Source organism: Sorex fumeus, unplaced genomic scaffold (assembly GCF_029834395.1).
Source record: "Sorex fumeus unplaced genomic scaffold, SorFum_2.1 ptg000024l, whole genome shotgun sequence".
NCBI classification, from domain to species: Eukaryota; Metazoa; Chordata; class Mammalia; order Eulipotyphla; family Soricidae; genus Sorex; species Sorex fumeus.
In genome coordinates this window covers 40,600,480-40,672,568 of record NW_026606081.1, presented here as the reverse complement: position 1 = coordinate 40,672,568, position 72,089 = coordinate 40,600,480, and the positions used below count along the sequence as shown (strand labels likewise).

Sequence of the window (72,089 nt, the reverse complement as noted above, 5' to 3'; positions counted from 1 at the left end):
CAAAACCCAACTTTGTGGTCACTCAAGCAAATGTGACAGGATCCTTAAAGAAACAAAATGATTTAAGAAACTCAAGTTCTCTGAAGAAAAACATCAAACGAAGAAAAATAGGAAGATGTTGCCAATTGAGTAAGTTTCCTAGAGAGTACATCAGAGGCTATGATGTGGGCACCTGAGACCCCCTAGTCTATTGTAGAGTCGGATGCCAGCCAAAGAAGAGCAAAGTCCAAACACGCATACTGTGGGGTCAGGACTGATCTCAGACTCATCGCAAGAACTCAAAGAGGTTTTGCTTTCTTTTGCTCTAGACTGAGTGTGTGCTTGTAGGCTGATAGGAACAACGTTTGATAATAGGCAGACATCTCTTCACTTAAATTTAGCTTTAAAGGGAAAAAATGTTGAAAATACACATCATGCTTGACTAGTTAGAATCACTTCTGATCACACAAGTGAACACTTCCCTCTTCAGGATATTGACGGAATCCTTACTCTCTCCCTCCTTCTCCCCAAGTCTCAACGGTTCGTTTTAGGTATACCATAATGGGAAATCTTGTATCCCTTTCCCTGTCTCTGGAGTATAGAGGATTTCTCTCATAGGACTGTTTGTACCACAATAAAAATGGCAGGACTGAGATGCGGTTTCTTTTTGGCGGGGGGTGGGGGGTGGGGGGAGAGTGCTCGGGGGAAGAACAGATCCCAAATTCTCCTTCACTCTTCCCTACCTCCTACATATAATTCACCTAATGTTACTGAATTCCTGAACCATCTCTTCCCCAAGGTATGAGACTCGTTTACTTCATCAGAGGAATAGAGCGTAAGATACTGTGGATTCTGCCTATTGGAAATGTTTGCTAAATGCTATTGCTCAAGTTCTATTCTTCACCCTTTTCTCCAATCTTCTACCTCTGTGTGTTTCTGGTAACTTCCTTGCTATACTACAATTTATATATGGGTTGAACCCCAAATCATCTCCTGTCAAACTCAAGGTGCTTTTGGCGAGGTGAGAGAGAGTACAGTACCTTTAGAGTAAAATCAATATCATAACTGTGAACACTATTGTAACCATATACATTAAAATATAAAAAGAATTTTGAAAGACTTATTGCATGGCACTGCCAGATCACTCAAACACTCTAGTCCAACTTGATAATATACTGTCTTCTGTAGGGGCCAAGTCTGCTCTAAGACCATCCTGACAAAAACAGGTGAGAGCATTTCTTGGTTGATTATTAAAGAGCTAGGTTCATCTTTCTCATTTTGCTACTAGAAATAAGCAGGCCAGGGAGATAACTATATAAATAACTTATAGATCTTTGAGTTCACCCTAAACACCTAGCTGGTGTTTAGCTACAACACAATAGGGTGACAAAAGTAATTGTCACAATATGGTGGCCAGTTTTGTTGGCTAATAGTCATGGCCAATAGTCACCAATATTAATTCTTAGGCAAGGAGATAACTCAGCAATTGGGGGCACATGGTTTGCATGTATTGGGACCTGACTTTACATCCAGGTGCATGGCTTCCACCACCATCGGCACTGCCAGGTGTGATTTTGAAGAGTCCTGAGTACCACTACAGTAGCCTTGGTGGTTCTGACATCAGAGGTCCAAAGTCTCGGCACCAATAAACCGTAACAATCATTAGGAATGGACTCTGAGGCCTCTGAGAAGTGGTTAGGAGATCCTCAGATAAATAAATACATAATTAAGTTGGGGGTTCTGAGAATGTGGTTCAGTGGTAGAAAATCTGCCTTGCAGGCATGAGGCCATGAATTTGATTCCCTGTTCCACCCCACATACCAAGCATGATACCAGCCTCACTTTCCTTTATTACCCCCTGTATACCAAAATGAAGTGTGGTATCTTTGGGATACCACAATCAAAGTCTGAATCCCCCAAACAGCAAAAAAGAAAAGGATGGGAGTAAAAAAATGTAATAAATCAAATAAGGATTTTTTACTGGCAACCTGACATTTGCTACACTATGGATGAAACTTGAGAGTATTATGCTAATGAAAGTAGACTATAGACCAAACATGATTGCCACTCAATGCCTCTCTTGCGAAACATAAGACCCCAAAGAAGAGAGAGAGAACAAGGGGGAATGTCTGCCACAGATTCAGGGTGGGATGAGGTGGATAGGGGGTGGGACGGATGCTGGGACCCGTGGGGGTGGAGGATGGGTGCTGGTGGAGGGATGGGTACTTGATCATTGTGTAACTGAAACCCCAAGCACAAAAATTTGTAAGTCTATAACTGTACCTCATGGTGTTTCACTAATAAAAATAAAAGAAATTTTAAAAAAGATAAATAGAATATGATTTTATTAACACATGGAAGATAAAATGAAGCAACAAACAAAACAAGCAGATTATGAGAACAAAAGGGATAAGGGTAGATAATTTGAGTAAAGGTAGTAGATGGAAACTATACTTTTGAGTGTGATCATATGTACGTATATAGATATGGAATTATAATGCTGTACACATAAAGTTTATATATTTTAAGCTAATGTTTATTCCGGGCTGGAGCGATAGCACAGCAGTAGGGCGTTTGCCTTGCATGCAGCTAATATGGCCAACCCGAGTTCTGTTCCTCCGCCCCTCTCAGAGAGCCCAGCAAGCTACTGAGAGTATCTCGCCCGCACAGCAGAGCCTGGCAAGCTACCGAGAGTATTCAATATGCCAAACACAGTAACAAGAAATCTCACGATGGAGACGTTACTGGGCCCGCTCGAGCAAATTGATGAACAACGGTAGAACCGTGACCATGAATGTTTATTCCACTAAAACATTTAAGTCATTTCAAAGATTAAAAAAATAAGACTTTCTAAACAACAATACAAGACATTCTGAAGCTTTGGACAGGAGGCAGAACATTTTTAAGAAAGAGAAAATATGATACATATATCAATGACATCAAGTAACAACCAGACTAACTCACCACAACTGTGCTCATTTATATATAAAATAAACTGCATCCAAACATGACAAAATATTTTAACCAGGATTTTTTAATTGAAAATGAAAATTTTTCAGATCATTTTGTAAATTTGGATGGAGAGACTGTAAATTTGAGACAGAACATACAATAATTTACTTGCTTTTAGGGTTTTTTATTTAATGTACAAAGGGCCTCTATATTTCTTAACTGTCATTTTCACTAACGTGTGGCAGCATTTTCATTTGATTCTGCAAATTCAGAGTGTCAGATGGGGCACAAGTGCTCCTCCCCGCCTCACACACAAGGAAACTAAGACTCAAGAAGGTGAGCTATTTACTCAAAGTCACTAATCACTAACAAAATTGGGACTTGTATCAAATTTTGCAGCTCCTTGTTTTGAGAGTGTAGATGTTATTTGGCATTCATTATAAATGCTTTGTATGTCAGGAAAATTGTCCTGATTTGGTCAAAGACAAAGCTGGAACTACTTTTTGGCCAAGCTATTTATTGTTAACTCACATGATGAAAAGATACAGGTGAAAGTTTTCTGCATCAGTGCCACTAAACTGCCGACCTTAAATCTGTATTTCCTATTATGGAAAAGACTACACTGAGCCACAGGAGTTTTTTTTTTCCCTTTTGGAGAAGCAAAGTAAATTTTTTTAAAATGCCTATAACACTCACCTTTAGCTCTATGCATTCTGTATATTGCATAAATGCATTTCAGAATAGCTTATATTAACCTCTAGGTTACATATTTTTTCAGTTACTCACTATGTTTTGTTTAACTTTTGGTTCTAATTTTATCATGAGTGTACCACATTTAGATCAGAACATTTAAGTGTTTATATTAATAGTATGTCTTTATCTTGCTGACATTTTCCTCAAATGATCCATGTGTTTTTACAGAATATATCTCATAAAAAAAAAGTTTCGTTATTGTAAGTTCCCGATCTTACTCCAAGTATGCTTTAGCTTAAATTTTTATCTACTTATGTTTTGACACTAAGTCTTTTTAAAATATAATCAAAGCAATGCAAAATTTACAAAAGTCCTAAAATTACAACACTAAGTATTTCCCTGAATAATCTTAAAGACTTCTGACAAGGCATTTCAAAAAGTTTCCAACTTTAATATTTGTTCATAGACTTAGGACCCTTAAAAATACATGAAGTTATTTGGCCTTAAAAAATATACCAAACAAATCAGAATCTAAATGAGATTTTTAAATCCAGCTCTTAATATCCTTATTTGATTAAAGTACTAACCTCATTCATAAATGTCAGTGAAAATCACTTTATACTAGTTTATATAATATTCTCATGTTGAACGCCACAGTAAAACAAGCCTTAATATAATAATAAACATTGACTCCATTAATGCAAGAGTTTCATATCTCATCTTAAGAGTGTAACTGTAAGGAAATAATAAGGCAAATGGAAATAATTTCTTACTAACTAGACACAGAGGAATAACAAAGATCAAACTAATGATTTATACTTATGCCATTACTCCTTTTGATAGTTCTAGGACTAACAATATAAGAACTCTAGAAATGGCCTCCCACATTTTTAGAGACACTTCATAAGTCAAGGCAAGGAAATTCAGGGTAAAACCAGTTAGTAAGAGACACCCGGAACCAGGAATATGACTCGGAACTAGAGCCCTGCACATGTAAGGCCTTGGGTTTGATTCTTAGCACCAAAAAACTAAGTAATTTTTTTAAAAAACTAAAATTATTGTTTCCTGGTTAAACAGAATCAGTGACTAGTACGGACACAAGTCCATTGCTACAACTCATTTACCACCACTCACTAAAGTTGAGTTTCTGTGTGCTAAAAAGTGTTATAGATGATCTTTAACCTTTCACACTCATGGACATATGGCTATCCTGCTTCTAGCTTATGGATAGGCAGTTGTAAGCAAGTTGATAGAGCAGTGGTTTTGGAACTAGTGGCCTGGAACTAGTTTCCACTGGTTTCGGATATTCAATCTCAAATTAAGTTAGAAGGTCTATGGATATCAGTACTTAAAAAACTTTGAGTAAGAAAGGAAAATCTACATACAGGCTAAGTCAGTTCTAATGATGATAAGACACTGGTGTTTCATGATGAAAAGGATTCTCAGTCAACAATTTTCTCATGGGTGGCTAAGTACTCCCCTTGAGCAAAAAGCTACTAGAATGAAACCTTAATAAAAGCTTTACTGTCTCCCAGAGCTCTTTAAATAGCTGTCTCCCTTAGAACCATCTTAATTTAATTTTAATAGAATAACCAGGGTGAATATCTAAAAAGGGTAGTAGTCAGATGACCCTTGGTGATGCCAATCCGTGTTATTGAAAATATGGAATTTCCATTCATGCCATGCATTTCACGAGGCCAATGGACCTGATAAGGAAAGAAACTGACAGTCCTCCTGCCTGCTGATAACTGAGATCCCTTTCTCAGTGGAGATACTTACACTATCCTGAGAAGCTACCCACAAAAGAAACCTTTCCCAGATTGACATTTAATAAACTTTCCAATACTCTTCCTGTATTTCTGGCCAAGCTACTATCAATTCCCCTTTAATTCCTCTAGATCAACATGCTTGAACCTGCATACACCTGTAGACTGGAATCTTATGTATACCAGTCCATGAATTGGCAGTTACAACCTAGGTGGTTTTTTTTCTTTTTTAATTTTTATCAGTGAAACACCATGAGGTACAGTTGTAGACTTACAAATTTTTGTGCTTGGGTTTCAGTTATACAATGATTGAGTACCCATCCCTCCACCAGTGCCCATTTTCCACCACCACTAATCTCAGTATCCCTCCCACCCACCCCCATCCCCCATCCCACCCTGCCTCTGTGGTCGGGCACTCCCTTTTGTTCTCTCTCTCCTTTTGGGTGCTGTGGTTTGCAAAAGAGGCATTGAGTGGCAATCATGTTCAGTCTATAGTCTACTTTCAGCATGCATCTCCCATCCTGGGCGCATCTTCGATCTTTCTATACTTGTGAGCTTACCAGTCCTTGGTTGTTGATTAAAAATCACTCCTCCAGATCCTGGTGTTCATCCAAGCAAAGCGAATCATCAGATGCACTCCTTGAAATTTTTTTCTACTAGGAGGGTTTTCCTCCCAAAAATCTTTCTGAGATATTTTGGAGTAGGAACACTAATTGCAGTTAATGCAAGTATATCACCAAAACACCTTATAAACCACACTTAGAAACTTTGAAGTCTCAGTCAACTGAGAAAGGAAATTTCTCCCTGAGACCATGTATGACTCGAAGGTAAGAGATTCTAGCAGCAAAGCTTATTGGAGGTACAGTGTATGGATTCTTGTGATTCCTTAAACCCTGTGTCTTCTGTTTATAACTTGATGTTGGAAAACTTCTGAACAAAGTCAACTTTATGATGTTTGATATCATAAGGACAAGTACTCTTGTTTGGACACTCAATGCATCTTAACCAGTTACTCAATGTCACCAGAGATTAGTAGCATGTTAGAATTAGGAGCTATTCAAGAAGAGAGTTTTGTTTGCAAAACTCCGGGGTTTTCTATTTGAGGTTGCCAAGAGTTGCACACATCACATTGAATTTACCTTGTCATAAAACTCAAGATGCAGAGTATCTTGTACTTGAAGTTAAATCAATATCAGGGACTTCTCTTGCTCTAGGCACTACACAGGATTGACAGCTTTTGGGTAAATATGTCAAACCAATTCATTCAGATGTGGTTAATGTTGCCCCAGCGTCTCCAATTTTTTTAGCAAAAATAAATGTTTCTTCTGACTTAGGAGATAATCACTCCATTGGCAAGTATATCTGTATGCATATGTAAGAATATAAATGCCCTTTCATATAAGTGTAGACCAGTTTCAAATGATATATAAGATTTCTTCTGAGTCAACAAATCATATTTTAGTCTAAAGGCAAAGTGCTACAATATGCTATGTTCTATTTTTAAAATCTTACTGCATCAGCAGCATGTTATTGAATACTTTGAGTATTTTCATTTATCATTTCCTTTGTTTCTATCATTAGACATTGTTTAAAGAATGTATCCTTTCTATGGAACTAGCAAATGATTAATAAGACTTCAGTTAGGGGAAATTAAAGAAATAAGTCAACATGCAAACTATTGTTGCCTCATCTGGTCTCAATCGTGCATGCCTAAATTATAATAATTTTATCTGGGTTTATGCTCCTTGTTAGGAAAGAACTTAAAATAAACAAACCTAAATAATTAGGAAAGAGTGCATGTTAAGAATTACAGGAAGAATTTTCTATTGATTGTTGATATCACAGATAGAAGTATCCATTATATAAAGTTGAAACCATTAGCCATTTGTTAATAAAAAGGAAATAAATAACTGATCCTGCTCAGACCTGAGATACTGGACAGTACACACAAAAACTGTGACTTTGAAGAAGGAAGAGACTTCATAGTCCTGTCACAACTAATCATCTTTCCATATTGCTTTCCTCATCTTTGCCCATTTGCATACGTATTTTCCATGTTACTTTTTTATCCAGCATTACCAAGTGTCCTCTATGTTGACATTATTGAAAATATGGCACACATATAATTTTGCATTTATTTTTAAATGGAATGACAAACATTTTATCATACTTATCATACTAGTAGAAAAGCTTTTTGAAAACAACTTACTAAAATATTAATTTAAGAGATCAGAATGTGGCTAAGTAGCAGAGATCTTGTTCTACATGAGTAAGGCCATGGGCTTGATCCCTAATAAGAAAATATAAGCAAATTTTAACTGATTAAAATTCAATTATTATGGGGTACAATTATTTTTATTTCACCTTTTCAAACATGCCTACTTTACAAGACGGTATGATATAACAACTAAGGCTTGGGTTCTGGGACTTGACAGATGGAGTCTAAATTCTGGATTTATCACTTACTATAAGATTGAGGAAATTTAAGTTTCATTATCTTTATTTAAATAATGAGTTTTTTAATATTAAATGATATATATGATCCCTAAGGAATTACCTAGAATAGATCAATATTGCTTGCTCTACATTTCTATTTTTCTATTATCTAGTCTGTGAAAGTTCTAGATGTTTTCAGGGTTCATCTCACATAGTCTGCTCTTCATGAAGCTTTTTCTGATCTTTCCAATTGTATATACTCTTCCTCTCCCAAAAATCTTTCAAAACATTGTGTCCATACTACCAATGCCACACAATACACTTTACTTTCTTATTTCAACTCAAAAAAACTACATTTTCCTGACAAAGACACTGTAGCACTGTAGCACTCTCCTCCATTCATCGATTTGCTCCAGCGGGCTCAGTAACATTTCCATTGTGAGAATAGAAATCACATCACAAATGCACTATAAGGCAGAAACTACAGGACTAATATGAGTAGAAATTGGCAGTAGTACACTAATAATAGAAGATTTTCAAGAAAGCATTATAAGACTGATAGAGAAAATAAAAATTAAGTAAAGCTATATAAAACCTAAGCAGCATGGTCAAGAAGTTACTTCAATAAGTGTTGAAGGGTGGAGCTGGTTAATTAAGCAATATGATACATATATATTTATACATATATGTATTCATATACACATATATGTGTATATATACACACATTTCCCATCAAATGTATGGACAGTGGAATTGCATGGGACATCTTAGGTCTAGTTTATCAGAGTTTAATATATGTTGAATCAGTATCTAAGAAATGAATCTTCTGTGCCTATAGTGACATTAAGGTGCAGGAAATTGTCTTTGAGACTGGTCTATGCATTGCTTTCTAAATGTGTGCACCTCTCTACCATCGCTACTACTAGATCAAAAACTCCCTGATATCTTGCTTCTCTCTACTGTGGTACCTAGAATAGTCTTGCACAATAAATATTTGTTCCATAAATGTTTACCAAGTTGGAAACAATTGGATTGTGACTACATTCTACTGATAGAAATGAATGATAGCTTTTTTAATTCTTTGTGAAATTTTCAGATACACAGTGTAGTTTTAATCTAAATGAGTGTAACTTTTGATTGATTTTAGCTTTCAATTAAAAACGATCCACTCCTGGCTGGAGAGATAATACAGGAGATAAGGTGCTTGATTGTTATGAACTGATCTGGATTTAGTTCCACAGCACCATATATGATCCGAGTACTGCCAGCAGCAATCTCTGAGCATGAAGTCAGGAGACAGCACTTAGAGTATGGCCCAAACCACCACCTCTCTCTTCTAAAAAACAAGATTTATTCCAGGGCCTGGGGAGATAGTACAGGAGGTAATGTATTTGCCTTGCATGTGGCTTCTTTGGCTAACCCTGATTTTATCCCTGCATGACATATTGTCTAGGGAGCACTGCCAGGGGTTACTCTGAACACAGAGTCAGGAATAGCCCCTGAACAGCTCAAAGTGTGCCCAATGTCTTACATTTTAAAAAAAAGAGTAATCCAGTAATCCAGGCCAGATTCTTTTTTTATATCAGCACAGTGAGTAGAGCATTTTGCTTTGCACATGGCCAAACTGGGTTTGATCCCCAGCATCCCATATGGTCGACCATACACCGCCAGGAGTAATTTCTGAGTGCAGAGCCAGAAGTAACCCCAGAGTATCACCAGGTGTGGCCCCCAAAATTAAATAAATGAAAGAAAAATTTTTAAAAAAAGAATAATACATTCTTTGGGGTAGTATTCATATCGGAATTAGAGACTGTTTTCCTATACAAGATGTACTGTGTTCTTGGATGGTTCCACTACTTTTTCCAGTTCTAGTATTATTTGCAACTTTATAAATATTTTCAGAGTAAGTTTGTGTTTCTCTTGGACACTTACGGTTTTATTTTCTGGTTCAGTTACAGCTATTTTCGTTCCCCAAAGGAATGTTTCAATGTGTTTGGGCCTCAAACAACTAAACATTTCTCAAAACATTTTCTAAGTTCTGGCTTAGCAATTGTCACTCACATGACTGCTTACTTCATTGGGCAACACCGTTTTGCACACAGCATCAGAATTATTTTCTTGTGAATGAAGCTTACACCACTTTATTTACAAGTATTTGGATCTATAGTCATGTTAATATACTCATGAAATAATTTTCATGTATTTTTAATAAGAAATGTTTTATGTTTATGAGAAATTTTAAATGTATGATGGTTCAAAGCTCCTTAGATCCTATTTAAATCAGAAAATCCTTGCTTCAGTCAACAAGTTCTCCTTAAGTAACATCATCATAAAATAATTTAGGAGCATGAAGCAATCTGATTGGCTTCCTGCCATCAGTTTATAAATTTATCAACATAATTTTATTCTTATCTCTATATTGATGACCATGAATAATGAGTTTTAAATGAAACTATGGTTGCATTAGTCATAGATGTCCTTGATGAATAAATGAATGCAAAAAATATAGCACCATAAAGAAACACATTAATATGATCAATCATATAATTATGTAGTTCAGGAATCCAGTGCTTATGTATGTAGATAACACAAAACCCATATTATTGAAATTTTAATTCAGATTATGTAAGGATCCACAAAATTATCAAAATTGTTACAGAGAACTAGTTAAAAAAATTCAAATTGTGCTCTTTTGAAAATTTCCAACTCACATAACTTACAAATTAAAGTAAAAATGTCTTCAAAAAAAGTTAACAAGTCATTATTTCTATGTTTTTAAAACTGTTGAACAGCTTTTCATGACTTATCTTGTGATTATCTTGGGCTTTATAAACTTTGTCCCATTACAGTTAAGAGTGAAATTAGCTCCTCCCCGCAAAAAAAAATTCTCATTTTGTGCAGTTTCATGGAACTTTTTAATCTTAGCATTTCATCTACATCATCTCATTTGAAATCATTTTTTCCTGATGTATCAGCCCTTATTGGTTTGCAAACAACCTCATACCACTGGTTTCATTATAAAGTCTCCTTATAAAGTCTACCAGTTACAGACAAAATCTTCTTCCAATTTTCCAAATTTTTACATAACGAAGGTATCATCCTCACCCCAAAATTCTCCCTCTGCTTTGTGATGTTGCAGTTGAACCTCTGAAAATGAAACTTCAGCTTTGTCAGGTGGCTTTCTTAAGGCTCTACCAATGGAGTGTTGGGGCAGCGGAATGAGAAGGGAGAAAAAAGCAGGAGAGCGGGGAAACACTTGTTTCTGTTTATATCTACCATCCTCATCTTGCTTCAACCAGAAATCTGATTCCACCTCCCAGACTGAATTTCTAATTTATTTTTCATATTAATGAATGTTGAATATTTGAATGTCATTTAAATATCTATGTGATCCCATAATTTTAACCTTAGTTGTAATAATATTATGAATTTTATAATGATATTGTTTTCATTGATAAGTTTTATTAATTATTAAGTAATTTCATTCATTAATAAGTTTCATTAATAAATCTACTTTCCGGGCGCTTAGGCCAAGCCTCACACATGAGTGAAGGCCCACAGAACCAGGTAAACAAAACTTTGTGAGCTTAGACTCCAGGCTCAACAGGACTCGGGACTCGAAACAGAGATCCTCTGCCTGCTCTCACCAATCTCCAGCAACCCAGGGATCACACCCAGAAGCCCCACCCTGCCCTGCCCCCACCTGCTTCCACCAATCTCCTGAGACCCAGGTATCACACCCAAAAGCCTCACCCTTCTGGTACCAGATAAATACCAGAAAATGCCTCATCAGCCAACCTCCACTACCTCCACTGCCCAGCTATCGCCATGCTCCAGGCCACTTTCCAGACCATGAGGCTGTGAAATTCATAAGACACTTAATACCCATCTTCCAAGTTTACTGCACCATATTTGATGGGGTTCAAATATAGTTTGAAACATGGGAACACCTGCAAGGGTGATTAGAGGCCACCCTAAAAGCTTCTATCCCTCTTGGAGAGCCTGGCAAGCTACTGAGAGTATCCTGCCCACACGGTGGAGCCTGGCAAGCTATCTGTGGCATATTCGAGATGCCAAAAACAGTAAATACAATGGGTCTCATTCCACTGACCCTGAAAGAGCCCCCAATATCGCAGCATTAAGAAGGATGAGGAAGGAGAGGCTGATAAAATCTCAGGGCCAAACTAGGCTGCCAAAACAAAGAAGGACTAAAATGACTGTCTGTACTCTCAATGCAGGTATACTGGCATCGGATGCATCCATGGAAGACCTGATGGTGCAAGTGCAAAAGATCAAATACGACATCATTGGTCTGAATGAGATAAGAAGGCATTGATCACATCATGCCATTTTCGACACTGGAGAAGAACTCTTCCTTGGAACATGTGACAAAAGAGGCATCGGTGGTGTCGGTGTCCTTGTCAACATGAGCTTGGCCATGAGCATTGATTCATTCGAATGCCTAACAACCCGAATCTGACAATTACACTTGAATAGATATGGCTAACTGCCAGCAGTTTCTATCTTTGTTGTCTATGCACCCACATCCAATTTTGTCACTGTCACTGACACTGTCCTCCTGTTGTTCATCTATTTGCTCAAGTGGGCTCAGTAATGTCTCCATTATGACACTCGTTACTATGTTTGGCATATTGAATATGTCAACTCCACATTGGGACCCATGGCCTAAATGGAACAAACTGGGTGAGAAACTGTCTGAATTCATCACATCAACCAAGACCAACCATGGTAACTCACAGTTCCAGAAGGTCGGATCTAAACGTTGGACATGGGAGACTTCTGATGGAGAGTTCCACAACAAAATTGACTATATCATATTCAGTCGACAGTTTTGCCTGACTGATGTCACTATTGTTCCAAAATTCCAAATGGGATTGGACCACCATCTCCTTTGTGAAAAATTCTACTTCATGGAGCAGGGAGAAAGGACTGCAAAGTTTAAGACGAGAACTCCCAGAACGATCATCAACTGGGAGCTCTTTGGCACTATTGCGGCAAGAGGGAAGATGCCATCGTTGACATCATTGATGAAGAATATGATCGACTGGTTCAGCACCTCCATGATTGTGCGAGGAACACTGAGAGAAAGTCACAAAAAGACACCTGTTTTCAAAAACTCTCGAGCTCATTCACCAACGTGGCTAGGCGCGAGCCTCGGGCAACCACAAGTGAACATCCAAGCTTGCAAAGCAGTGCAGAGAAGTGATAAAGGAAGACCTCAAAGAATGAGGAGTAGCAGTGCTGGCCTATGAGGCAGAAATTGAGAAAAGCATTTGCAATGCCTGCCTGTCCTTCGCAAACTACAAGACCAAGATGACTGCCCTCCCATGTCCTGATGGATCTATCACATCTTCCAAAAGGGCAATGGAGAAGAGTATCCATGAATTCTAATCAGATACCTCCGATAGCCACATCCACTTGCCCACATACCAAATTCTGCAGGATGGATATGTCATTCCCAATGTTCTCCCTTCCGAAATCTGACACACCATTTTGTCAGTAAAGAAGCAAACAGGACCCGGCCCAGGCAAGGTCAGACCTGAGCACTTGAAGAACCTGCCATCAGTACTCATCAATACACTGGCTCAGCTCTTCACACGCTACCTGTCTGAATACAAGGTTCCGTCCCAATGGAAAACCAGTAGGACAGTTCTACTGTAAAAAAAGGGAGACATCCATGACATTGGCAACTATCTCCCGATCTGTCTGTTGTCTGTCATCTACAAACTGTTCACTCAAGTCATCTGAATAGGATTGGCAGAACACTAGATGAAGGACAACCATGAGAGCAAGCCGGGTTCCACAAAGGATTCAGCACAATTAACCATATCTACATGGTAATCAAGCTCATTGAGATTTCTTGGGAGTTCAAGATGCCACTCTGTCTAACATTCATTGATTTAAAGAAGGCCTTTGATTCTGTTGAGACTGAAGTGGTCATTGAAGCCCTAACCAAACAGGGCATTCAAACTCAATACATCAGGATCCTCCATGAGCTGTATTACAGATTCACTACCAGTATCTTATCATTCTACAAGGAACTGATCATCGACATCAAGAGAAGGGTTTGGCAGGGTGATACCATTTCACTGAAACTCTTCAGTTCCACCCTCAAGAACTGGAATGGGAAGGAATGAGAGTGAAGACAGACAGTTGGCAACGACACCCCTCCACTTCTCTGATGACATTGTCCTAATAACACCAAACATTAGCCAAGTAGCACAAATGCTGGCCAACTTCGACCGTAAGTGTGGAAAGGTCAGACTGCAGCTGAATTTCATAAAGACAGTGTTTATGAGAAACAGTCTCATTCCTAATGTTCCATTCACTCTCAATGGAACAAACATCTCCGAATGCAATAGTTCTGTGTACCTAGGTTGAGAAGTCAACATGCCGAATGACCTAGCACCTGAGCTGCGCAGGAGGAAGAGAGCAGCTTAAAATGCCTTCAAGAGTGTTGAAGAAACAGTTAAGAGGACGAAGAACCTCTGGCTCTGGGCACATCTCTTCAACTCCACCATTCTTCCTGCATTAACATAAGCCTCAGAGACCTGGGCCCCATGAAAACAGGATGAGAACGCCATTCGGGTCTCCCATGAGAAATTGAAAGAGCTATGCTTGGAGTATCACGCTTCTCTCAGGTGAGAGAAAGAATCCAGATTTCCGAATTCCGTCAACAATCGAGAATCAGGGATGCTGTCTTGTTTCCCGACGCATCAAAAATCAGATGGGCAGGATCCATGTAATGAGATTTGGAGACGACCGCTGGACTAGAGCCACTACCCACTGGATTTCACAAGATGTCAAAAGATCGTGTGGCTGCCCACCTACGAGATGGTCAGAATTCTTTGTCTAGATCTTCAATGATCGGTTTGAGGCTCTTTGTGTTCTTGGAGCAGGCAGAAGCCATCGGTCTACACTAGCATGTGACAGGGATGAATGGAGACATTACTGGTGCCCACTCAAGCAAATTGATGAGTAACAGGATGTCAAGTGTCAATAAGTTTTATTAATGGATTTACAAAGAAAAATTACTTTTCTGGTGGGGCCATTGTGAGTACTTGTGTCTGTTGTGATAAAGACATCTGATCAAGTAATGGTGACTTTTCCGTGGCTCACATTTTTTAATGGTAGCATATTATTTGTTTCAAGAGTTCGGGTTCAGTGCTGGAATGATAACACAGCAGATAGGGCATTTGCCTTGCATGCAGCTAACCCCGGCTTCAGTTCCCAGTATCCCATATGGTCCCCTGAGCAACTCCAGGAGTAATTCCTGAGTGAAGAGCCAGGAGTAACCACTGTGCATCGCCAGGTGTGACCCAAAAAGCAAAAAAAAAAAAGTTTGGGTTCAATCAAAAGCCAATGAAAACTCAGAAAACTTGCAAGTAAGACTCACTTTGGAGTATTTTAGAATATCTTTCCAGTGCGAGAAAAAGTGAAACTAAATATGGTAGACATTGAGTCAGGTGAGAAAATGATAAGGACCTGAACAAAATAAGATAGAATTCAGAGATATTAAGGAAGAGTAATTGTCATGACTGATAGGGTGAAGGAAATGAACAAAAGGGAGGCTGAGATAACTTCCAGGTTCTGGTTTGGGCAACCAGACAGATGGTAGGACATCAACTAAGATAAGAAATACAAGATGAGATGCTTTAGTAAGAAAGATGATAAGTTAGTGTTGAGAACTTCCATGCTTGTGGAACTCCAAACATAAATATTTTTTCTAGAAGTTGGAAGCAATGCAAGAACCATAAGTTTTTAAAATGTGATTACCAGTGTACAGATGATAACTTAATCTATAAGAGTGAACTAAAATCTCAAGATTGTATACAGTGAGAAAGAAAGCCAAAGATTAGTCAACAAACACACCACACAGTTGTAAGGAAGACTAAAGATATAATTTGTATGGAAATACTCCATATGTTACTTATTATTTTCTTTTAAAAATTATTTTTATGACTTACATGGTTTAAATAAGTATGGACTACAGAAAACAGAGCTTATGATATACCTTTACGTAGATACATGTCCACATGACATAGATTGTAACAGACCAGTCCACTCTCTTCTGGGAATAATGCTGACAAATTTCTTACTGGTCCCCGTTTTGATATTTTCTGAGTTTCACTTTCTACCTTAAAATGCAAATAGTATTTTATTTCTACCAATCTGTTTTGAAAAAGCTCATTGGAAATAGAGGATGGCACATGTTTGATAAACATAGAACTACAACTCAGATCTGATTTGCCAGATATTCTTTTAATATTTATAAATATCTAATAAGCATATAGTCTCCATTCACTATCTTTACACCAGCAGTCTGTAATATTACATAAATACATTTAATTTACAGAACATATTTCTAACTTTACAAATATTACCGCCATTTTAGAGCTTTGTAGAATGTGTAGACTATCTCTCACAGAGACACCCAGAGATAGAAATGAATTTGATGTCAGTGAAGTTTAGCAGAAGAGCTGCAAGACAACAATAGGTGGTGCTGCTGGAATGGAATACTGAAAACCTACATTGGATTCCACAAATGTTTATGGAAATTTTTCCTAAACAAAATAGCTATGCCTACTGAATTGAAGACAGGCTGGAAAACAGAACTACGATCTGATCGGGATACACATTTGAGAGATAATCAAAGAAAGATTAAAACTTCTCATTCCAAAAAAATAATAGCTATTGTTAACCATGGGCACAATGAATTCTAACAAAAGAGACCACTTGAAGCTTTGACTCTTCAATTTTAAAAAGGAAAAATAAAGACACATGTCTGGGTGAAAATGTGTATAGTTGTACAAGATACTCACAAAAGCTGTGCATCAGCTTGCTCTTCAAGCCCGTGTTCCCCCTCACCATGTATAATATCTCACTGGCTAGTCTCTGTTTCTTTGCTCGCCTTTCCACTCTGGAGAAGGCTGTGTTCTTCAAACATGTACCTCTCCCTTTCTCTTTCTCTCCCCTCACTTATTTCTAAATAAGTTGCAATAAAACCTACCCTGCTTCATAAAAAAAAGTTCAGCATAACTGTATGTTATGCCGTCTTCCTTTCATATACTGAAATCCAAGTGGAAGGATATACAGATCTTGATTTCTTCCTTGCTTGATTTCTCCCTTGCCTTGACTCGAGTTCTATTACTTGATCACTCCCAGACCTTTGACGTTTGGGCTGGATGAACTGCAGTGATCTACCCACCAGCTCTTTGCTGTGACTAAATAATCTGAGACATAATTGATTGAAGTTATATAAAGCTATTTTTAAAAGAAGGGGCTGGACTGGACTTGCATACCTAACTTTCCTAAAATCATTTTCTACCTTGCAGTACAATGATTTTTTCCTCTTTTCAGATGTATTTTTAAAATATTTTTGGGTAGAAATGTGACAACTACATCTCTGTAATAGAACAGCATTTCGAGAGCAAGGTCTCTGCTGTGTAATACAGTACAATTTCTTAGTTTTCCAAAAAAAAAAGCAGACATGAATAAGTAATTGAACTTTCTAGCTTCCTAGAACTCTGGTGACCCTTGCATCTCCAGTTCTTATCACTATGTCAACCACAAATCAGATAGTCAATAAATATTTAGTGATTTAACACATGAATCTGCAATACTTATTTGTGCAATGGTGGTACATTCGCCAAAGAATCGCCACATTAACTCTTTGTTTCAATTTCTATTTATTTGAGATCTAATGTGAGGGCAAGTTTGAATTCTCAGTAGTTTATTCAAACTTGAGTCAAATTTCCTCTTTAGAGACTCTGAGAGAGAGCAAACTCTGAACCTATAACTTCTGCTTGATACTCTTCGTGGAAAAAGAAGCTGAGAAGAGGAAATCCAGAGCCTGCCAACTCTCCAGGCATGATGGGAATGATCTGTCCAGTTTACTGTGGAATTAGACCAGTCTTAATTATAGCACAGAGAGATTATAGTCTCTAACAGATGCACTCGGCAGAGTTAGTAATTAACCAATAAACTCTCTTCCATGCTTTGAAGAGTTATTTCATGCATACATAGCATCTTGTATTTGGAATAAGGTAACGGCACATCTGGTTTTCTCTAGTCACTCAATGTGTCATAATGTTTGGACATTTTTCCCTATAGATTTCATGATAATGACCTATATGGCATAGATATTTTACAGCTATATGTTATAATGCCTCTTGTAAAGATTCTCTCTTCCTCTCTTCCTCTTCTCTCCTCTCTCTTTCTCTCTCACTCTCTCTCCTCCCTCCCTCATTTTTTTAGTAAATCTGTTTATGTGAAATAATTGGGATCAATTAGTCAAAAATGCTTTCATCTTTCTTTCTTGCCAACATTGCATTTTAAAATAATTAAAACTCCAGATTGTTTCTGGTTTTCACCTAAGTTTACTGGCACCCAGCAAAGAAGCCTACACTTTGATTTTAATCATGGCCAGACAATATAAGACCCCTGTCTCAGAAGCAGCAAGAGCAGCAAGTTAGAACCCCCGCTGGGTAATTTCAAAGCAATGTACTTCCTGCTGGTAGCCCTACAGTATGATTTCTGTCCTGCCAAGGGCACCAATAGAAGGCAACTTCCAATTTGCACCTCACACATAAATTCACTTTATGCCAATTGGTTTGGAGGAAAACCACAAGCTACCCAGCTCAGCCGTCAGAGGTCTGTTAACAGACCTTTAACTATGATCTATTGTGCAGCGAGAACTGAGAGAAGTACCCGGAGTCCCACTTTATAGAGACCGCACTGGCCCTGACACCGTTTTTCTTGAGATAATTATGTGTTTATTTTGGCTTTTAACAACTTTAATCACATTATTTAGCATGTTGTTGTTTTGTCATCAAATTAAATGAATACAGAGTTCTCCCAGGATTGTCCCAGAAACTCACACATAAGGTGGTTTCATCAACAACAAGACTTAAGATATGGTTAACACATCCAAGTTAATGGAAGTAAAGATGCTACCCTCCACAAATAAGCAAGCAGAAATAAAGAATGTCTGCATGAATGAGATGTCATCTTTTAAATTAAAATGGCATGGCTTTCTCTTTGCCTTGGGGTTCTGTTTCCAGTGATTTAATGTCAGGAGGGGCTTATAACAAATTCAGCATAATGGAGGGCAGCGTCTTCAATGACAAATGTTGCTGTGATTACCCTGTGAAAGACAGAACAGCACTTCTCAGAGTTATCTTCAATTAGGTTTAAAAATAGCCTTACCTGATTACAAAGGGGTCTATAGCCACTGGTAACTTGCAGCAACTGTTGAAACATCATGCAGTGCCAAGTTGCATTTGATGGCCCTGTAATAGCAGAACTATAATATACTTAAATGAATTCTAAAAATATCTACCCCCAATAGAAGCTAGTTATACAAACCAAAAAAAATACTATTCCTATATCAACCCAATCCAGTGTATGAATGGATGGAGAATAGTCTGGAGCATTCAAGAAATTTATTCAATATATAATAAAATGTAAATGTACTTTTAATGTCTTTAACCTTGTTATCAGATGCTCTACATTCTACTATTAATTATACTTAAGTTTAAAAATCCTTTCCTCTATGTTACATTTATCTACAGTTCAGTCGCTCATATGCTGAGCTCAAAAAACTAATGAATATCTCTGTTTCACTTGGAATTGATTTTCTCCTCCATACTTTCAAGGAGACATGCAAAATAAAATTGGACATAAGAAAATTAAGATGGCAAATGAGAGATATATGAGGTTTGAACTGATCAATTTAATCAAGCCACCTTTATTTCTTTCAAAATCATATTGCTTTTTCAAGAAGACCTACAAGGTGGGACTCAAAGATCACTCAGTAAAGCATCTGCCTTACAAGCCCAAAGCCACAAGTTTAATCCCCAGGACCATTTGACATATACCCAGCAGGATCTTGGCAATACTGATGTTTGGGGTCCCTATTTTGGCCAGGACCAAGTGTGTAAGCATAGCAATCAAGTGTAAGGTTGTTCATTGCAACAACATAAAAAAGAAATGGAAGTTAGAATGAAAGTAAATAACAGAAAAAAGTTTTAAAAATTTATAGGGCAATTTATAGTATTAGATTCATTGTTTTTTTTTTCCTTTTTGGGTCACACCAGCAATGCACAGGGGTTAGTCCTGGATTTGCATTAGGAATTACTCCTGGCGGTGATCAGGGAATACCACGGCGCTCATATCCCCAATATGGGATATTGGGAATTGAACCCGGACTGGCTGTGTACAAGGCAAATGTTCTACCCACTGTGCTATCACTCCAGACCCTAAATTCATGTTTTATTTGACAAATCTAGACACAAATAAAAGAACTCTTTAGATATAATTAATTCAAAATTATACCCAAGAAACTATTCCAAATGATAGAATATGTATGAAATATGGAAAAATGAGTTTCTAATATAAATCATTTCTTTAAGTGTCCTGGAGCAGTAGCACAGCGTTAGGGTGTTTGTGTTGCCCGTAGCCAGCCCGGCCAAGCCGGGTTCGATTCCTCCGCCCCTCTCAGAGAGCCCAGCAAGCTACCGAGTGTATCTCGCCGGCGCAGCAATACCAAACACAGTAACAAGTCTCAAAATGGAGATGTTACTGGGCCCGCTCAAGCAAATCGATGAACAACAGGAGGACAGTGTTTGTTTGTGTTTGTTTTGTCCTTAACTAATAGAGATTCAAGAATTTTATATTTAGATACATATATATGCACTCATCCACTATTTAATATATATACTATTTAAATTTATGTAAATATTGATTAAAGGGGCTTAACATCTTTAGAAGTTGAAAATTTCAAGGGTAGTAGATCAACAATCAGAAGAAACAAATATTAGAATACCCAATGCTTTTCAGGTTAGTTTTGAATTTGAGATTTAACAGTTGTCAGGGACGCTATTATTTGAACAAAAGATTCAGTTTTTCCATGTTCCAGGTGAAATTCCCTTTTCAAAAAGAAAATTCAAACATCTCATAATTTAAAAAATTGGATTCTCTCCTTTCTGCATTTTGGTATGATATTTAATGTTTCCTATTCCAGTGGAAAGGATTTCATATTCTTAATTTTTAAAATTAGAGTTCTGTCATTAAATTTTACTGATGAAAAGAGAAGGTAAAACACTTATTTTGCTTCATTGTACATAGCAGAAATATATTACAGTTAGAACAATATAAAAAATAAAGTAAGGTGAAGCAAAATACTTTGTGCAAATATAAAAGCATCTACTTCAACTCATTTTTATTATGATTCATATAAAATTTTATATTTTTCTTATTGTTTCTAACCTGAAAAGCAATCTCCAATCTCACCTAAAATACGGAATAACAGAATGCAATGGAGTAATGTCTCCAAAGTTATTTTGAACTTAGACTTCTTTCTAGCTAAACTGCCATTCAAATATAAGGGGAAAATCCATCTTTAATAATACAATGATTAGAAATGATTTCACACACTTTTTGAAAATTTATGAATAATGTGTTAACTCAAACTCAGGAGCAAATTATAAGAAAAGTCCATCATAAATAAACAGGCTTATTCTAAGTCTAAAAGTGATTAAAATTTTAAAAATATCTAAGCAACTCATTCTATTAACATATAAAAAAGAAAGACCTATAGCACTATGCAGAATAGTTTCTATAATTACTTTTGCTCATAAAGAGAATTAAAACTCCTGAAAGTGTGTAATAAGTTGAAAATTATTTCAAAAAACCTATAACAACATAATTAATAATTTCCAAGTAAAGACAGAAGCCAAGCAAGTATGCTCAACACTAATATTATCATTCAAACAGATTTTTAAGCGTCCAATGCAATAAATAATAATAATAGAATGTGCATGTTGAAAATAAAAAACAGGGGCTGGAGCGATAGCACAGTGGGTAGGGCATTTGCTTTGCAAGCGGCCAACCCGGGTTCAATTCCCAGCATCCCATATGGTCCCCTGAGCACCGCCAGGAGTGGTTTCTGAGTGCATGAGCCAGGAGTACCCCTGTGCATTGCCAGGTGTGACCCCCAAAAAAAAGAAAAGAAAAGAAAAAACAAAAATTTCATTATTTTCATGATACGTTCACACAAAAAATTCCAAGACAACTAAAATTCTATTAAGACATTTGAAAATCTTATTAGGTAGCTAAATAAAATAGAAATATTAAAAATCAATGCCCAATTTTACTTAAAATCAGGAAGAATTTTTAAAAATGATCAAAAATTAACGGTGACAAATCTAAGGCATACTAAAATGATCACGGTGTGGTAATATTATATCCTTAACATGGAAACATTTACACTCATGTCAACCAATGTTAACACAATATATAAACACTTAATTATAAAAAATAAATAAATGGTACACTAATGCTTACTTAAAGAAAGCACTATGCCTGAAAACCTAAAAATGAAAAATGAAAAAGTTGCAACATTTTCCTAAGTTAGGAGACAGTAAATCATAGAAATGAGTGTACTTATTTGCTAGTATTATAAAGTACCATAGACTGGAAACTTTAATTAATAAAACATTAATTTTTTTCATAATTGTGGAGACTATGAGTCCCAAACCAAGATGTTAGCAAGTTAGTGTCTTTTTTAAAACTATAGTTTGAGACCACCAGGCCCTCGTGTCTTGGGCTTGTCTCCAAATCTCTGTCCCAATTTCCTCTTCTTGCAGCACCCATCATATGGTAGTCAGTGCACAGTGCCCCGCTAATGACCTCATTTCAACTTAACTGCCTCTTAAAAGACTCCATCTCCAAATGCAGTCTCCTCTGACGTGCTAGGGATTAGGAGTACAACACAGACTTTAGGGTTAGGGGGGAGAACAGTGTTGATTTGTTTTCTACAAATAATGTAAAATTAAAAACAATTATCATTGAAATACCAAATAACTTTTTTAACAAGCCTCAGAATATGCTATAAAATTTACTAAAGGAGTAAATACACAAGAAAGTACGTCCGAAGTAATAAAAACAGAGGACTGACTGCTTACCATGCATGCAGCTGACCTGGGTTCAATCCCTAGAACCCTTAAATTCTCTAAACACCACTGAAAACAGAGCCAGGAGTAAGCTCTGAGCACATCTGGGCACAAAAAAGTCCTGAACACACACCAAAAAAAATCAATAAAAAGAGTCAGTGAACCTTACCAAAGTTTCAAGCATTGTAGAAACTTATGCAAGGTCCTCACAGTATAGCGCTTAAAAACACTGATCTTGAATTGAGAATAATGGAGTTACACTAGCTGTCATCTATTTATGAGATGAATCATAAAACTAGCTGTTGCAAACCTTGATTTTCTGGTATGCAAAGTGATGGCAATAATGGTCATCTCTGTAGAAGGTAGTTGTGAAGATTAATGAAATCATGTCAGGCATATAGTACAGATTTAGTAAATATGAGGGATTATTGGTATTGAATTTGGCTTTTAGATCATTGAACAAAGCCCAAGTGTCCTATGATATGTAAGCGGATAAAGAAATTGTGTAATTTTAGTGTATGCATTCACAATGCAAGACTATTTTTTTAAAGATACTCTTGCTTTTTGTTCCAAAGGATAAAAATAAAGTGATTGGAGGGTTTAGTGCTAAACAAACTCAGAGAAAGATGAACTCCGGGTCATCTCACTCATGAGTAGTACGTAAAGAAACAAAATAAAGGAATAAACATATGAGAGAAAATAAAAACAAACCCTCAGACTTTTACAACAGAAATGAGATGACTTAATGTTCGAGGAAGGGGAGTGTCCTTTTTTATAGTGGTAGACAGAGGTTTGGATACTTTGGTACAGAACATGGTGTGATAACTTTGTATAATTAAAACACATTAAAAGCTACTTCATTTTAACTATACTTTTTTGCCTCTCCAGGATATATTCCCAGGAGTGGTATTACTGGGTCAAATGGAGCTCAATTTCTAATCTTTGGAGAATCGTCCATACTGTTTTCCAAAAGGGCTGAACCAGTCAACAATCCCACAAGCAGTAGAGGAGGGTCCCTTTCTTGCCACATCCACGAAACACCAGTTGCTTTTGTTCATTTGGATGTGGACCAGTCTCTATGATGTGAGATGATATCTCATTGTTGTTTTGATCTACATCTCGGTGATGATTAATGAGGTAGAGCATTTTCTCATGTGCCTTTTAGTCATAAGGATTTCTTTTTTGAGAAAGTTTTTTTTTCATTTTATAGACCCATTTTTGATGGGGTTGGATGTTTTTTTCTTGTGGAGTTCAACCAGTACTTTGTATTTCCTTGATATCAACTCCTTGTCGGATGGGTACTGGGCGAATATCCTTTCCCATTCTGTAGTGTTTTTGTATTTTGGTCACTGTTTCTCTTGAGGTGCAGAAGCTTCTTAGTTTAAAATAATCCCATTTGTCTATCTCTGTTTTCACTTGCTTGGCCAGTGGTGTGTCATCTTTGAAGATACCATTAGCTTCAATGTCATGGAGGGTTTTGCCAACGTTGTCTTCAATGTACCTTGTGGATTCCGGTCTGATGTTGAAGTCTTTAATCCACTTTGATCTTACTTTTGTACATGGTGTTAGGTAGAGATCTGAGCCCATGTTTTGCATGCAGTTATCCAGTTTTGCGAGCAAAATTTGTTAAAGAGGCTTAACTTACTCCACTTCACATTTCTTTCTCCTTTATCAAAGATGAGATGATCATATTTTTGGGGGTAGATATCAGTATATTCATCTCTGTTCCATTGGTCTACGTCTCTGCCTTTGTTCCACTACCATGCTGTTTTAATTATTACTGCTTTGTAGTAGAGTTTGAAGTTAGGGGGGTTGATTCCTCCCATTTTCTTTTTCCCGAGAATTGCTTTAGCTGTTCGTGGGGGCTTATTGTTCCATATGAATTTCAGGAGTGTTTTCTCCCTTTCTTTGAAGGGTGTCATGGGTATCCTTATAGGGATTGCCTTGAATTTGTCAATGCTTTGGGTAGTATTGCCATTTTGACAATGTTCATTCTCCCGACCCATGAGCAGGGGATATCTTTCCATTTTCTCGTGTCCTCTTTTATTTCCTGAAGTAGCATTTTGTAGTTGTTTTTTTTGTACAGGTCTTGATGGGGTTGGATGTTTTCTTCTTGTGGAGTTCAACCAGTACTTTGTATTTCCTTGATATCAACTCCTTGTCAGATGTGTACTGGGCGAATATCCTTTCCCATTCTGTAGTGTCTTTGAATTTTAACAAAATACAAAGTTAAGATGATTCCTAGGTACTTGATTTTCTGGGGCACAATAGTGAACAGGATTGTTTTTGTGTGTCACATTCCTTTCTCTCATTATTTATGTATAGGAAGGCCATGGACTTTGGGGTATTGATTTTATAGACTGAATTTGACTATACGAGTCTATTGTTTCTAGGAGTTTCTTGGTAGAGGTTAAAGGGTTTTCTAAGTAGAGTATCATATCATCTGCGAATAGTGAGAGCTTTATCTCTTTCTTTACTACTTGAATGTCCTTAATATCTTTTTGTTGCCGTTATTGCAAGTACTTCCAGTACTATATTGAACAACAATGGAGAGAGTGGGCATCCTTGTCTCATCCCTGATCTTAGAGGGAAGGCTCTCAGTTTTTCCCCATTGAGGATGATGTTTACCATAGGCTTGTGGTAGATGGCTTTAACTATATTGAGGAAAGCCCCCTTTATCCCCAATTTGGCTAGTGTTTTCATCATAAATGGGTGCTGGTTCTTGTCAAATGCTTTCTCTGCACCTATTGATATGATTATATGGTTTTTATCTTTCCTTTTGTTGATATGATTATGTTGATTGATTTCTCCTTATGTTGATATGATATGATTATGTTGATTGATTTCTGAGTGTTAACCCATCCTTGCATCCCCAGGATGGTCATGGTTATAATCTTTTTGATGAGTTGTTGAATACTATTTGCTAATATTTTGTTGAGAATCTTCGCATCCGTGTTCATCAGGGATATAGGCCTGTAGTTTTCTTTTATTTTTTTTAAAACAAAAGGGGTACTTTATTATTGCATCCATAAGGGCAGGTCTTCAGTGACAGGGGGTACTATCTACTTGCCAGTGATGAGGGAATTCTGCAGGACCACGATGACCGAGTTGCCACACAGGAACATCTTGGAGATGTAGCGGTCCTTGTTGATGGGCTTGGACTTCTTCTTCCCCTTGCTGCCCTTGGGGACCCTGGTCCACATCTCCTTTACATTCTCCAGCACCATATTGCAGTGTCAGTCGAAGGCCTTCAAGCGGTCATCTTGTTGTTGCGACATTTGATGAGCACTTGCGTGTTGTTTTTGACCGACTGCCTGAGCACGGAGAGTGGGCCCGTATTGAACTCCTCCTCCTCCTCTGGCTTCTGTATCTCTTCAGGGGTCATCTCACTCTCGGGCTTGTTGAGAAGGCTCATGGTGGTGCCGGTACCATCCTCAAAGCAACCCCGTTAACTCCGCGTTGTTGCAACCACCAAAGAGAGCGCACGTGAGATCTAGTTTTCTTTTCTCGGGGTGTCTTTGTTTCCTTTTGGTATTAGAGAGATATGGCTTTATAGAAACTGTTTGGGAGAGTTTCTGTTTCTTCAACTTCATTGAAAAGCTTGAGAAGAACTGGCAGTAGGTCCTCTTTTTTAAATTTTTATTAGTGAAACACCATGAGGTACAGTTGTAGACTTACAAATTTTTGTGCTTGGGTTTCAGTTACACAATGATTGAGTACCATCCCTCCACCAATGCCCATTCCCTACCTCCAACGCTCCGAGCATCCCTCCCACCCTACCATCCCCCCATCCCACCCCACCTCTGTGGCAGGGCATTCTCTTTTGTTCTCACTCTCATTTTGGGTGCTATGGCTTGCAAAAGTGGCATTGAGTGGCAATCATGTTCAGTCTATAGACTACTTTCAGCATGCATCTCTCATCCTGGGAAGATCCTCCAACATTTTGTACTTGGTGCTCCCTTATCTATCTGAGCTGCCTTTTCCCCTAGCAGATGTGGCTGGGCTCCAAGTCATGGAGTGAACCTCCTGGTACTTATCTCGGCTATTCTTGGGGGTTAGTTTCCTATTTTGTTACTTTATATTCCCCAGGTGAATGTAATCTTTCTATGTCTTTCCCTCTTTTTCTGAGTCATTTCACTTAGCATGATACTTTCCATGTAGTACCACTTGTATATAGATTTCATAACTTCATCTTTTCTACCAGCTGCATAGTACTCCATTGTGTAGATGTACCAAAGTTTCTTTAACAAGTCATCTGTTCTCAGGCACACGGGTTTTTTGGCTATTGTGAACAGTGCAGCAATGAACATAGAACTGCAGATGTCAATTCGACTGTACTTTTTTGCTTCTCCGGGATATATTCGCAGGAGTGGTATTGCTGATCAAATGGGAGCTCAATTTCTAAATTTTTGAGAATTGTTCATACTGTTTACAAAAAGGGCTGAGTCAGCCAGCATTTTCGCCAGTAGTGAAGGAGAGTCCCTTTCCTTGATATTAATGGGTTTATTCAGGTATTCCAAGTCTTCTTGGTTCAATCTTGGGAGATTATAGGAATCCAGGAACTTATCTATTTCCTTTAGGTTCTCTTGTTTCATGGCAAACAGACTCTCAAAGAAGTCTCTGATAATATTTTGAATATCATTGGTTTCTGTTGTGATGTCCCCTTTTTCATTTCTGATTTGGTTTATTAGGTTTCTCTCTCTGTTTCTTTTTGAGTTTTCTAGTGGTTTATCTATCTTTTTTATTTTCTCAAAGAACCAGCTTTCAGTTTCATTGATCTTTCAGATTGTTTTTGGGTTTCCATGTTGTCGATATCTGCTCGAAGTTTTATGATCTCTTTCCTTCTGCCTGGTTTAGGCTCCTTTTTTGGTCATTTTCTAAGATCTTGAGCTGTGAAGTCTAGTTGTTTATGTGGACCCTTTCTTCCTTCCTGAAAAATGCTTGTAGAGCTATAAATGTTCCCCTTATCACAGCATTAGCTGCATCATAGGTTCGGGTGGCTCGTGTCTTCATTCTCATTTGTTTCCAGGTATCTTTTGATTTCGTCCTTGACTTCCTTCCTGACCCACTCGTTGTTCAACATTGAGTTGTTTAATTTTCTGATGTTTGATTTGGTTCTCCGTGTCTTTGTGTGATTCACTTCTATCTTCAGTGCATTGTGGTCTGAAAAGATTGTTGATACTATTTCTATCTTCCTAATTCTATTGAGGTATGTTTTGTGACCTTGCATGTGGTCTATTTTGGAAAATGTTCTATGTGCACTGGAGAATAATGTGTATTCTTTCTTTTGGGGATGTAAAGCCCTGTATAGGTCTATAATCCCTCTCTCTTCTATTTTTTCCTTCAAAGCCAATGTTTCCTTGCTGAGTTTTGTTCTTGTTGATCCATCCAGAAGTGATAAGGCAATGTTGAAGTCTCAGGCTACTATTGTGTTGCTAGCAATGTCCTCCTTAAAATCTGTTAGCAGTTGTTTTAAATATTTAGCTGTTCCCACATTAGGTGCACATACATTCAAGAGTGTGATTTCTTCCTGTTGTACGTATCCCTTGATGAATAGAAAATGGTTTTCCTGGCCCTTCTAATTTTTTTCAACATGAAATTAATGTTGTCAGATACTAGTATGGCCACCCCAGCTTTTTTGAGGGAGCTGTTTGCTTGCAGGACTGTTTTTCATCCTTTAACTTTGAGTCTGTGTTTGCTCTAACTATTGACATGAATTTCTTGTAGGCAGCAGAATGTCTCTGAACACATTTTGCCACTCTGTCTCTTAATTGATGAATTCAGACCATTGACGTTGAGAGAGATTATTGTTATGGTGTTTTGTGTCATCTTTCTGTAAGGGTTTTTCATCTTTCTGTAGGGTTTTTTGTGCTTGTAGGGTTTGTCTTGTCTTATAGTAGCCCTTTTATCTCTTCCTTTAGGTTTTGTTTTGAGTCTATGAAGTTCCTGAGCTTCTGTTTATCCACAAAAAAGTGTACCATTCCTTCAAGTTTGAGTGAGAGTTTAGCTGGATAGAGTATTCTTGGTGAAGCTTTCATTTCAGTGAGTTTTTTCACTATACCCCACCATTGCCTTTGGGCTTGGAGGGTTTCCTCTAATAGGTCTGCTGTGAATCTAAGGGGTGCTCCTTTGTATGTGATTTCCTTCTTTGACCTAACTGCTTGCAGTATTGTGTCTCTATCCGCAGCATCCATCATTCTAACTATGATATGTCTTGGAGTGTTTTTGTTAGGGTCTCTTTTAGCTGTCACCCTTCAAGCTCCTTGAATCTGAATGGTTGCATTGTCCAGCTCTGGGAACTTTTCAGCAATGATTTGTTTAAACCGTCCCTTTTTCATTGGGATTGTTTCTCTGAGCTTCTGGTATTCCAATGATTTTAATGTTCTTCCTCTGAATCATCTCCTAGGACCTAATTCGCTCTAAGGCTATTTTGAGGTCTCTTGCCATTGTTTGCTGTTGCCTGTAGGATTAGTGCAGCTGATCTTCCAACTCACTGATTCTGTCTTCAGCTGTGGCCATTCTACTGTTGTGAGCACAGACTGAGTTTTTTATTTCATCTACCGAATCTTTTATTCATGACATTTCTGTATGTACCTTTCCAATTTCTGCTTTCATTTCTTCCTGTATTTTCTCGATGGTTTCTTTCATGTCCTCCTTTAATTTACTGGTTATCTGTCTGACTGTTTCATTGAGTTCATTGAACATCTTCATTACTTCATATCTGAATTCTTTCTCAAAGAGGTTCCTTAGGTGAGTAGTACCTAATGAGGCCTCTGGACTCTTTTCATTGTCCTCTCCTCATGGTGGGAATTTGCATTGTTTCTTCATGTTGGTATGGAGGTATGGAGACTGAGATGTTAAGCGAGATTGCTGGGTATGAGTAAATTACCTGCCGCTGCATGAGTGTCCACTGGCCCTAAATTAGGCCACGCCCACTTCCACAGAGGCCACGCCTATTTCTGAAGAGGCCATGCCCTCTTCTGTAGAGGCCACGCCCCCTACTGGTACCTGGTTGGTGGGGGATATGACCTGAGGGAGGAAGAAGACCAGGTACAGCGTTGGGTACAAATAGGAAGAGGCTCAGGGACAGGGTCCTAGAGGACACCTGGGGCGTGTACACAGGCAAAGTCAAGTCCCAGGTTCAAATACTGACCACAATGAATTAATTTTAAAAGATAAGAAACTTTGTTACATAAATAGTAAGAAATAGTAGTGCAAGAATATTTATCCTTTATCAAAGTAAAAGCTGAAAACAACCTATTCAGCAATAGGAAAATGTTGAACAAAGTATTCATTTTTTTTTAAATTCTGTGATATGGTGAAATATCTGTCATTTACTATTAAGTATCTGGATTTTTTAAAACTCTACGTTTAGGTATAAGTGCCTAGAAAAATTTATGAATATACATACACAAACATGTTGGTAGCTCCAAAGAGGAAAAATGCTAAAATACTAGAACATATTATTATAGAGGCTGATTTTTTCACAATCTATATTATTTATCATTTTGAATAAGATATTACTTTTTTATTTTTCAAAAAATTTAAATAGAGCAACAATTGTTTTATAGGACTGAGATCAAAGACTAGAGATCAATGCCAATTATTCACGGGAAGAGACGAGATAGAAAATACAATGTCTCTAACTGTTCTTGGACATAAAAAGGATGTGCATATAGCAAACTCTGAATAGTACTAGATTAATATCACTGAGGCAACTTATATGCCCCTAATTTCATATTTTCATGTTGAAGGATTTTCATTCAAGTAAGTCTTCTGGCCTCTATGCCCCTATACTAATTGTTCCCAAGGGAGAAGCATTAACTCAACTGATTAATAGGTTTAGAATAATTTAAAAATTGGCTGGCCTAGATTTCTCTCTGCAATATGACCATATGTATATGCTCTTTTAGTGGTCCAGCCATAAACGTAATCAACAGCATTAATATACCTAAACAGTAAATTCATTTGTGGTTGTACAAAAGTGCCTTGACCAAGAATGTGTTGTGTCTCATCTGACAAAGGGTTGACATCAAGGATATACAAAATACTGGTTGAACTCCACAAGAAGAAAACATCCAACCCCATCAAAAAATGGGGCAATGAAATGAACAGAAACTTTCTCAAAGAAGAAATCCGAATGGCAAAAAGGCACATGAGAAAAAGCTCTACATCATTAATCATCAGGGAGATGCAGATCAAAACCACAATGAGATACCATCTCACACCTCAGAGACTGGCCCACATCCAAAAGAACAAAAGCAACCGATGCTGGCATGCAGGTGGCGAGAAAGGGACACTCCTTCACTGCTGGTGGGAATGCCGACTGGTTCAGCCCTTCTGGAAAACAGTATGGGTGATTCTCCAAAAATTTGAAATTGAGCTCCCATTTGACCCAGCAATACCACTCCTGGGAATATATCCCAGAGAGGCAAAAATGTATAGTCAAAGTGACATCTGCACTTGTTTGTTCATTGCAGCACTCTTTACAATAGCCAGAATGGAAAAAACCTGAGTGCCCAAGAACAGATGACTGGTTAAAGAAACTTTGGTACATCTACACAATGGAGTACTATGTAGCTGTTAGAAAGGATGAGGTCATGAAATTTACATACAAGTGGTACAACATGGAAAGTATCATGCTAAGCGAAATGAGTCAGAAAGAGAGGGATAGACATAGAAAGATTGCATTCATCTGGGGGATATAAAATAACAAAATATGAGATTAATATCCAAGAATAGCTTGGATCAGCATCAGGAGGATTACTTCATTGCTTAGTGGCCAGCCGGGCATTCTAGGGGAAAGAGCAGCTCAGATAGAGAAGGGAGCACCAAATAAAGGGTGTTTGGAGGATCCTCCCAGGAAGGGAGATGCATGTTGAAAATAAACTATGGACCGAACATGATTACCACTCAATGCCTCTTTTGCAGAACACAATACCCAAAAGGAGAAAGAGAACAAAAGGGAATGCCCTGCCACAGAGGCAGGGGGGATGGGGGAATGGGGGTGGGGGGATATTATCCATGGTGGTGGAAAATGGGCACTGGTGGAGGGATGGGTATCTGATCATTGTATAATCGAAACCCAAGCACAAAAATTGTAAATCTACAACTGTACCTCATGGTGTTTTAATTAGTGAAACACTAATTAAAAAAAATTAATAAAAAAAAGAAAAGATGAAGTCATGAAATTTACATACAAGTGGTACTACATGGAAAGTATCATGCTAAGCGAAATGAGTCAGAAAGAGAGGGATAGATAGACATAGAAAGATTGCATTCATCTGGGGGTCAAAGAGTAACAAAATAGGAGATTAATACCCAAGAATAGCCGAGATCAGTACCAGGAGGATTACTCCATGGCTTAGAGGCCAGCCGGCATTCTAGAGGAAAGGGCAGCTCAGATAGAGAAGGGAGCACCAAATAAAGGGTGTTTGGAGGATCCTCCCAGGAAGGGAGATGCATGTTGAAAATAAACTATGGACCGAACATGATTGCCACTCAATGCCTCTTTTGCAGAACACAATACCCAAAAGGAGAAAGAGAACAAAAGGGAATGCCCTGCCACAGAGGCAGGGGGGATGGGGGAATGGGGGTGGGGGGATATTATCCATGGTGGTGGAAAATGGGCACTGGTGGAGGGATGGGTATTTGATCATTGTAAAATCGAAACCCAAGCACAAAAATTTGTAAGTCTACAACTGTACATCATGGTGTTTCACTAATAAAAATTAATAAAAAGAAATGAATGTATTGTGTCTAATTCTTGAGTTCTTTTAGAAATTCACTATTGCCACATACCTCAGTCATGTTCTCCAACCTATACTTTATCAGAAGCAAAGCCATTACTTTGATCTTCAAGTGCCTGATTCTTGGCTCCAATGTTCAAATGGTTCCAAACATTATGAAGATAAAGTTATTTAATTGATTATTGGTTTTTAACTTCAGCTACTTCAAAAGAAACACTGAATATTTCATGCCATAATTTTATCCATGTATTCATTTGTTTAATCAGCAACTCTGAGCTGAACTCTTGAGAGATAAAGGTATAGAAACTGAACCTATCTTTTAGGAGCTGACAACATAATTAGAAAACAAAAATTTCTTGTGTGTGTTTGTGTGTGTGTATTTCAACTAGAGATGAGGAGAGGAATATTTGCAGAAGAGAAGGTATAAGCTGAGTTTGGAAGGTCGCTAAGTCAGTGGTGGAAAAAAGATAATGGTATTTCTCAGATGGGTCAATATATGAATAGGCAGGACAGCTTGGGAAAGCTTGGTGCATTCAGGAAACTTAGCAAAATTTGGTACAGGTTGAATATCAAATACATTTCATGAAGATTATAGCTGAAACAATAAAATGGCCATCAAAACTTCATTACATAATCTATGTATACTATGTCCTGAATATGATCAAAAAATCATTAAAGGATTTAGATGCTGAAGCAAAACAATAACTTTTTTATTTTAGACAAATGCCTCTGATGGCATGAGCGAGACATTTACCAAACTTTTAATTTAGACACTCATTTAGTTACAATATAAATTCCAACTATGAAGTGGCCAAAAGACTCACTGAAAGTTAATTACTTTCCTCTGAAGAATGTGGGTTGCAGTGACACAGTATGTTATCATGATGTTCTACCAGGTTCCCAGTGGAAATATTAACTAAGAATGAATTTTCTACTCTTCATTGTCTTTATATTTACAAAAATCCCAAATAGATGGTTGCAATGATTATTTTTCCCATTTTGTATATAAAAATTTAGACATGAAAGAACTCAAGAGTTTAATTTAAAAAGACATATAATGTTTCTTGCAGCAATAAGTGTATTAGTAGGGTATTGGAAAACTCAATGCCCAATCACAGATGAATGGATAAAGAAATAGTGCCATATATACACAACAGCATGTTATACAGCTGTACAAAAAAAGTGTACAGTGTAAATCAAAATAAGTCATAATTCAATGATCTCACTCATTGTGGTATGTAGAGAAACAAAATAAAGGAATGACAATCAAATAATGACAAATTCTTGGACTACAAAATTGACATTACAAAAGAAGCTGGATAAGAGTTGGAGAGATGAAGAGGTGGGTATCAATAACATCAGGGATTGGTGGAGATCCTTGGATACTGGTGTTGTTGAGGTGGGTAATTTGTATCCAAACCATAAGAGTCAATAATATTGCAAACCTGTTACCTAGCTACAACAAAAATGTTTAAAATTAAAATTTTTTTTACAAGGTAATACCAGGCCAGAGAGATACTATAGGCAACATCCTGTAAGCAATCTGTATTCCAACACTTAAATGTCCCCATGGCATGTCCAGGTGCAGTTAGTTTCAAAGACCTCCAAGCATCATAGAGTTAATCCTGGAGGACCCCCACACACTGCCAGACCTGAGTAACAATACATCTTCCATTCTCATATTGTTCCTCTGTCGGAACCTTCATGTGTGTGGAGAGTGGTCTCAGCATGGTTGTGGCTGGTTCTGGAGGTCTTCAGCTGCTGGGGTTCTGGTCGGACCAGGGAGGGAAACTCAATCCGCCCCCCTCCACTCTCCACACTCATGAAGGTACTGGCAGAGGAACAAAGGCATGCAGGTCTCGGGGCTGAGATCTCCAAACCTGCTTGATTCGGGGCTGAGCATCCTCCACCCAGATCCTCCATCTTCCAGTAGGTGGGGGTCACACCCACCAACTGCCCTCCAGCACCGTGTAATCCCATCAACGGCCAAGAACCAGAGACTATAAAACCCAGCTCCATCTTATTATCTCATTCTTGCTTTGGACAACCGGCAGGCTACCAAATGTAACCTGCCCACATGGTAGAGTCTGGCAAACTCCCTGTGGCGTACCCAATATGCCAAATACCAGTAACAATGATGGGTCTCATTCTCCTACCCTTGAAAGAGCCTTGAATGTGGCACTTTTTAGAATCTCAGGGTAGGATGAAGGAGACGTTACTGGTGCCTGCTCGAGGCAATCGACAAGCAACAGGATGATCGTGATCATGATCGTGATTCTCATATTGAACCATAGTCAGATTGACTGAGAATTTTTTAGAAGAGGCACCTGGGTATCCTGAGCACTGCATGGAATCACCTCTCCCTACCAGAAGTGCACGCACACACACACACACACACACACACACACACACACACACACACACACACTATAAATCAAACATAGCGCATAGGGCAGATATCTCAGAAAGTCCTACCCTATATTTTGTATACCTGTGGTCCCAGTGGCCACTAGCACCACGAGGCCTGCCCAACACTGCATCACCAGGCCTGGCTACTGAACCATAAGACCCACTTGCCAAGTACCCCCAATGATAGTGAGAACAGGCTCCTGAGCACAGCTAGGCAAACTCTCTCCCTTCCCCAAGAGAATAGAGTCTAATTTTGGGAAATCAGAATATAATATGGGTGATTTCCTTCAATTTTAGAAAGTCTACCTATTATAAAACTCTGTTTAAAAATAAAAAATTTTTAAAAGCTATGCAGAATTAGAGAGCTAGTACAGCAGGTAGAAAGGCCACTTGCCTTACCAGCAGCTAAGTCAAGTCTAAATAAAAAGAAATAAATAAATTTGGGGGAAGAAAACATAATTATACTTTAAAACACAAAAAGTAATTACTCTGAGGGGATGGGGGGTGGGAGGGATTCTGGGATCAGTGGTGATGGAGAATGGGCACTGGTGGAGGGATGGCTACTCCAACATTGTATAACTGAAACCCAAGCACAAAAATTTGTAAGTTTGCAACTGTACCTCATGTGTTTCACTAATAAAAATTTTAAAAATTAATTAATTAATTAATTAAAATAAAATCCTCCCCCCAATAGTAATTACTCTGTAAAATTAAAAATCTAGCCACTTTTCCCTAATTGAATTCAAACCCAAAACTAAATATTAATATAAAATAGATTTCGAGACCAAAAATACACTTAGTTTTTTTTAAATTTTTTTCTAAAATTTTCCTAAGTTTCTCTCTATGATGTAGATAGTTCATTTAGAATATTCTGAATGCCCTGAAATACTGAACACTGGGGTTTTTCTTTAAAAAGAAAAAGCTACAAACATTTTTGGTAAACTTCTCGGAGCATGTCATGACATGCTGAGTTGACAAAATTGTTTGAAAGAGATTCATGGAGGAAAATTGCCTCCCCATTTAACCCTTTCTGGGTACTTGGACCTCTCTGCTTTACTAGCCTACACTAGATAGTCCTCTCAAAAAAGAAATATCAGGACCCATTTCAAGCCTTTGTCTTCTGATTTCGGGCTTGCAGAACTCAAATGGCAGTAATTGACTGTCATGCTTCATATGCAGACCATGTCATGACATTATTTGAGTGGTTTTATTTTTCCAAAACATCGTATTCATCTACCTCTTTTCAGTTGATGAAGAATAGCAGCCCCTTTGAAAAATACATCTTAGAATATTACAAAGATAAAAGGGATAGGTCCCTTTTATCTCTGCTTGTAAAATATTTTGAGGAAGTGTTTATATCCTTTTCCAGAAGTCAGACCTGTGTGTATTTTGTGACTAGTTTTGCAACTGTTATCACATTTGCAATATCCTTTGAATTTGAATTCTATGTAGGCACATGACTACAAATTTCAGTTCAGAAATTTCGCTAATGTATATATATATGTCTAAGGTACATGCAATACATAGCTAAATGGTTACATTAAAGCATGACTGGAAATAATGGATGAGACATGATCAAAGAGATAATTGAAGATTTCTCCAGAGGAAATATTCTTCCGAGTGTTTATAAATTTGCATTGCTTGATAGAGATGGAGTATTGCGTTTCTCCAGAAAAAGGTGAAACAGTGACTTGTTTAGCAACTAATGTAAACAATGGCCACAATGTACCTTTTTTCTCTCCCTTTTAGACACTCTTGATGCTGAAGGATTGTAAAGGGACGGAGTCCTGACCACACTCCATGAGTGCTCCCTCCCTGCAAAGAGTGTTGACAGAATAGACAGAATAGACGAAGCTTTGATTCTACAACTGTCAGAACAAAAGAACAATCCAGAAAGGTGACAATCTGTAAGATTAAACAGAAGCTGATATGAGCCATTTCAAAAAATGCTGAATGGTCCTTTACAAAACGCTGATGGGCCTCATTTCCTTGAGATTTGCTTTCTCTTTCCTTCTTTGAGGCCCTCCATAGTTATTCATTTTGGCTAGAAATGCCCGTTCTGAAAGAGTCATAAAGCCAGTTCCTGAAAGTCATGCCAGCCAAGAGTTCAGACCTAGAAGTTCCAGATAAGGCTAATATAAGCACTCACTTATATTATATTCAAAACTTCACTAGACTGTAAGCTGTTTGAGAATTAACACCATATTTTTGCTATAAAATTTCACATAAAAGTGTAAGTACCACCTACAAGTACCATGGACTTCAAGTAGACGATCACTAATCATTTGATGAAAATTAAATGACTAAAGGCGACATATCCTTTACAAATGCTACCTATAATTCTATGGGCAATCATCTCCCCCTTTATCATCAAAGTACTACCTGGAGTGACAAATTCAAAACTTGTTACAAGCAGTTTTTGTTACTAAATCAATTAATTGTGTTTGGACCCTATATGACCATATGGCCACCAGCCATATTCTATTGAAGTGCTTTTGCCTATAAAACGGGGTTGGGTGTGGGGAGGGAGAGACATATTTCTATTCCCAGAAGTGAAACAAAGAAAAATGTAAAAGTTAACAAAACAAGAGTTTGAACACCCAGAAAATCTCTCTAATATGCTGACCTGTGAGTTGGACCAATCTAGAGGTGTTGTTCCAGAACAAGCCTGTGTCAGCCATGGTATTGAATGTTAAGTTAAATGTTAAATCTTCAGATAAACTTTCAATGTTAAGTTCCTGTTAAATGTTAAATGCTTAATCCTCTTCATCTATTGCAGATGGTACCAATCAGAATGTTAGTATCCCTTTGCACTGCCTAGCAGTGAATGTAATGCAACCATACAGTATCTCTCTAAGTGATGTAGAGCATCAATAAGAACCTAGATGCAATTCTTTTTATGAGAAAAAATGATAACCCATCCCAAGTTCTCTGAGTATTTCGATAGAAAACATCCAAATTGGGAGAGCAGGGTTACTTACCCTGGGCAATCCTCTGCACATCGGTAAGTCTATAGGTAGATACTCTTGAGACAAAGATCATCCTCAGACAAAGTCTAAGAAACATGATCCAAAGTTCTTTACAAGGAGTCCCCATCACTGCAAATAGTTGGAGAGATCATCGACATTCCTCACACACAGTTGTCCCCCACCTCATTGCTCTAGTTTGTGGTCTATATCCCTGGAATCTCAATAGCATAGTCACTGACTGCAGTTCCATGACTAAATGACATCAACAAATTGATCATTGAATTGAATGGGGGGAAAAGGCAACAACAAAAAGACAGCATCAGATGAAAAGGTTCAGGTATTAAAAATAAAAGCTTACATTTATAGGTAATACTATTATTAGAATAGATTATTTCAAAAACAACCCCAAATCCTTTGTCACTTTTATCAATGTGACTTGATGAACAAATACACACAACCTCAGACAGAGTTAAATGAACCAACTGTTTATACATAGATTAATGACTGTTCATGCATAACGTTATTTTAATGATTTTGTTTTCTTACTAGAGTACATTGTACGAGAGCCATGCCAAAAGGGCATACTGACCCCTTCTAATCTCTAACAGAACTCCCATTAACCTAATAAGGACTTGATGCTGGACATTTGGTGATAGCACAGTGCAATTTTAGTGCTAAACATTTGAATGTTCTTAGAAAAAGAGAAAGAAAAGAATAGGCAGTTGATTGCAACTTGATAATGCAAAAATCAATTGCAGGAAAAATTATTTACATAATCAAAGTCTATTAGTTGTGCAATAAGTTGGAATTCCCATAACAAATATCCATAACTCCTTGGGAGACCCCGCTCACAGAAAAAATATCATGGTAAAATATGCAGGAAATTGCAACATTTGTAATTTTGTAATTTGTTCACTTCAGCGCTAACACATTAATAAGACAATTTCTATTCAATTATCAATATATTAGAGAAGAAAAATATTTAGGAACAGAAGTTATGATAGTGACATATGGAAATATGTAATCAGGTAAAAAGTACTTTAATTTTATGAGTGCTTACTGGAATGTGTAACAGGTCTTCCTTTACATTCAAATTATACTTATTAAATATTTCCCAGATAATTAAGGATTCCAAATATATATTATATTGATATAGATTGTCAAAAGGTTGTCAAAATTATATCAAGAAAGACCAGAAAAAAACTGGTATGATGAAGTACTGAAAATAAACTCTTTCTTGTATGCACTGCTGGTTAGTGATATAAATTAGTGCAAACGCTCGGAAAATCTTTTGGAAGATTCTTAGAAAAATGAAAACTAAAACGATGTGATTTAGAAATATCACTCCTTGATCAGCACCAGGAGGATTACTCCATAAGTTAGAGGCCAGCCGGGTATCCTAGAGGAAAGGGCTGTTCAGATAGAGAAGGGAGCACCAAATAAAGGATGTTTGGAGGATCCTCCCAGGAGGGGAGATGCATGTCGAAAGTAGACTATGGACTGAACATGTTTGCCACTCAATGCCTCTTTTGCAGACCACAACACCCAAAAGGAGAGAGAGAACACAGGGGATTGCCCTGCCACAGAGACAGGGGGGATGGGGGGATGGGGGTGGGAGGGATATTATCCATGGTGGTGGAAAATGGGCACTGGTGGAGGGATGGGTATCTGATCATTGTATAATTGAAACCAAAGCACAAAAAATTGTAAATCTACAACTTTAAAAAAAATAAAATAAAATAAAGGGAAAAAAAAAAGAAAAAAAAAAAAGAAATATCACTCCTTGAGCTGGAGAGATATCACAGCAGGTAGGACGTTTGCCTTGAACATGGCCGATCCAGGCTCAATTCCCAGCATCCCATATGGTCCCCTGAGCACCACCAGGAGTAACTCCTGAGTGCAGAGCCAGGAGTAACCCCTGTGCATTGCAGAGTTCAACCCAAAAAGCAAAATAAAAAATAACTCCTAGGTATTTAGCCAAAGAAGATGAAAATACCAACTTTTGGATCCACGCAAATTATTTATAGCAACATTGTTCACAATATCCAAGACTCATGAAAACAAGTTAAATGCTCAAACAATGTGCCCAGTATTTCCCCCCTTCCCCCTGCCACCCTCACCCCACCCCACTCCCTGCTTCTATGGCAGGCATTTTTCCTTTTTATTCTCTCTCTACTTTGGCACATTATGGTTTATAATACAGATACTGAGAGGTAATAATGTTTGGTTCTTTGTCTACTTTCAGCACACATCTCCCATCCCAAGCGATCCCTCCAACCATGATTTACTTATTTGTCCCTTTTCTATCCCAGGTACTCTCTTCCCCAGTCTTGAAGCAGGCTTCCAACCATGTACCAATCCTCCCAACCATTGTCTCTACTTTCCTTGTGTGTTAGTCTCATATTATGATATTTTATATTCCACAAATGAATGCATTCATTCTATGTCTGTCCCTCTTTTCCTAACTCATTTCACGTACCATGATACTCTCCATGCCCATCCACCTATAAGCAAATTTCATGACTTCATTTTTTTCTAACAGCCACATAGTTGTAGTACTATTCGGCTTTTTGAAAAGATAAGAATTCTGCCTTTTGTGACATTATGGATGGAACCTGAGCTAAGTGAGTAAGGAAACAAAAGGCACTAACAGGGTGGCTTCTCAAACATATGAAGCATCAATGACCAAAGCAAATGAACTAACAAATAACCACAAAAGCAACTCTTAAACTATAAAAAAATATATGGGGTGGCTATCACTGGGAAAGGGGAGTGGGGAGTGAGAAAAAAGGAAGGAGATAATATTTAATCAATAGAGAAAGTGTCCAAGGCAGAGTCACCAAGCTGCAAACTATGACCTTTATTTCTTATACAGCTGTTAAGAGGGAAAATGAACTCCGAATAATAAACCCACTATTCCTTTCTAGACAAATGCATGGCCTGGGTTAGTAGAATTAGGATGATGAGATGCATAGGAGAAAGCTCTCAAGGTAAAACTTAGTCCCAAGAGCTGGACTTCTCTTTCCCACCTCACCCACAAGAGATTGTGTCAAATACCCCTGTTCCAGAGTGACGCAGAGTGGACATAAAGATGCCAATCTACTCCAAGGGCCAAAAGACACAGTGGAAAAAAGATATTTGCATCCCTATGTTCCTTGCACCGCTGTCCACAATAACCAAAATCTGGAAACAACCCAAGTGCCTAAGAATAGATGAGTGAATAAAGAAACTATAGTACAGATACATAATGGATATTCACCCTTAGAAAAAGATAAAATCATGCAATTTTCTGCTGAATGAGTGGATCTGGAGAGGAACATGCTGAGTGAATTTAAAAGGAGAGAAACTAACAAAGGACTGATCTCTCTCATATATGCAGAATATAAAGAAACATAACAGGAATAGCAAATGCACAAAGGCTACAGAAACAAAGAACGTGAGAAGTGGTCTTCTGTAGAAAACATGCCATTAAGGAAGGACAGGGACAGAATGATAATAAAAGTGGAGAGAAGTGTCCAACCAGAGGAAGGCAGGGGGCTGAAAGGTGGTAAAGTGTTGTGCATGAATCCCTCTCAGCATTCAGTGTCAAAAGCTTTTAAAAAATTTAAAAAGAGTGCCTTTACAGGAAAAAAGGGGCCAAGAGGACTTATCAGTGGTTGAAAGCTTGCCACAGTGTGTGGGGACATGGGGCATCTAGGACAGAGAAGGGACCAGAACGACAAAAATAATTATAAATTACCATTCTGGACAAGAACTGAGTGTTGAAAGTAGGTAACAGGATATATACATATACATGATAGTCTTTCAGTATCTTTATTGCAGACGATATTACCCAAAAGGAGACAGAGAGAGAGAGAGAGAGAGAGAAAGAGACACTTACTCTCAATCCTCTTTAAGCTTTTCCACGAAGTTGAAATATCAAAAACAATTCTGAACAGTTTCTATGAAGCAAATATTACCCTGACACCAAAAGCAGACAGAGATACCACAAAGAAAGAGAATAACAGGTCGATATGCCCGATGAACACAGATGCAAAGATCCTCAACAAACTACTAGCAAATAGAATCCAACTGCTCATCAAAAAGATCATACACCATGACCAAGTAGGATTCATCCCAGGGATGCAAGGATGGTTTAACGTTCAGAAATCAATCACCATAATCCATCATATCAACAAAAGTAAAGATTAAAACCATATGATCATATCAATAGATGCAGAGAAAGCATTTGACAAGATCCAGCACCCCTTTATGATGAAAACCCTAGCCAAAATGGGTATAGAGGAGACTTTCCTCAATATAGTTAAAGCCATCTACCACAAGCCTAGAGCAAGCATCATCCTCAATGGGGAAAAACTGAGAGCCTTCCCTCTAAGATCAGGGACGAGACAAGAATGCCCACTCTCTCCACTGCTGTTCAATATGGTACTGCATGTACTTGCAATAGCGATTAGGCAAGAAAAAGATATTAAGGGCATTCAGGTAGGAAAGGAAGAAATCAAGCTCTCACTATGAATACACAGATGATATGATACTATACTTAGAGAACCCTAAAACCTCTTCCAAGAAACTCCTAGAAACAACAGACTTGTACAGTAAAGATGCAGGCTATAAATCAATACCCAAAAGTCCATGGCTTTCCTATACGCAAACAGTGAGAGAGAAGAAGAAAACACGAAAAAAACAATCCCGTTCACAATTGTTCCCCAGAAAATCAAGTACCTAGGAATCAGCTTAACTAAGGAAGTAAAGGACCTGTACAAAGAAACTACAAAACGCTACTGCAGGAAATAAAAGAGGACATGAGGAAATGGAAAGATATCCCCTGCTCATGGGTCGGGAGAGTTAACATTGTCAAAATGGCAATACTACCCAAAGCATTGTACAAATTCAAGGCAATCCCTATAAGGATACCCATGACATCCTTCAAAGAAAGGGAGCAAACACTCCTGAAATTCATATGGAATAATAATCCCCCACGAATAGCTAAAGCAATTCTTGGGAAAAAGAAAATGGGAGGAATCAACCTCCCTAACTTCAAACTCTACTACAAAGCAGTAATAATTAAAACAGCACGGTACTGGAACAAAGGCAGAGCTGTAGACCAATGGAACAGGGTTGAATCTACTGATATCTACCCCCAAAAAGATGACCATCTAATCTTTGATAAAGGAGCAAGAAATGTGAAGTGGAGTAAGGAAAGCCTCTTTAACAAACTGTGCTGGCACAACTGGAAGGCTACATCCAAAAAATTGAGCTCAGAACAATGCCTAACACCATGTACAAAAGTAAGATCAAAATGGATTAAAGACCTCAACATCAGACCGGAATCCATAAGGTACATTGAAGACAACGTTGGCAAAACCCTCCATGACATTGAAGCTAATGGTATCTTCAAGAATGTCACACCACTGGCCAAGCAAGTGAAAACAGAGATAGATAAATGGGACTATCTTAAACTAAGAAGCTTCTGCACCTCAAAAGAAACAGTTACCAAAATATAAAGACAGTCTACAGAATGGGAAAGGATATTCGCCGAATACACATCTGACAAGGGGTTGATATCAAGGATATATAAAGTACTGGTTGAACTCCACAAGAAGAAAACATCCAACACTATCAAAAAATGGGGCAATGAAACGAACAGAAACTTTCTCAAAGAAGAAATCTGAGTGGCAAAAAGGCACATGAGAAAATGCTCTACATCATTAATCATCAGGGAGATGCAGATCAAAACCACAATGAGATACCATCTCACACCTCAGAGACTGGCCCACATCCAAAAGAACAAAAGCAACCGATGCTGGCGTGCAGGTGGCGAGAAAGGGACACTCCTTCACTGTTGGTGGGAATGTCGACTGGTTCAGCCCTTCTGGAAAACAGTATGGACGATTCTCCAAAAATTTGAAATTGAGCTCCCATTTGACCCAGCAATACCACTCCTGGGAATATATCCCAGAGAGGCAAAAATGTATAGTCGAAGTGACATCTGCACTTGTTTGTTCATTGCAGCACTCTTTACAATAGCTAGAATCTGGTAAAAACCTGAGTACCCAAGAACAGATGACTGGTTAAAGAAACTTGGTACATCTACACAATGGAGTACAATGTAGCTGTTAGAAAAGATGAAGTCATGAAATTTACATACAAGTGGTACTACATGGAAAGTATCATGCTAAGCGAAATGAGTCAGAAAGAGGGGAATAGACATAGAAGTATTGCATTCATCTGGGGGATATAAAGTAACAAAATAGGAGATTAATACCCAAGAATAGCTGAGATCAGTACAAGGAGAATTACTCCATGACTTAGAAGCCAGCCTGGCATTCTAGGGCAAAGGACAGCTCAGATAGAGAAGGGAGAACCAAATAAAGGGTATTGGGAAGATCCTCCCAGGATGGGAGATGCATGCTGAAAGTAGACTATAGACCAAACATGATTGCCACTCAATGCCTCTTTTGCAGAACACAATACCCAAAAGGAGAGAGAGAACAAAGGGGAATGCCCTGCTACAGAGGCAGAGTGGCATGGGGGGGGGGGGGGAGAATGGGGGTGTGAGGGATACTGGGATCTATTGTGGTGGAAAATGGGCACTGGTGGAGGGATGGGTATTTGATCATTGTATAATTGAAACCCAAGCACAAAAATTTGTAAATCTACAACTGTACCTCATGGTATTTCACTAATAAAAATTAATTAAAATATAGTAAAAAAAAAACCAACACAGACACATTTTTTTTAAAAGAAAGTGCCTTCAGCTTAGTAGCCAGCCTCAAATCCTGGGGGAAAAGGCAGCTCAGATAGAGAAGGGACCGCCAAGTAAGGGTGCTAGGAGGACCCACTCAGGATGGGAGATGCGGGCTGAAATTAGACTACAGACCAAACATGATGGCCACTTAATACCTCTATTGCAATCCACAACACCCAAAAGAGAGAGAGACCAGAAGGGAATGCTCTGCCACAGAGTCAGGATAGGGTGGAGGGGACGGGGTTGGGGTGGGGGATGAATGCCAGAACCATTGGTGATGGGAAATGGGCACTGGTGGAGGGATGGGTACTTAATCATTGTATGAGTAAAATGCAAGCACGAAAGTTTGTAAGCCTGTAACTGTACCTCATGATAATTCACTAATAAAATGTAAAAAAAAATGAAAGTATCTTTTATAGAGGGAGACTGGTGGGTCAAGGGAAATAGAGAACATTGGGGGGGTATGGTGCCACCAACAGGTCAATCTGTACAGGTGAGGTGAGTATATCAGCAACCTGATGGCACCTTCAGACTTCCAGATACCCCAAAATTGCTGCTGTGCCTTTGGCCAGACCCCAAAAACTTGGGGCAAAGTTTACCAAGAAAGTAAACAGCCAAAAGTTAAGTATGTGGGAGACACACTCACAAACCACTTCGAGCTCAGCTATATAATTGGAGGCATGGCCTCTATGGCTCCTGATTGAACTGCTTAATGGCCATTATCCCAGAGGTTCAGAAACAAATCTCAAAATCCAACAGCTTTTGGCAGGAATGCATCCGGTCCCTGCAGTAGGTTACCAGCGCTGGGTTAACCCAGATGGGAATAGGTTTTGTACCTTGACCTGTTCCCCCTGGTGCCCCTGTGGCTGCCAGCCTCCAGAGGCCACTGGACAGTCAGGTTTGGGCCCGCAGTGACAAGACATGCGGGGCTTCTTGGGATGGGGGGTGGAGTGGACCTTTCCTCTCCACCACAACGAGACCCTGAGTCACCCCCACAAACAGCATCTATGGCTCCTGATCAAGTTGCTTAATGGCCATGATCCCAGAAACTCAGAAATAAATCTCAAAACCCAGCAGCTTTTGGCAGAAATGCATCCGGACCCCGCAGTAGGTTACTGTCACCAGGCCACCCCAGGTGGGAAAGGGTGCTGTCCCTCTGCCTGCTCCCCCTTGGTGGCTCGGTGGACGCCATCCCCCAGAGGCCATTGGACAGTCAGGTTTGTTCCCTCAGAGATGAGACACACAGTGCCTCACGGGATGGGGGGGGGGGAGCCAGCCCTTTTCTCCCCACTCCAATGAGACCCCAAGTCATCGCCCATGAACAGCCTCTCTGGCTCCTGATCAAACCATTTAATGGCCATGATCCCAAAGACTCAGAAACAAACAAAACCCAGCAGCTTTTGGCAAAAATGCAACTGGTCTCTGCGGTACCTTACAGGCGCTGGGTCAACCCAGGTGGGAATAGGTTTCATGCCTTGGCCTGTTTCCCCTGGCAGCCCGGTGGCTGCCATCCTCCAGAGGCTACTGGACAGTCAGGTTTGGGTCCTCAGTGACAAGACACGTGAGGCCTCACGGGATGGAGGTGGAGCCGACCCTTTCTTCCCCATCCCAACGAGACCCTGACTCACTGCCCATTAATGGCCTTTCTGGCTCCTGATCAAGCTGCCTAATGATCCCAGAGACTCAGGAACAAATCTCAGAACCCAGCAGGTTTGGGCAGAAATCCCTCCAGATTTAAGTGTTAAAATTTCAGAATTTCAAAATCTCGTGGCCACTACTGCAGCCAAGCAACATCATATGTTATTCTTAACCAGCAATAGAAAACAAATTGTCTACTGTTGCCTTTTCAGCAGATCTGAGTGTTGGGGTAAAATCCCAAATAATAATGGTGAGTGTCAAAATATTGAATGTGATCAAAGTAGAGAGTAATGTGGAAATCATCTGTCCCACAGGAAGGGGGAGGGTGTGGGATGGGGGTATACTGGGGGTTTTGGTGGTGGAGAATGAGCACTGGAAAAGGTATGGATGTTTCATTGTATGACTGAGACTTAAGCCCGAAAGCTTTGTAACTGCTCTCACGGTGATTCAATAAATAAAATTATAAAAAATGAAAAAAAAGACATAGAGAACATTGGTAGAAGGAAGTGGACACGGGTGAAGGAATTGGTTTGTATTCCTGAAACCTAATCATGAACAACTTTGTAATTCATGGTAACTAAATAAAGAAAAATTTTTAAGAGAGAGAAGCCAGCTGGGTAACAGTGTTCTCTGCATAGTAGAATTCTCAGGGTCAAGAAGACACTTTTACCCTACCTGCAGCTAACTTTCCTGTCCTCATTCTACATAGCTTCTCCTGAATAATATCTGTTAAAAGCTTTTCTATTCATTCTTATAGCTTTTTCACTTCCAAACTGCATTTCAGTTGTGGGGAAAGTAATATTATCAGTATATCTGGAATCTGCTTTGCACGTCAGTCTTCACATTCAACAGTAGTTGGTAATAATCTCCCACACCTCTCCTCAAGGATCAGCCCCCTTGGGTGGAATACAGAAGCCAGCAAGCTGAGAATAAAAGCAGCAACACAATCACGATTTTGTCCACCATGGCTGAAAATAAGCCAGAATCCCTGTGACTGCAGTCATGTCAGAAAGCACGCTATCACTGAGTCTCAGGAAGGAGTGACTAGGAAAGGGTTAAATAGCTGAGTCTCCGGGAGTTTCTTGACATGAATGCAGAGCTATTAATTCAAATTATCATCCAGAAGAACATACTTCGCTGGTAAGAAGAATAACCTTCATATCAAATCTGTAAACGGGCCCTTTTCTATATTTGTTGCAATTTCATTGTTTAAATCTTGGCATTGGTGCTAATGTCAAAAGCAGTGTTTTGATCATGGTATGCACATCTGTACTTGGCTGATTTGTTATAAGAAAGGCAATAAAGTTAGAGAGCGGGAAATATACTCCTGGAGGGACAGCCAAAAGAAAAAAGCTTCCAAATAAAATTAAGTGCGTGATAGCAATGAAGCACAATCAGTAAAACATTAAGTACATGATCGTTTTCCAGACAAGACAGAAACCAACTAGAGTGACCAGACAGATTAAGACACTAAAGGATAAGCGTATGAAACCTTCATTGAGCACTAGAATAGTTGCTGCCAAACAAAAGACTGCTCAGGCCCAACTCAGTTTTTCATGTGACACATGATAATGCAGAATTATAAATTATTACTTTAAAAAAAACACCAAATGTGCAGCATTGTGATATGAGTGACAGATAAGGGAAACAGGAGCATGAATGGATACTTGAGACTATGGGAATTCAAGCATTTAAAGGGCCAAATCCAGATAGTAACCTTTCATTAACCTCAGAAATTTTACTGTTCTCCAAGTTGGAGCCATCTAAGAAATTGCAATTAACTCGAGTACTTAAGGAGTGAAGTATCTGTGGTTTGGTTTGTTTGTTTGTGTACAGAGATCAGAGTAGAATTGCAAATCCCCCACTTCCCAAGCTACAACCCCAAGATAGCCTCAAATAAATAGAGGTCTTTGGTGATTAGGAAAGTGCTTATTTACAACATTGATGGTAATTTTTCCTTTGGCTAATTTTCCCTGTAGCAATTTCACTCTTAGACAAGATTGTGCTATAATTTAAGCAATCTGCAGGGTCCTCATATGAGAGTTCTTAGTAGACCTTACTTATTCTTTCCATTTAAACTTCTCTAACTGTGTTCCAGGTCCCCAGCTACTTTGAAGGGAAATTTATGTATTATAAGTACAATTCAGACATACCACAACCTCAAGGAGAGATTGTAAACAACCAGACCAGATAGGGGTAATTGAAGTATTTCACTCTGACAGTCCCTGCCCCCCCAATACTTATGACCATCCTGTAAGACCCCACAGTACCAATAAACCTTATTCTGTTCTCACCACCAAGCTCAACTCAAAGGACTCTGGCTACCAGTGTGAGGCTCTGTTTAAAGACTTTTTAACCCTCCCCTAGTCTCAATGATAAAACATTCTGAAACCATACCAATTGTATGCCTCAAATTCTCTCTTCACACTTGAGAAGTAGATTCTGAAATAGCCCTGTGACCTGGCAATGTCATTCTAAAACTAGATAGGTGTCAAAAACTAATTTATAATGTTTTCAAATAAAGCAAAACAAAGACAGTTCACTTTTTATTGAATTAAAAATAATTTTTAAAAATAAAAATAATGTTTTTATCAGGTTATCTTCATCAAAACTGATGTAAATGGTTTGGCACTGAATAGAAAAAAAAACAAAAACTGAAGCCTGACTCCAGTCTTCCTCAATTCCTCTTCCAGAAGCTCTGAAAGAAGTCAGTCTTTAGTTTTCTCTCCAACTTTCAAATAAGTTACTTCCTTTTCAGATTCATTGGCAAATTCCACAAAGGAAAGGGTTTATTTTTTCCCATCTCCCCCAGTCCCCAGCACCCCATGTGCTACACAGAAAATAAAATGTAGAAATCAGGTCTCCATAGTCCAAATGAAATGAAGTATTATGGCAATTATCTGGGTCATTCAGGGGAAACCAATGTGTTAGAGGTGATTTGGGAAACATTGTTTTCTTTTACTTAAATTACATATAGGGTTGCCTCAATTACTTTACCACTTCAGCATATTATTTTCTTCTGAGTCACTGTATAGTTATTCTATGGCCAGAAATATGCTCTTTAAAAACATTCTTAATATCCTTTTGCATGTATGCCATTTATAACTTAAAATAATCTAGGTCAGTTAAATACTTTTAAAAAATACATGTGTGTATTTACTATAGAAGTTTGAGATTTTCTATAAAGATCATAACTCTCATCATTATCCCTAATGAGTTTTAGAACATTTTTCATATTGCCTTCTCATCTGGGTTCTATTCATTAAGGGAAAAGATCTTCTCTCCTTCTGAATTCCTAGCTCAGAACTCGGGGTCTCATTAGCACAACAATCTTCAGATTAAACTAGAGTGCTTACAGAATTGAAATTGTAAGCCCAATAAACCTTGGCTATTAAATACAATGTCAAATTAGAAACCACATAGCAAAATTAAATAGTTGACTCAGATTTTCATTTGACGGTCTCTTTTACCACTTCACAGACATTCCCATTGTTCTTTTTTTAATTATTACAGTTTAGAATATGTTAGTGTTTGCTTACAAAACTGGGTACAGAATTCATGTACCCACCACAGTGCCAGCGTCCCTCTACTCTGTTCCTACATCATTTCCGGTCCTATTTTGGTTCCTTCCACCCCTCTGTCCACTGTTTGCTAATAAGTTTTGTATTCCAAGACCAGGGGGTGTCGTTTTCATTATTGGCATCTATTCCATTGTTTTGACTCTCTGTATTCCACAAATGAGTGAGACTTTCTGATATTTGTTCTCCCTCTGCCTTACTTCACTTAACACATCCCATCCATTCACATTGCAGTAAACGGCATGATTTTATGATTTCTTATTTTCTTACAGCTGAATAATAATCCATTGTGTATACGTGCCACCACACGCAGTAAAGTTAATCTGAAGAAAATTCAAAGAGAAGACCAGCTTCCCAGAGGTTGTTTTTTTCTCTTAAACTCGACCTCCCTACTGTTTTGAACTAAGCCTTGCACTCCTTTAGTTGTTACAGCAGGCGCAATTTTTTTTTCTAACAGGGAGAGTGAGAATGCAGTCCCCCACTACCACAAATCATGCAGTCAAGTTTCCCCACTTTTGGGGAAATTGCAGGGGTTAGCACATCCAGAGTGCAATTGATAAGCTTTGTCCTGGGAAAACCACTTTTGTGATCAGGGTGTCTCCCCTGAACAGGCACAATTTTATGTGGACAAGACCCGACCCATAGAGATAGCACTGAATTGTGTACATTCCCTAAAAGAATCCACATAGGGTACAGGCGTGTCAGAGCTCCATAAACATAAGCCTGCTCACAAATCAAATAGCAAAACACCCTGAGCACCAGAGTCACTAGAGCTGGTTCTTAACTTAAAAAAAAAAAGTTGTTCAGGAAGCAGGAAAGAAAACTTTGTCCTGGCTACAGCATGGCAATCTATCTTAACACAGAGAAAAAAAATTCAGCTCTGTGAGGATTCAGCTTTTAGATTGAACACGGCTTAACTCTATATTTGGGTTCCTTGCATATTCTTCATGGGAGTACAAATAAAAAGAATCTGTCCCACCGAGTTGTCTGGGACTCCTCATCTCCATCCATGGTGACTTTTAAAACCTAACCCATTCCTACCTCTCCTCACAGCCCCCAAGGAGGCCTCCAACTTTCCAGGAGAAGGCATTTTCCGGGTGTTCGCCTTACAAGCGGCCAACATGGCTGACCGAGTTCGATTCCTCCGCCCCTCTCGGAGAGCCCAGCAAGCTACCGAGAGTATTCGATATGCCAGACACAGTAACAACAAAGTCTCCAATGGAGACGTTACTGGGCCCGCTCGAGCAAATCGACGATCAACGGGAGGGCCTTTACCTTTACCTTTATACATCATACCCACGAGTGAAGCCCCACAGAACCAGGTAAGCGGGACTCTGAGACCTTGGACTCCAGGCTCAACGGACCCAGGAACAGAGATCCTCTGCCTGCTCCCACCAATCTCAGGTGACCAAGGGATTAAAATCAGGAGCCCCACACTATCCTGCCCTGTCTGCTTCCACCAACCACCAGCGACCCAGGGATTACACACAGAAGACCCACCCTACTGGTACCAGATAAATACCTCACCTGCAGATCTCCACTACCTCCACTACCCAGCCACCACCATGCTCCAGGATGCTTTCTTCAGATTAACTCTAGTGCATGTGGTGTCATGTATACACAGTCCGGAGCAGCTTGGAACACCTATACATCATACAATAACCAAGCTCATTGAGGTTTCTTGGGAGTTCAAGATGCCGCTCTGTCTAACGTTCATTGATTTAAAGAAGGCCTTTGATTCTGTTGGGACAGAAGCAGTCGTTGAAGCCCTAGCCAATCAGGGCATTCAAACTCAATACATCAGGATCCTCCGTGAGCTGTATTATGGATTCACTACCAGGATCTTACATTCTATAAAGAAGTGATCATCGATGTCAAGAGAGGGGTTCGGCAGGGTGATACCATTTCACCGAAACTCTTCAGTGCCACCCTTGAGAACATTATGCAACAACTGGAATGGGAAGGAATGGGAGTGAAGATAGATGGTCGGCAACTATACCACCTCTTCTTTGCTGATGACATTGTTCTAATAACATCAAACATTAGTCAAGCAGCACAAATGCTGGCCAACTTCGACCGTGAGTGTGGAAAGGTAGAATTACAGCTGAATTTCATGAAGACAATGTTTATGAGAACAGTCTCGTTCCTGACGTTCCATTCACTCTCAACGAAATGACCATCTCTGAATGCAACAGTTATATATACCTAGGTCCAGAAGTGAACATGACGAGTGACCTGGCACCTGAGTTGCGCAGGAGGAAGAGAGAAGCTTGGGACGCCTTCAAGAACGTTGAAGAAATAGCTAAGAGGACAAAGAACCTGTGGCTCCGGTCACATCTCTTCAATTCCACTGTTCTTCCCGCATTAACATACGCCTCAGAGACCTGGGCCCTATGAAAACAGGATGAGAATGCTATTCGGGTCTCCCAAAGAGGAATCAAAATGCTTGGAGTATCACGTTTCACTCAAATGACGAAAGAATCTGGAATTCCGACCTCCATCAATGGTCAAGAATCAGGGACACTGTCTCGTCTGCCAAGACATCGAAAATCAGATGGGCTGGACACGTAATGAGATTTGGAGACAACCACTGGACTAGAGCCTTTACCAACTGGATTCCACAGGACATCAAAAGATCACATAGTCACACACCTATGAGATGATCAGAACTTCTTCGTCAAGACCCTGAAAGATCGGTTTGAGGCTCTTCGTGTTCCTACAAGACCAGATGTCACTGGGCTACACTAGCATGTGACAGAGATGAATGGAGATATTACTGGCACCCGCTCGAGCAAATCCATGAGTAATGGGATGTCAAGTGATCAAGTGCACCTCCTGAAGACAATGGGTCTTACAGTTTTCTCTGTGCATCCTTTGGACAAAAGGAGTTGACAACAGACCTAAGAGAATAGGCAACTGCCTTGCACATGGCTCTTAGAGTGATCCCTGAGCACAGAATGAGTCCTGAGTACCACCAGGTGTGGCCCTAATAACTAACAATACAACCCCTCCCTTCAGACTTACTGATATGATACATTTACTCATCCACATCTACTGCTGATTTCTATCAGTTAGATAAACCCTGTTCTTTAGGTTTGCATCTGCCAGCAAGTCCAAGAAGCCACATAACTTCTCTAGCTTAAGAAAACTCACAGAAATGTGGACTCTTCATTTTATTTTAGCTGAAAGGCTGATTGTTTTAGTTAGAAAACAAGCTAGTTTTTGAAGATCAGTCTGGAGAACTCAATTAACTGGAGCATATCCTCTAAAAGCAGGAAGCTGAGGTTCAGTCCAGCCCCAGATAGTCCTCTGAGCTGCTCTGGAAGTAACTCCTGAATATGGGTCCAGGAATAGCCCCTGAATACTGCTGAGTGCAGTCAAAAAAGTTTTTTTTTTAAGAAAATGGCAACTGAATTAGAGTTTTAGCATGACTACCATTCTCAGTGATTTTCATCCTCTGTGGGAGAAAAGAAACTATACAATCTCTTCAGTTTCAGGATGTTTATGAGTTTATAATAACCTAAGGATGTAGACAATGCCATAAAGAAGGGAAAATGGGAGCTAAAGACAATACAGAGGATAAGGCAGCTGCCATGCACTTGGCAGGCCTGGGTTTATCCCCCACACCACATATGACACCCCAGGCCCTGCCAGGAGTAATCCCAGAGCACAGAGCCAGGAGTCAGTCCTGAGCATGCCCAGGTGTGCCACTTCCCAAAATAAGAGAAAAAAATATAAGTTCACTATGTACATGGATATTATGACCATGTTACAAACAAACAAACTAATCTTATTTTTAAAAAAAATAGAAAGTATCCTACTCTCTTCAATTATGTTTCCCTTTCACTATGATTTTTTTAAAGCAAAGTGAAGATTGGGAACTGATGTTCTAAAATCAGAAAAATGTTAAGATTTTCTTACAGTATCTAGCTTCAGTTTTACGCTAACGTTCAGAAAGTATAATTTTCTTATAAAGGCTTGTCTTTTGATATTACTGCAAGAGAAAATAGAGTAACTTTCATCACGGTGTAAGATTACAGAATCCCTGCAACAGATGTTTCATCAATAGGAGCGAAAATTAAAGGGTGCCTGAAGAAACACTTAACATTTTATTAAGCTCGCTTATCTTTGATGCCAACAGGGAGGTTGGTTCTTACAACATTATAAAAATTAGTCTCATAAGTTAGTGCTTCTACTGTTTAAGAATAGTCTTTCCCAAGGGGTCGATATCAAAGATATACAAAATACTGGTTGAACTCCACAAGAAGAAAACATACAACCCTATCAAAAAGTGGGGCAACGAAATGAACAGAAACTTCCTCAAAGATGAAATCCTAATTGCTAAAAGACACATGAGAAAATGCTCTACATCATTAATCATCAGGTAGATGCAGATCAAAACAACAATGAGATATCATTTCACACCACAGAGACTGGCCCACATCCAAAAGAACAAAAGCAACTGATGCTGGCACGGATGTGGTGAGAAAGGGACCTTCCTTCACTGCTGGTGGGAATGCCGACTGGTTCAGCCCTTTTGGAAAACAGTATGAACGATTCTCAAAAAACTAGAAATTGAGCTCCCATTTAACCCAGCAATTCCACTCCTGGGAATATACCCCGGAGAGGCAAAAAAGTATAGTCGAAGTGACATCTCCAGTTGTCTATTCATTGCAGCACTGTTTACAATAGCTAGAATCTGGAAAAAACCTGAGTGTCAGAGAACAGATGACTGGTTAAAGAAACTTTGGTACATCTACACAATGGAATACTATGCAGCTGTCAGAAAGGATGAAGTCATGAAATTTACATACAAGTGGTACAACATGGAAAGTATGATGCTAAGCAAAATGAGTCTGAAAGAGAGGGATAGACATAGAAAGATTGCATTCATCTGGGGAACATAAAGTAACAAAATAGGAGACTAACACCCAAGAATAGCCGAGATAAGTACCAGGAGGTTTACTCCATGGCTTGCAGGCTAACTTCACACTCTATGGGTAAAGGCAGCCCAGATGTAGAAGGGAGCACCAAGCGGGGGGTATTGGAAAGTTCCCCCCAGGATGGGAGAAGCATGCTGAGACTAGACTCTAGACTGAACATGTTGCCACTCCATGCCTCTTTTGCAGGCCACACCACCCAAAAGGAGAGAGAGAACAAAAGGGAGTGACATGCCACAGAGGCAGGGTGAGATGGGGGGATAAGGGCGGTGGGAGGGGTACTGGGATCAGTGGTGGTGGAAAATGGGCACTGGTGGAGGGATGGGTACTCTATCATTTTACAACGGAAACCCAAGCACAAAAATTTGCAAGTCTACAACTGTACCTCATGGTGTTTCACTAATAAAAAAAAATTATTTTTTTAAAAAGAAGCTGTGGCATGTATACTCAATGAAATACTACTTAGCTATTAAAAAGAGGAAATTGTACCTTTTAAACCTTAGACTCTTAGTCTGGAAAAATGTATGTCACCGAGGAAATGGCAAATATGGGAGGGATGGGTAGAGGGGCTTGTTTGATAGTGTGATTGCACTGGAATTTTGCAGTGAGGCTTAGATACACACATTGAGGTGTAAAGTTCTATTCTGAAATGTTATATAATTGTAAAACAATGGCAAATATACTGTTTTTAAGAAAAGTAAAAAAATAAATAAATAATATAAATTTTTAAAAAAAGAATAGTCTTTCCAAGAGAGAGAAAAGAAAAGTGCCTGCTATAGAGGCAGGCTGGGGTGGGAGTGGCTTGAAGGGGTGTTAGGGAAAATGGGACGCTGGTATGGAAAATTATACTGGTAAAGAGATGGTTGTTAGAATATTGTATGACTGAAACACAATCATGAACAATGTTGTAATGCTCTATCTCACAGTAGCACTGTAGCGCTGTCCTCCCGTTGTTCATTGATTTGCACGAGCAGGCCCAGTAATGTCTCCATTGTAAGACTTATTGTTATTGTGTTTGGCATATCGAATACGTCACGGGTAGCTTGCCAGGCTTTGCTATCACTCCAGCCCAATTATGGCCATTTTAAAACCTTTGGAGTATCTATAGAACTGATGTAAATGCTTTGTCACTAGATTGTCTGGCTCTCCGAGAGGGGCGGAGAAATCGAACCTGGGTTGGCCAAGTCATCCACGTGCAAGTGATTCAATAAAAATAATAATAAAATAAAGAACAGTGTTTCCTTTTCTATTTTGTTTTACCTCTTTTTCCAAGCTCCACAACCACAAGTAACAGGACTGAACTGCAATTTTACATCCATTGTCCCAACATCTTTGCTATAGATAACCCAATGCACATGTACCCTGAGGTCACATAACAGTATCTACATGTCTAAATGATTACATGTCTATATGATATAAAATGTATCATATAGCAGTTTTAAAGATGCACAGATATGATTAAAGACTCCAAAAATATGTTCATTTTTATTGAAAATAAAACTGTTAGGTTATCCTGCTGCTTGGAGCATGGGAACCAGAACACAGTGAAGGGTCCAGAGAAAGAGCGTTATTGGCAACAGACTGGCAGGTTGTAAATGGGCACATTCATCCTCAGAGCAGCCATCTTGACTGCCTGGTCCACAGGAAGGATTTTCATAGAGAATGAAAACAGGGAAAAGTGTTTTCTAAGAAGGTCAGGTTAAAGGTTGGTGAGCACAAGGTGATCAATAAATTCACTGATTCACTGAAAACCTGATCTTCTGAAGCACACTTCTGGTATAATTGCATAAAAAAATTGATTAAGGTTTCCATCCTCTTATCCTTGAGGACAAGATGAAAGGGACATTCCCAATCTTTTATCCATTTCTCCCCAGTTTTTCTGGTTTCTAGTACTTATTCAAGTTCCTGATTTAGTCCTCTACTATGGTTCCTCCTCACATGGGGATTTTCTTTTCCTTTCTCTTCTACTTTCCATTAAATTTTTCAATTTTCTAAATAAATAAATATATAGAATGTATATTTCTCTGGTCCAGATTCATAATTTTAAACTTTTCCATAACAGAACAAAAAGAAAAGCTTCTGAATAGCCTGTAGAATTCATTTGAATCTTTAAGGGGAAGAGAATATCTCTAAGAATATCAACGCACAAGCTCCAGATATATGTGTTAGTGATATTTTTTCCTCTAGGTTGATTTTTCTTTCTCCTATGAAATCTACCACATCCTCTCCATCGCTTTCTTTTTTTCCTTCTTTCTTTTCTTTTCATCTTTTTTAATTTTTTTTTGCCACACCTGCTGCTGCTTATGGCTTACTCTTTTCTCTGTCCTCAGGGATCACTCCTGAAGGTGCTCAAGAGACCGTATGAGGTGCTGGAGATTGAACTCAGGTCAGTCATATGCAAGACAAGCACCTTACCTGCTGTACTATTCCTGCTCTGCCCTCTCTCTCCGTCCTTTCTATGTGTATCTAGGACATTCTAGGCTCATCAGAAATATAAGATATCACAGACTTGAGAGTAGAAACAGAAAAGTCCTCAGGTCTTTTTGTATTTTTCTTTTTTGCCTTTTCGGTCACACCCAGCGATGCTCAGGGGCCACTCCTGGCTCTGCACTCAGGAATTTCTCCTGGCGGTGCTTGGGTGACCTTATGGGATGCCGGGGATCAAACCCAGTTCAACCGCATGCAGGGCAAATGCCCTACCCGCTGTGCTATCGCTCTGACCCCAGTCCTCAGGTCTTTGATGGGCACAAACTGAATTCAGGGAAAAAATAGAACACAACATATAGAAATAATGGCAGACAGTTTTCCCCACACTTTATTTAAACACCATGGTTTACAAAGTTGCTCATGATGATTTGCTGAAGCTATTCAATATTCCAGTGGCAGTCCCACCACCACTATCACCTGCCCTCCGTCACTGTCTCCAATTTTTCCAAACTACCCCTCAAAATGGAAAATAATTTATTTTACAAAAGCAACGTTTCTTCCTGAATCCAGATTTAAAATTGAAAACAAAGTAGGTCAACTGGAGGAGAGAAGAGACTTTATCTCTGAGAAAGTACAGGGGCAAATGGGGAAGAGGAGTTACATGACCCAATCACATAAGGAAGAAGCCATCATCTGATACCCCAATGCCAAGGAAATTCTGGGAACCCAGAGACAACTTTGAGTAGAAAAAAAAAAACCAAATTTACTTATTTTAAATTTTACTCACTACAAAATATATTTGTGTTCCAGGAAAATAAAGCTGTTCTCCAACCTACCTTGGTGTGTAGAACAACTCTAATACCAGTGTGTTTATTGACTAAGCTACAAAACTGCATCTTAATGCACAAACAAATATTCTTTTATTGTGTGCTCAGTACTATGAATTTTTGAGCCAGTATGGTATGTACAGTATTGCTGTCTCAAATATTTACCTAAATGTTCCTAGATGAATAGCAGTTGACCAATCAACTAAAAATAAAGAAGGTTTTCTTGTAGAGTAGATAATACCACCTCTTTCGTTGCCCTAGGTCCATCAAAGGGGCAATAGTATGCTCAAATACAAGTGAGAGGTGCTTCTGTTTCTTAAAGAATATAGATTCTTTAAGAAACAAAGGGTCAAAGGGGACAAAGCGGGAGAGACATGAAATTGAATGGTTTCTATTCTGAAAAGAGGGCAGTTGATAAAAAAAAGTTTGGAAACATGGGCTATAGAGAAGTGATTTGTTGTTGATTGTTTGAATAGTTGGTTTTAGTTTGGGGGCCATACCTGGTTGTGCTTGCGGATTGATTAATCCTTGCTCTGTGCTCAGTGATCACTCATGAAGAGTCTCAGGGAACAATACTGGGTGCCCAGGATTAAATGCGAGTTGGCTGAATGCTCTACCCATAATACTAGTCCCTAGAGCAGTTGTCTTCAACCACAGCATCACAGGTATAGAAAAGTTAAAAAACATTGGCATAGCTATTTTGATTATCGACCAGCCATGTACCAGATGCAGGACAGGTGCAATTCTATAGATACAGAAATGTTGAAACAACTGGTCTACCACCTTGGTTATACTTGCTGGTTTGTGTGCCAATATGCAGGACAGGAGCCAGTCTGCAATACAGTGCTGTTGAGGATGTTGAGTGAAAATAGTGCACGGAAAGATCTGAGCATGGCAGTTCCAGGAAGACTACACAGGGCTTAACACTCACTCAAAAGAAGTTCAAGAATTGTGATTTTCTAACTGTTGGCAGTGCAAATCTTAATGTAGATCAAAGTAAAGCTGCTGTGTATGAGGCATCTGAGGAGTGCCATCCCCCTACTCCTTGAGTGCACCATTTCTGGGTAGAAAGGCTAGGGCCCTCGGTTCACACTGGGCAAAGTCTCTGATTTGTGCCTACCTTATTCCTTTAGTGTATGAAGAAATGAAGATCGGGGGTTGGGGTAATTTATCAAGGACATCACTTAGTCCCGCATGTGCTGACCCTTTGCTGTCTCTCCCTGGTTTACAGCATCTTTTCCTGTGGCTCCTCCTATAAAAAGATTGGAATTTTTTCCTTCTCTAGGCAAAGCCCCAAAAATCCTGGGAGTTTTGGAAAGAGAAGAAACGCAAATCCTAGTCATCCTCAGCTACTTAAATGAAAGCAGGATTGGCAGGAAAATGTATAAATAAGAAATGCCAAAGCCCCAGCTTCAAATTAGGGCTTAGATTCCAAGAATCTCTCAACCTGGCTCTTAAGAGAATTGCTAGTAAAACCACATCCTATCGTTCTATCTGCCAGCCTTACGAGGGTAGTGGTATGAGTTATAAACAAGTCAAAGACTCCACAAAGAAAAGGAGGATTAATATGAAAATCCAACTGCCTGGTTCTAGATAATTGGGAGTGGACTATAAACACCTCAGCTGTCATATGGCCACTTGGGCCCTGGGATAAAAATATTTTTATGGCAACTTCTTTCACTTTGGGAAAATTGTATCTGCTTTCAACAACTGGAGGTTTGTTTCACAAACTGATTTTTTAGACTGGTGAAAAAAATGTGAATAATGATAAGGTGCAGCATGGAGAAGGGAATAGCTCTTTGGCACAGGACTACACACTTGTGGCCTTCAATGCATACTTTTTAACGTTTGTTTTAGTTATTCGGTAAAGAATCTCCAATTCCCCCTCTCCTGTCCCAAGAATAAAACTCTAATACACTTCTCTTCCTTCATTGAGCTAAAATTACTGTTAAAGAGCAGTCACAGTTTTCAACCAAATTCTCATAAAATGTTGCAAACAGGGAATGCCTGACATTCACAAAAGCTGTTTCCAAAATCTCACTAATGCTCAAATTTTGGAGCATGATTTGCAGTAAAAGCAAATTTAGAATTGGCCTGAAAATGTGTTTTGTTAGGCCTTTATAGAACTGACATTTAAAAATATAAGGCATTTCATGTAAAAATCTGGATTTCTGGATTCTCGTGAAAATTGGAAACCATGGCACAAAGAAACCTCCACCTTCCTACCTGGATGACAGTCAGCTGGGATTCTGTAAAGTTTCTGTTCTTAGTGAGCACAAGCCCACTTGACCCCCATACTCTCTACCCTGCTCTTTCCACTCACTAAAAACTGCTTCCCTTGAATGGTGGGGCATTTGAGCTTGAGGTCCTAGCAGAAGATTATGGAACAATTATTTACTTAAAATACTTAATATCCATGAGTTTGAGATGGCTTGAGCTACTAACACTGGCATTTGGGCAGATTCACCAGCTACTGGCTACCAAGCTCATACATACAAAGTGACTGCATAACATGAAATCCAATTTGTTTCAGCCAAATTAAAATTTATTTCATTTGGTTTGCTCTCATATGCAAAAGCATATATTGTATATCAGTGAGTGGCAAAATCTCTTGTATCTCTAAGACTTTTGTATCAGGACAGAGAAATGTGCATTTTATTTATTTGATCTCTCTGGAATATGCATTTTAAAAGATTGCCTTTAGATATTTGTCTTAGAAAAAATAAAAGAAACACGTCACCATTGGTTATTTCATGCTCCATGGCAGTGGTTTTCAAAGTATGGTTCCCCACCATCACTATCAATATTTCACCTGGATACTTGCTGGAAATGCAAACTGGAGTTGGATCTCAGAAATCTGCATTTCCACAGCCTTTCAGGTAATCCTCATGCATGCCCAAAGTTTGAGAAATACTGGTCTAGAATTTTCCCACTAGCATGCCCAGAATGGAAAGATTGATGATTTCCTCAGCCTTCAAGAGCAGGACAGCCTGGAGTGTTCAAAGACCCCAAGCCACAGTCTCTGGCATCCAGCCACTTCATTCAGGATTAGAACCGTATGTATTCCCAATTTATCCCCCAAGAGACAGCCAGCACTTCCTATCCCAGTGGGCTGAACTTGGCCAAAGAGGTGTTCAACCATCAGCAAAGCTATTTCACCTCTGGCTACCCTCTGAACAAGGGCCATGGAGCTGCTGAAGTTCAGATCCCATGTGTCCAAGCTCCTATAAACTCAGAAGCAAGTGTGATTCTCTACTCTCAATCTGACTTCAATATGCTGAATTTCTTTGTCCATTGATAGCTGATGTTCTTGTTTATTTTCTCTAAGCTGGCTGCATGATGATAACTCCACCAATGCATACACATTTCCCAAGTTCAAAATACTGGATGAGAAATGTCCCACTGAATGTGGAATCCACATCAGCCAAAGACATTTTCAGTAAATGGTATGAGAATCTATTAGATACTTTTAAAAATTATTTAAGTTTCTATAAATGTCTAATCTATTGATAAGTCATTTTCATAAGTCTCTTATCATTGAGAAATGTCAAAAATCTTAGAGCTCACTCTCTATAAGTCTTGATCAAAAATTTTATGTAGACATTTGAAATAATAAATATAATAAAATTTTTAAAACCTTGGGGCCACAGAGATAACACAGGAGATAAGGCTCTTAGTCTTAAATGCGATCACTTTGACTGACCTTCATTTGACCATACCCACTGGATATGGTCCCCTGAGCATCACCAGAGGTCATTCCTGTGCATAGAGTTAGAAATAGACCTAGAGCACCACTGAGAGTGGTTTAAAAGCAGAAAAAAAAGAACCTGAAATATTTTAAATTGCTGTTCGAACTGGAAGATAATCATGTTGAGTGAAGTAAGCCAGAAGAAAGACAAATACAGGATGATCTCACTTACCTGAGGAATAACTGGTTAAAATTGTGTTATAGTAAAGGGGAGATGCCTAGATCACCCTTGACCACAGAGTTTGAAGAGGACAGAGAAGGAAAGAAGCCAAGGAAGGAAGGGGAGATGGGAAGAAGTGAAAGGAAAGTAATAGAGGAACAGGGGTTGGGCTTCAGTTTTACTGAAGATGTGGGAGAAGGGTATTGCTCTATACCAAAAGCACAGACTCAACAAAACTGAAAAGATATAAGCGGCAACCGTTGGAGCTTGAACTTGTTATTTGACCTGGAGCCCTAAAGAGGTTGATAACTTGGGGGTGGTGGGTGGGTATAGGATGATGGAATATGGAAACACAGGTCATGAAGGGAAATTGACACTAGAGGTAGAGGTAGGATTGGGGTTGAACTATTGCATGCCTTCAGTTTAACTATCAATAACTTTGTAAGTCAGGGTCCTTTAATTCAATTTAAAAACTATTAAAAATTTATACAATTAATTTTTTTGAATCATAGTAAGAACAGTAACAAAGCTTTCAGGTTTAAGTCTCCATCATACAATGATCAAACACCCACCCCTTCACCAGTGCGCATTTTCCACCACGAAGAAACTCAGTATACCCCTATCTCACCCCTCCCCCTGCCACTGTGGCAGATGATTTCCACTTTACTCTTTCTCTGCTTTGATTTCATTCAATTTTTCGACAGAAGACCAACCATTATGATTTGGAATTTCCCCCCAACATTCAGACCTGCTGAGAAGGCATCGTTAGATAATTTGTTTTCTATTGCTGATAATGAAGAACATATTGGATTTCTGATATTTTAGTAATTAAGTCTGGAGGGATTTCTGCCAGAAGCTGCTGTGTTCCAAGATTGGTTTGTGTGCCTTCAGGAGCCAGAGGAGACATTTGTGGGTGGCAACTCGGGGTCTCATCAGGTCAGGGAGAAGGGCCAATTCCAGCCCCCATCCCGTGAGGCCCCGCGTGTCTCGTCACTGCAGGCTCTTACTTCTCAATCCAATAGGCTCTGAAAGATGGTGGTCACCATGCCACCGAGGGGAAGAAGGCAGAACAATGCCCTTTCCCTCCACAGCGCAGCATAGGGCCATAGCTTAATTCACCTTCCAGAAGCATTTCTGCCAGAAGCCTCTGGGTTCTGAGATTGTGTGCCTCTGGGATCATGGCCATTCAGGAGCCGGAGAAGCCATTCGTGGGCAGCAACTCGAGGTCTTGTTGGGGTGGAGAGAATGTTAAAAAATATTTTTAAAGGTTTGGAATTTGATATTGCCCTTTTAAATTTTTGTATATTATTTTCCATATAATAAAGAAAACAAAATAAATTTTCCTCAATATATATACAGAAATACCCAAATACAAATACCATTATTATAACATTTTATACTCTGACATGAAGTTAGTACTGATAATTCTAGTCAATACTAAAGTTCAGCATTTAAAGCAGTCATCAACAAAATTCTGTTAGGGGACCAGTGTTGCAAACAAGAAGCTTCTTTGGGTCTTTAATCTTGCTTCATAAATGCTAAGGACTAACAATTTTTCATAAAGCAAAATGGTTTTTGGAACTGTTTCTGTTGACTCATATAATTGTAATCTTCTAAATGGTTAAACTTTAGGGTTAAGCAGGATGGAAAGTTGACATACAGATACCTACTACTCAGAAAATAGTCCATCTACACAGTAATGACTTATATTTCCAGTGTTTTCTGAACTTTCCAGGAATCACACCCTCTGTTTACTTCACCACACCATGTCCTGATACATGAACATATATAATAATAATGTCAACCCTCATTTGTCCCTAAAGTTCCATACTAACCACAATAATATTTTCTCATAATAAAGTTCTTCATTTATACTGTCGTAATTTTCCCAACATGCCTCTTATGCATTATATGAGATGTTACCTATAGCCTATATTTATCACAAAAAACAAAACCCAAAGTCTCAGTTATTACATTACTAATTTCTAGCCATAAATACCTTTTAGGTTTATATTTATATTGGGGGTCTACATGTCATTTTTGCAGTACAAAAACACAATTTTTGCATTATCCACAAATATTTTAGGTGTTTAAATAATTAGCATTTTATTTGTATTCAATCTATCACATGAAAGGTTAATATCCAAGATAAGAGTACTCACAAATATCAATGTCAATAAATCCAATAACCCCCATTTAAAAAATGAGGAGTGAAAATGAACAGACACTTCTCTCAAGGAGACACATGGATGGCCAGTAGGCATTTGAAAGAGTGTTCATCATCACTTATCAGAGAAATCCAAATCAAGATAACATATACATCTCCTCACATCAGTGAAAATGACATGTATCAAAAAGCCAAAAAAAATCTGTCTTGATGAAAAAGGAACCCTGATGCTCTTCTAGTCGGAATGTTATCTGTTTCAGTTCCTATGGAAAACAATATGGAGATTCTTAAAAAAAATTGAGAATAGAATTCCCATATAATCCAGGGATCCCACTGCTCGTATCTATTCCAAGACACAAAAGAATTCATTAAAAATATAAACAGACGGTTCCACCACACGCAGCCCCTGCCTTTCCTCTGCACAGGCCCTTGGGTCCAAGTATGTGGACTAGCATCTGGATTGCTGGGGGTGTGGCCTCCACTGTAGGGGGAGTGGCTTCCTCAAGAGTGGGCATGGCCTTCTGTGTGGTCACAGTTATATTTCCCACTCCCAGCACTCTCGACTTACATCCCAACCTTTATCACCTAATTTTGTGGAAAAAGTCCATGATACGACAATAATCCACCAGCCTACTCCAATACCAATGAAAGACCAGTGTACGCAAGAAGCTGGACAAGCCCAATACAAAAGAACACCTCCTCCAGCGCTTCACTAGATGCCTATCATAAGCTACAGAATGTCTGAGAGAAAGGACATATTCTAGAAGGGGAGAAGGGTGACCACCATCGACCGACATATAAGAGTGAACAGCGCTAGTGAACTTAAAGATTTTACCTCTATACAACCACAACAGTATGAGAAAACAACACAAATCTCCACTACGAGGAGAGGATGAAGAAAAGAGTCCCGAAACCTCAACAGGGGTTACCCACAAATATGATGTCTCCGAAAAAGAATCATGATCATGATCACGATCAACCTGTTGTTCATCGATTGCCTCGAGCAGGCACCAGTAACGTCTCCTTCATCCTAGCCCTGAGATTTTAAAGTGCCATATTCAAGGCTCTTTCAGGGTTAGGAGAATGAGACCCATCATTGTTACTGGTTTTTGGCATATTGGGTACACCACGGGGAGTTTGCCAGACTCTGCCATGTGGGCAGGTTACATTCGGTAGCCTGCCAGGTTGTCCAAAATAATAATGAAATAGTAAGATATCCGGGAGCTGGGTTTTATAGTCTCTGGGTCTTGGCCATTGATGGGATTGCATGGCGCCAGGGGACAGTTGGTGGGTGTGACCCCTGCCTACTGGAAGTTGGAGGATCTGGGTGGAGGATGCTCAGCCCCTTTCCGAGCAGGCTTGGAGATTTCAGCCCCGGGACCCGCATGCCTTTGTTCCTCTGCTGGTACCTTCATGAGTGTGGAGAGTGGTCACAGCATGTTCCGGGGCTGAGATCTCCAAGCCTGCTCAGATCGGGGCTGAGCATCCTCCACACAGATCCTCCATCTTCCAGTAGGCAGGGGTCACACCCTCAAACTGTTCCCCTGAGCTGTGTAATCCCATCAACCGCCAAGACCCAGAGACTATAAAACCCAGCTCCCGGAGGAGAACAGCGCAGAGTCTCCTGCCCCCGTGCCTGGCTGTCCTTGCCCGGGCCCCTTGGAGGGAGGCGGGTTGAGTTTCCCTCCCCACCCGAGCAGCTGAAGACCTCCAGAATCAGCCACAACTGAAAACGAATTATGAGATGAAATGTTGAGGATGTTCAAGGAACTCAAAGAACCATCTTCCAGAAAATTAAAGGAAGAAATGAAAGGAACAGTGGAATGGATAGCAGACAAAATACAGGAAGAAATGAGAGCAGAAATAAGAAAATTACTAAAAGAAGTGTCCTAAATAAAGGATTCGGTAGATGAAATTAAAAACTCAGTGGGTGCCCTCAGCAGTAAAATGACTACAGCTGAAGACAGACTTTTTGAGCTTGAAGATAAGCTACAGAAACTGTACAGGCAACAACAAACAATGGGCAAAGACCTCAAAATAGCTCTAAGGCGAATCAGAGAGCTAGGGGATGACACTAAGAGGAAAAACATTAGAATCATCGGAGTACCAGAAGGACAGGGAGGCAACTTCAATGAAAAAGCCACATTTAAACAAATCATTGCTGAAAAATTCCCAGAGCTGGATAATGCAGCCATTCAGATTCAAGGAGCCCGAAGGGTGCCAGCTAAAAGAGACCCTAACAAAAACACTCCAAGACATATCATAATTAGCATGATCGATGCCATGGTTAGAGACACAATACTGCAAGCAGCAAGGTCAAAGAAGGAAATCACATACAAAGGAGCAACCCTTAGACTTACAGAAGACCTATCAGAGGAAACCCTCCAAGCCCAAAGACAATGGTGGGATATAGAAAAAAAACTCAATGAAATGAACGCCTCACCAGGAATATTTTATCCAGCTAAACTCTCACTCAAACTCCATGGAATGATACACTACTTTATAAACAACAACTCAAGAACTTCATAGACTCAAAACCAACCTAAAAGAAGGACCTAAAGGGCTCCTGTAATTCAAGAAGAAAAACGCCCATAAGCACAACAAACCCTTACAGAAAGATGGCACAACATCCCATAACAATAATCTCTCTCAATGTCAATGGTCTAAATGCACAAATCAAAAGACACAGAGTAGTAAAATGGATCCAGAAAGTGAAACCAACATTCTGCTGCCTAAAAGAAACTCATCTGAACAGTCAGAGAAAAAACAGACTCAAAGTTTAAGGATGGAAAACAATCCTGCGAGCAAATGAATTTCCTTCCTCAAGAAAGCTGGAATGGCCATACTAGTATCCAACAACATAGGTTTCAGGTTGAAAAGAATTAGAAGGGACAGGAAAGACCATTTTCTATTTATCAAGGGATATGTGCAACAGGAGGAAATCACACTCTTAAATGTATACTCACCTAATGAGGGACTAGCTAAATACTTAAAACAACTGCTAACATATTTTAAGGAAGACAGTGCTAGCAATAAAATAGTAGTCAGAGACTTCAACATCTCTTATACCTTCTGGATAGATCAAAAAGAACAAAACTCAGCAAGGAAACACTGGATTTGAAGGAAGAAAAAGAAGAGAGGTTCAACAGACCTATACAGGGCTTTACACTCCAAAAAGAAAGAATACACATTTTTTTCCAGTGCACACAGAACATTTTCTAAAATAGACCACAAGCTGGGTCACAAAACACACCTCAATAGAATCAGGAAGATAGAAATTGTATCAATTATATTTTCAAACTACGATGTGCTGAAGATAGAAGTGAATCACACACAGAAGCGAAGAACCAAATCAAACAGCTGGAAATTAAACAACTCAAGGTTGAACAATGAGTGGGTCAAGAAGGATGACAAGGAACAAATCAAAAGATACCTGGAAACAAATGAGAATGAAGACACGAGATACCAGAACCTATGGGATTCAGCTAAAGCTGTGTTAAGAGAAAAATTTATAGGGGCTGGAGCGATAGCACAGCGGGTAGGACGTTTGCCTTGCACGTAGCCAACATGGCCAATACAGGTTCCATTCCCAGCATCCCATATGGTCCCCTGAGCACCGCCAGGAGTGATTCCTGAGTGCATGAGCCAGGAGTAACCCCTGAGCATCGCTGGGTGTGACCCAAAAAGCAAAAAAAAAAAAAAGAGAGAGAGAGAGAGAGAGAAATTTATAGTTTTGCAAGCATTCCTCAGGAAGAAACAAAGGGCTTAATAGATAACTTGATATCACAGTCAAGATCTTAGAAAAAGACCAACAAAAGGAATCCAAACTCGGCTGAAGGAAAGAAGTAATAAAACATAAAGCAAAAATTAACAACATGGAAACCCAAAAAACAATCGGAAAAGTCAATGAAACCAAGGGCTGGTTCTTTGAGAAAATAAACAAGATTTATAAACCACTAACAAGACCACAAAGAAAGAAAAAGAAAAAACCCTAATAAACCGAATCAGAAACGAAAAAGGGGACATAACAGAAACCAATGAAATTCAAAAGATCATCAGAGACTACTTTGAGAGTCTCTATGTCACAAAACAAGAGAATCTAGAAGAAATGGATAAATTTCTGGATTCCTACAGTCTTCCAAGACTGAGCCAAAAAGACTTGAAATACCTGAATAGACCCATTAATATCAAGGAAATCGAAATCGTAATCAAAAGTCTTGCCAAAAACAAAAGCCCAGACCCAAATGAATTCACTAGCAAATTTTTCCAAACATTTAATGAACACCTGTTGCCAGTTCTCCTGAAGCTTTTCCAGGAATTTGAGGGGAAAAAGGAACTCTCCCAAACAGTTTCTATGAGGCACATATCTCCCTAGTACCAAAAGCAAACAAAGACACTACTAACAAAGAAAATTACAGGCTAATATCTCTAATAAACACAGATGCGAAGATCCTCAACAAAATATTAGCAAATAAAATCCAACAACTCATCAAAAAGATCATACACCACAACCAAATGAGATTAATCCCAGGGATGCAAGGATGGTTTAACATTCAGAAATCAATCAACATAATCCATCATATCAATAAAAGTAAAGATGAAAACCATACGATCATATCAATAGATGCAAAGAAAGCATTTGACAAGATCCAACACCTGTTTATTGTGAAAAATCTCACCAAAATGAGCTTAGAAGGAACTTTCCTCAAGATAGTCAAAGCCATCTATGACAAAACTATGGCAAGCATTATCCTCAATGGGGAAAAACTAAGGGCTTTCTGTCTAACATCAGGGACAAGACAAGGATGCCCACTCTCGCCATTTCTGTTCGACATAGTACTGGATGTATTTGCAATAGCAGTTAGGCAAGAAAACGATATCAAGGGCATTCAGGTAGAAAAGGAAGAAAGCAAGCTCTCACTATTCGCAGATGATATGATACTATACTTAGAAAACCCTATAACCTCCACCAAGAAACTCCTAGAAACAAAAGACTTGTACAATAAAGACGCAGGCTATAAAATCAATACCCAAAAATTCATGGCCTTCCTATACATAAATAATGAGACAGAGGAAGAGACATGAAAAAAGCAATCTCATTCACAATCATGCCCCAGAAAATCAAGTACTTTGGAATCAGCCTAACTAAGAAGGTAAAGGACTGCTACAAAGAAAACTACAAATCGCTACTCCACGAAATAAAAGAGAACATGAGGAAATGGAAACATATGCCCTGCTCATGGATAGGAAGAATTAACATTATCAAAATGGCAATAATCCCCAAGGCTCTATACAGATTTAATGCGATCCCTATAAGGATACCCATGAAATTCTTCAGAGAAATGGATCAAGCATTCCTAAAATTCATTTGGAACAACAAACTCTCCCGAATAACTAGAGCCATTATTGGGGAAAAGACGATGGGAGGAATCATCCTCCCCAACCTCAAACTCTACTACAAAGCAGTAACAAAACAGCATGGTACTGGAACAAAGGTAGAGCCGCAGACCAATGGAACACGGTGGAATATCCCTACACACAACCGCAAATGTATGAACATCTAATCTTTGATAAGGGAGCAAGAAATGTGAAGTGGAGCGAGGACAGCCTCTTTAACAAAATTGCTGGCATAACTGGACAACCACATGCAAAAAAATGGGCTTAGACCTCAACTTAACACCATGCACAAAAGTCAGATCAAAATGCATCAAAGACCTCAACATCAGACCAGAATTCATAAGTACTTTTAATCATCAGGGAAAGGCAGTTCAAAACAAAAATAAGATATCATCTCACACCACAGAGACTGGCCCACATCCAAAAGGACAAAAGCAACTGGTGTTGGCATGGATGTGGTGACTCTCCTTCACTGCTAGTGAGAATGCCGACTGGTTCAGCCCTTTTGGAAAACAGTATGGACGATTCTCAAAAAATTAGAAATTGAGCTTCCATATAAAACCCAGCTCCCGGAATATCTTATTATCTCATTCTTGCTTTGGACAACCTGGCAGGCTACTGAATATAATCTGCCCACACGGTAGAGTATGGCAAACTCCCCGTGGCATACCCAATATGCCAAATAACAGTAACAATGATGTTACTGTCATTCTCCTAACCCTGAAAGAGCCTTGAATATGGCACTTTTTAGAATCTCAGGGCTAGGACGAAGGAGATGTTACTGGTGCCTGCTTGAGGCAATCAACGAACAACAGGATGATCGTGATCATGATCATGAGCTCCCATTTGACTCAGCAACACCACTTCTGGGAATATATCCCAGAGAGCCTAAAAAGTATAGTTGAAATGACATCTGCACGTGTATGTTCATTGCTGCACTGTTCACAATAGACAAAATCTGGGGAAAAAAATCGAGTGCCCGAGAACAAATGACTGGTTAAAGAAACTTTGGTGCATCTACACAATGGAATACTATGCAGCTGTTAGAAATGATGATGTCATGAAATTTGCAAACAAGTGGTTCTACATGGAAAATATCATGCTAAGTGAAATGAGTCAGAAAGAGAGGGACAGACATAGAAAGACTGCACTCATCTGGGGAATATAAAGTAACAGAATGAGAAACAAACACCAAAAATAGTTGAGATAAAAAACAGGTGGTCTGCTTCACAGCTTGGTAGCCGGCAGCACTCTCTGGGGAGAAACACAGCTCAGATAGAGAAGAGAACACCAAGTAAAGGGCGTTTGAAGGACTCACTTGGGATGCAAGAAGTGTGCTGATAGTAGACTATAGACCAAAAACAATGGCCACCAAATACCTTTATTGCAAATCACAACACCCTAAATGAAGGAGAGAGCAAAAGGGAATGCCCTGCCACAGAGGTGGGGCAGGCTAAGAGGGAATAGGCGGGATGGGATACTGGGTTCATTGGTGGTGGAGAAGGGGCACTGGTGGAGGGATGGGTAATTGATCATTGTAAAACTGAAACCCAAGCACAAAAGTTAGTAAGTCTATAATGTACCTCATTTGTTTCACTAAAATATACATACATATTTTAGTGAAACAAATGAGGTACAGTTATGAACATAACTGTGTATACATATACACAGTTATGTTCATTTCATCACTTAGTACAATACCCAAGATAGGGACAAAACCCAGGTTTTCAAGGATAGAGGAGTGAGTACCTCATGGTGTTTCACTAATAAAAATCTAAAAATAAATTAAAATAAATCAGAAAAAATACAGTGCCCATATATATGTATATATATATATAACTATGCAGTAATAAGCTATGATAAAATAATTCAATTTGTTGAAACCTGCATAGAACTGTAGGATCTTCTGTTAAGTAAAGTAATTCAGAAGCATAAGGACAAATATTGGATGTTCTCACTGAATTGTAGAGTATATATCAGCATATCTAGGGGATGGAAGGCATCAAGTGTGGGAAAAAACATTGGCTCTAGATTACAGAAACAAAAATTCTAAGGAAGGAGAGAAATGCGAAGGAGAAGCAAGTGGAGGAGGGCCTGGGAGTAACATAGTGGCAAGGGTCAGGGGCCTTAGACTTATCTGTAGTATAGAGGTAAGGAATCTTTGTATATCTAAACCACTGGAGCCAATACTACTGAAAGCATGGGACTCAAACTACAATAGTCAAACTTATAGTGGTATCTGTCAAGTCATGTTGGAGGATGTTAGGAGACCTCAGGAAGAACGATACAATGAGACTGGTTGTGAGAACATTGTATGCCAGAAACCCTGTTGCAAACTACTTTGTGAATCACAGAGTCTACATAAAAATTTTAATTCATATCTTATTATAGATTACTTAAATTAGGACATACTTGTTCTTAAAATATTTTATTTGAATATCTTAACCAGTGATTCTAGAATTAAAGCTTCTAACCAGTTGGGCATGATTCACTTAATTTTTTCTATGCTCTAGGAGCTTATTTGCAATTTT

The 72,089-nt window shown here is 39.0% G+C and overlaps 1 protein-coding gene and 1 non-coding gene across 2 annotated transcripts; both read right to left on the bottom strand.

The window, feature by feature from the left end:
• Positions 1-25,863: 25,863 nt before the first annotated feature.
• LOC130023763 (small nuclear ribonucleoprotein Sm D2-like) lies at positions 25,864-26,216 on the bottom strand. The gene is given in 2 exon segments (XM_056114359.1): positions 25,864-26,063; positions 26,066-26,216. Coding segments are annotated over 2 exon segments (351 nt in total).
• Positions 26,217-50,345: 24,129 nt separating this feature from the next.
• On the bottom strand, positions 50,346-50,511 carry LOC130023880 (U1 spliceosomal RNA). Its single transcript, XR_008792538.1, has one exon. It is a non-coding gene; the product is annotated as a U1 spliceosomal RNA (small nuclear RNA).
• Positions 50,512-72,089: the final 21,578 nt, after the last annotated feature.